The following is a 72,089-nucleotide window of genomic DNA, read 5'->3' on the forward strand; positions in this document are numbered from 1 at the left end:
TTTCTAGCTTTGCCTCTTACCAAATATCTTCATTTAATAAGCATCAGTGACCTTATCTGTAATATAGGAACATTAAATGCACCTACCTCATACTGTTACTATAAAGAATAAACAAGATTATATAGGTATGTGTATATGTATGTGTATATTTATATATATTGAATTTTTAACACTATGTGTGCCACATGATAAAAACTCACTAAATGGTAGTTGCTGTGAATCCTAATTTAAGAAGGATTGTGATGGTATATTTATTTCAATGCAAATTTCCATGCCTAATGTATTCATCTTTCTAATATGTGCTCTGAGCTATTGACAAATTGGATTCATTGTTAGTTGCTTAAAATATACCCAAAGAGGAAGAATGCACACTGGGCTAGTATTATAGTTAAAAATTTTTTAACTGTAATAAAAAATGGAATGGAAAAAAGCAGAATAGAAACAAGAGAGATTTGGCCGGGTGCGGTGGCTCATGCCTGTAATCCCAGCACTTTGGGCGGCCGAGGGGGGCAGATCATGAGGTCAGGAGATGGAGGCTATTCTAACACAGTGAAACCCCGTCTCTACTAAAAATACAAAAATTAGCTGGGCGAGGTGGCGGTCGCCTGCAGTCACAGCTACTCGGGAGGCTGAGGCAGGAGACTGGCGTGAACTCGGAGAGGCAGAGCTCGCAGTGAGCCGAGATCAGGCCGCTGTACTCCAGCCTGGGAGACACAGAAAGACTCAGTCTCAAAAACAAACAAACAAAAAGAAAGATTTACCATATTGCTAAAAATACGGATTTCTTAAAGCTTTGATGATGAATTATAAGTTAAATTTATGTTAATAATTATTTAAAAGAAGATAAAATTGTGGAAGATATATGCCCAAAATATTTCCTTATCTAACAAAGAATTAACATTTAAAAAGTATTTTTAAAACTTGCATATGAAGCTTCTAATTTTATCCTCTTATTATTTATAAGGAAACAAATAAATTTAGTGAATTTTCCCAAGCACAAATGTTTGCTCTTTAAAAGAAGTCTGATTTAAATATCTTTTTGTCATTTTCAAACTCGTTTTCAAATCTACCCTTCTGATTCCTATTCTTGTCTCTCAACATGCATTATGATATGCTAGAGCTAGATGTATTTAATTTTTTATGATCTAACACAAATAGAAAGTGAAATATGAAAAGGATATTTCCATTTATATAGCAACAAGTTAACATTAAATCTAGCTTTATGATGTTTAACTTTGAGGTATCCTGCCAAAACACAATTGACTGATAGGATGGAAATGAAAGCCACTAATGGGATGCCTTGTTCTATAAAGCAGGGTTGAGGATTATGGAGCTAAGGTCATTTTCTTTATCGCTCTTTGAGGGAAGGAAAAGTAAATAAACAAGCTTAAATGAGTCTATGGGCCTGGGTTCTCTGCAGGGATACTAAGAGAAGACTAAGACTAAGAGGTAACTGACCTTGAGGAGTTTATCAGCCTGTGGCAGATAGACTACAACCACTTAGGAAACAAACTAGGAGTAGGTGCTTGCAAGTGAATTGACTATAGGAGAAAGAAAAGAGCAACATTGGAAAGAGAAGATCACATGAAGGAAAAGTGAATTATAAGGTGAAACTCCCAGCAAATATCCTGTAATTCCTCTGCACTGCACAAGCCAGAACATGATCCTAATTCTTCCATGCTAGAATTGACAACACAATCTACTGAGAGAGGTTCTTTAGCATTTAAAATATATGAGAATAAAGATTTATTTGGCAAAAATTTTATTATTAAAAAAATTTTAGATAATTTTTTTTATAGCCAGCTGTGCAGAAAACACGTATCTCATAAAGGAAAGACATTTATATATACACACACCTTGTATTTTAAGCCTCAAATGATTCTCTTAAAAATACAAAGTATAATAGGTATTTGGCACGAAAAATTTAAAAGAAGAATGTACAGTGTCTCTCTTTTTAAAAAGAATATTTATTTCAACCTTGCAGGAAACTAATGCTTTATTTGTTATTAAATTCAGTTCCTTTTTCACCTCCACATTTTCTCCTAGACCATTGGAATTTCCTGTAATTCTTTGATTTCTCGCTTGTTTTTATGTGTTTTGCTCTGCTTATTTTCCTTTTTCTGGCTAGTTTCAGTGTCTAGTGAAACTACACAACTGTAGTCCAGTAGTTCCCTGAACTTCAGCTTTAATGAACAAGAAAGTAAAAATATATTAGGGAGCACCAACATGGGATTACCAATTTCCTTTTTGTTTTACTAATGAGAGACATCAAAAATAAATTTCAAAATACTGTATAAAGACTCAGAAGAATGGTAGGGTGAGAGGGGTTGAGAGATGAGTAGATGGTGAGAGAAGGGAACCATGTACACTATTCAGGTGATGGTTATACTAAAAGCCCACTACACAGTCTATCCATGTAACAAAACTGCACTTGTGCTCCTTAAATATATACACATTAAAATACAATATAGAATATATTTAGTTTTATAGAAAATTCCCTACATTGTTCTTATGCCTGTTATTTCCCCCTGGTTTGATGAGAAATGTGTTATTGACTGACCCCAGTCTGGAGCCCCACTTTGGATGTACTGTTCTACTCCAAGAGAATTAGTCTAAAGGATCTAAAGCTTCAGGTTAAGAACAAAGAGTTAGTTCTCTATCTCCTTTGTTTTATGATTACAAAAATGTACATGAAAACACTTTTTAAATTATGTTTTCTTTTTTGCTAAAGGAAATATAATCAATGACTTCATGATGTTGAAGATGAAATCTCATTTGGAAATGATTACCTTTTCTTTTCTTTTTCTTTTTCTTTTTTTTTTTTTTTTTAAGATGGGGTCTTGCTCTGTTGCTTAGGCTGGAGTGCAGTGGTGTGATCACAGCTCACTGCAGCCTTGATCTCCCAGGCTCAAGTGATCCTTCTGCCTCCGCCTCCTGAGTAGCTAGGACTACAGGTGTGTGCCACCACACTCAGCTAATTAAAAAAAAAAAAAATTGTAGAGAGAGAGGTGTCACTATGTTGCCCAGGTTAGTCTTGAACTCATTGACTCAAGCAATCCTCTTGTCTTGGCTTCCCAAAGTGCTGGGATTAACAAGAGTGAGCCACCATGCCCGGCTGGCTTACATTTTCATTATCTGGGCCCCATTTACTATTACAGCCTCTTGCTACCACTTACACACTTCCATATGTGGGTCTCCATACACGCCTGTCTGAGGTCCGGTCCTACTGAATTGCCAGTCTCCTTTGTGCTTTAACATGTGCTGTTTATTTTCTGAGGACTTTTCATTTAAAACCCAATTTAAAGACCAACTCCTTGAGGGAGCCTACCTGGGTACCTCCAGGTAGAGGCAGTGACTTCTTCCTCTGTGCTTTTCTAGAAGAGCTCCTTAAAGATAGAAACTATGTTCTTTCAGATTTTTGTTACGCAAATAATGTGCATTGCTCTAAAGTTAAAATGTATTAGGCAAAACTTACCCTAAATTTCGAAATTTTAATCTTTCTTTTAACATGATTAAAATCTTAGGCAAGACTCCTTTTGTACTGGTTTGTGTGGGCAAAAGAAAGCAGTATAGAGATTTGTTCTCCCACTGGCATGAATGCTGTGATTCTGACCATCTTCTTCATCACTGTCTACCACCCCTACACCAGCTCCTAGAAGACAGAGTAACTACAGGCAAGTGTTTTGTTTGTTTAAGATAGCACACTACACCCTCAATATATCTGTGTATATGCATGAATAATGAATAAAAATATCTGGATAGATGATATGTACACACAGTCTCTCCTCACACATACACACAGAAAAGTAAACTATGCTTACGGATATATATTTTCCTTTATTGTGAACATCTTTCCATGCCAATAAATGTACTTTTATTTCATTATTTTTCTACTAGCTGCCTGGATGACTATATTTTATTTAGATTTTTAATTCTTTGGAATAGTGTTCTAGAATATTTGTCAAATGAAGGAGAAAACATCTCCTCAGTGCTTTTATCTAAGCCTGATTTGAGACTCATTTAATGAGTCCAGAAGTGACCTTAACTGCAACCTCCAATAGGAAAACAGGAAGGAAAACGATCGGGAAGTGGTGGCAATGCAGTGACTCATTCTGTTTTTGTGTTTTCCCTCTCCTATCACAAAGTAAAAAACAGTAGGTGAAAAAAAGATGTGGTTTCACAAAACATCATCATCATTTCCTTACTAAAATGACAATGTAGCAACATATGATTATGAAAATTGATTTGGGTACCCAGATTATATGCCCTTGACGCAGGATGCAACGGTTACTTTACCCAAAACATTACCTTTACTGAGGTATTACGAATTCTGACATCATGTTATGAAATAAAGTAATTGACAAAACAATAAATTGATTTGAGATTTGAATTGATTTGAGAAAGTCTTTAAATAGATGGACTGTATTATATGACTGGCAAGAGACATGCAATTGGGAAGGACCTACCCTCAGAGTGCCTAAGATTGGTGCCTAATGTTATGATATTTGGCGAATATTTATTCTAGAACACTGTTCCAAAGAATTAAAAAATAAAATATAGTCATCCAGGCAGCTAGTAGAAAAATAATGAAATAAAGTACATTTATTGGTATGGAAAGATGTTCACAATAAAGGAAAATATATATGCATAAGCATTGTTTCCTTTTCTGTGTGTGTGTGTGAGGAAAGACTGTGTGTATATATCTATGCAGATATTTTTATCCATTATTCATGTATATTGGTGCCTAATGATATTATGTTACGAGGCTCACCTGCCCAACACTTCTCTTCAAGGAAGAGAAGAACTTACAAACTTCTCTAAAAATCTTGACCTTGAACTATGTTGTCTCTCTGCTCCTGTCCTGCTTATGCACCTGACCACTTAGTGATTTGAGTAAAATGTGAAGGTGCCATGGCCTAAACCCCAAACCATTGTCCATTGAATCAGGCCTGTTGTTGCCTAGAGGAACTCCCAACCACCATCTTCTGAGCCTTTGTAAAGGAGCCATCGTTCTAAATAGGGAGAGAAGTTCTTTACCTTCTCCCCCAACAGGCTTCAGCGAATAGCTATGGTTCCTTAATACTGTGAGTTGCCTAGTCAAGAGCCAGTCTCCCTTTTTCTTTGTTAGCAAAGCCCTGACTTCTCTTCCTGTGACTGGAAGGTAAAACACTGCTCAATTTTGGTAATACTCTTCTCTTGTCAGAGACTGGTGTAGGGGTGAGTATATGATCTAGGTCTAGCTGATGAGAACTCAGCTGGAGAACTTCTGGAAAAAATCTCTTCATTATTAAAAGGAGATTCAGGGATGAAACAGTCTTTTTTCTTACATAGGATGCTGTGGTACCTGGAGTGATGCCAGACTGCAGAGGCCAGCTAGTGACATGAGGAGAGATTCAACCTAACATGGTGAGGATGGCAGAGTAGAGCTAAAGTGGAAAAGCATTTCCCTGATGAATTTAAGAAGCCACTGAATAAATATGTCTGGAAGTACCTAACTCTGAACTAAGTGGCTTTATTTGGTTAAATTGAGATTCTACTTCTTGTTGCCAGAAGCAAACTTACTGCATAATTCTCAATATTAAGAAGTCCTAATGATTCCTTCTGTTGCGTCTACCAAATCTGGTTTTAGAACTCCTGGGACACACATATTCTTTACCATATAGGAATCTTTACTAACACTATTCCATCTGTGGAAAGTAACTTTTTATTGCACTGCTATTTAATGGAACTATATTGATCCTTTTAATCTAGTCTAAATCCTATGACCTGAGATAGCCTTCCAACATTCCACCAGTCAGAATGACTTCCTTTAGTCTATGTATTGCACTTGGTTTGGATTAGCCTTTCTGCAGTTATCCTTCTTTGCTTTAATCTATATGTATACATTATCGAATCTCTTCAAATACATATAAACCTTCTTTAAGTTAGAAATGAAATAATTGTTTTCCAAATGATTTAAGGAATCATGCATCTTTTTTTCCCATCAAGATCTCTCCTACAGCCCTGGTACGGTACCTCTTAGCAGGTGCTCCTCACAATTTACCCAGTTGGTCATGTGTGAAATGAAAAGGTTGAATTAAATGATACTGACAATCTCTTCTGACTCTAAGGTACAGTGATGATGTCTACACTGAAGTGAAACCATACTTCTCACAGATACATAGAAGTTTGAGAGTTAAACATAACAAAAGGAAAACTCTAAGCATGGGTGGTGGTGAAATACAAATATCTTGTATTTTTTTTTAAATCAGGGTTTTTAAGACTATACTTCTATTTTTGAACATCTTTACTCATGTTATTTACTTTTTGGTGATTATCCAGGATAGCGCTTTCAAAATGCAGCAAGTCCTGTTGTTTGGGAAGAATGTGCTAGAAATAGAGTCTCATAATATGTGGCCAATCATAAATCTTTTTCAGGCCTGCCAATATTTTGGGATTTATTGTAGAGTTCTCTGCCCTTGTTTTAAACTTTGCACACCCATGACATGTTGGGCTTGGAGGAGGATTTGCTTTGTTTGGGGGAAACACTCCAGTGGGCTATTTTTGAATTATGTTTGACATTTAGACTTGGAAATACTGTATTTCCAAGATGCTTATCCCTCAATAAGCTTGCAGTGCTTATGTAAAAGTATATCAAGAGAAAATTTTAATCACCTGTTGATGTGATTTTTTTCATAAGGGATTTCCCTAATATGGACTTCTCTTCGTGTAGATTAAGTGGTGGCTACAAAAATAAACACAAGATGGGGGAAAGTATTCAAGGTTCAAGAACTCAGACTTATCCCTTGATTATTTTGCTCTCATTCTCATTTGTAAGGTTTATGAACCTAGGAAAGACACACACACACAAAATCCCTAGAGACCCTGTGTTTTGGTTTAGCTTAATGATGGATCAAATCTCTCCTTGTTTTCCCACCACTACCTTGATTAGTTCTATTGGCTCACATAAGAACAGGCAGCTAGGTACACATTAGCTTCTCGCAAGGTTCCACTGAAAAGATGGAGTGGAGGTGGGGGTGTGGAGGAGACAATAGGAGGAAGAAAATGAAGGCTGATACAGGAGGACAAGGGAGGGGAGAGCAGGGAGCTTCATGCATTCCTTGGCTGGGCATAGAAAATGGTGACTTTACCTAGCTGCAGAGCTGAAGCTTCTTAGGTAGAAATCCTGCCCTATGCTTATCTAGAAGGAGATACAGCCTGGGGAATTTAGCAGAGTTACTGCAGCTAAGGCCAAAACAATTGCAAACTGTAGAAGTGGAAGGCACCTGTTGTGTTAAATCAAACTATGTTTTTTGACTAATGATCATTTCCTCAAAATGAAAAGTAGCCATGAAACCAACCTGTTTTCAGTTTCTATAAAACACAACAGTTCAATATCTCTGCACCTTTGCTCATGTTATTCCCTCTATCTGGAAACATCCCTGTTTCTCCACCTATCTCTTACCCTTTCCCCCAAACCTGAGAGCACCTCAACATTCCTTAAAGTCCCCTTTTCTCTGACGCCTTTTCTGACCTCACTTTTACCTCTAATCGGGTAGAATTTACCATTTTGGTTTTGAGCTTCCCACTATAAATGGTAAAATTTGCTGTAGCCCCTATAATACTTTAGTGAATTTATTTTATATGTCTGTCTTCTATTATTGTGTTTTTACCCTCTTTTGGGCAGGGACTGATTCCTAATTATCTTTATATCCTTAAAATTCAGCACTGAGACTGGCTCATTGTAGGGATTTAGTATATGTTAGTCCTATGCGTAAGTAAATGAAGAGTGGTGAGGGTGGAGGTTTAGCAACTAAATTGGTAAGGGCAAAAGGATTTCATACCCTTACGTGGTAGATCTATGCAGTGGTGGTTACCACCCTACAACTACTTCAGAAGCTGTCATTTCCATGGGGCGTGGAGCTCTGCAATGAGAAGCATCCCTTCCCTGCTCTGTTTAGGAATCCTATTAGTATACTTTCTGGGCTTATCATCTCTTTCCTCAACCAAATCCCTTGTGACCTCGTGGAAAAAATGAAAAATAACCAATTATCTGAAAAAGTTTGCTTATTTGCACCTAAATTTATTCAACAACCTCCACCAAGTATTTACTGAGTATTTATCATGCTCTCAGCACGATGATAACCTACATGAGAGCTAAAGGATATTGCAATTTGCAAAATCTACACAAGTCACTGTCACTCCTTTGAGGCTCCCAAGAAAATAATTCCAGAAAGCAATTCACCAGTGCCCTACTTTTTAATTTTGTCCTTATATTTATTGGGGATGAATGAAGAGCTCAGCAGGAAATTTCTCCTTTGCTCTGGAAGGTATTTGGCCTTATAGAAAAGAATATGGGCTTTGGAGGCAGCTGGCACAGTCTTAGACTCCCTTCTCTTCATTTGAAGCTGTATGGTAATTCACTCAACGCCTATAAACATCAGTTTCTTTATCAACAAAAATGATAATACCTATACTTTGTAATTATATTAAGAATTAATAACATAATGAACATGTGAACACATCTAGGAAACAACGGTGCTCACAAGATGTTAGGGACTCTCAGTATTATTATTTTTTCACATAGTGCAGAGTCCTAAGAGTAATACCCTTCAGCAAACTTCGTGCCCTCTTTTTGAATGTGTTATGATTTCCACATTTAGAGCAGACTATATCTATTCATTCTTTTCTGGAGGTACAGGGATTGCTTGTAACATACTGTAAAAATACCTTGATGGAGAAGATAATCTGATAAGAGAATATCAAGGATGTCATCATTGCTACAACACTGGGATTTCTTCCTTGGAGTCTTGGAACTACTCCAGGCCCAGAATTCTCCTGCTCAGCTCTGCCAGGACTAGATGAGTGGTGGTATGTTGAGGCTCAAAGGACAGCACCAACCATAGAATTTGCACTATGGAGTTAAAAATGCTCAAGTTTAAAAAAGAATAATGCTTCTCCCACTATGATGTCCTTATCCTAATCCCTGGAATGTGTGAGTATGTTGCCTTACGTGGCAAAAGCGACTTTACATTACAAATGTGATTAAGTTGAGGACCTTGACATGGAAAAATGTCCTGGATTATCCAAGTGGGTTCAGTGTCATCAAAGGGTCCTTATAAGAGGGATACAGGAGGAATCAGAATCTGATAGAGGACATGAGACACTGGAGCCCGAGTTTGAAATGGTGTACATAAAAGATGGAGGAAGGAGCCACAAGCCAAAGGATGAAGGTGGCTGCAGAAGCTGAAAAGGCAAGGCATTGAATGAATTCGCCCCTAAAGCCTCCAGAAGGAATGTAATTGTGCTGACAAATGCTGTTTTAAGTCACTATGTTTGTGATAATTTTTTGCAGCAACAATAGAAAACTACACACATTAAGTTTGGATAAAGAAAATGTGGTATACTGTGGAATAATGAAACACATTCAGCCTTAAAAAAAGAAGGAAATCCTGCCATGTGTAACAACATGGATGGGCTTGGAAGGCATTATGTTAAGTGAAGTAAGTCAGACACAAAGACAAATACTACATGATCTCACTTATATGGGGAATCTAAATGCTAGTCAAACTCCTAGAAGCACAGAGTATAGTGGTGGTACCAGGGATTGGGAAGGGAGGGAAATGGGAAGATACTGGTCAAAGGGTACAAAGTTTCAGGTACGTGAGATGAATAGGTTCTGGAGCTCTAAAGTACAGGATGGTGACTATAGTTAACAGTGCTCTATTGTGCACAGGAGATTTGCTAAGAGAGTAAGAGAGATCTGCCAACAAAATAATTACATAGCTATGGATATGTTAACTAGCTTGATTATGGTAATCATTTTACAATGAAAATGTTTATCAAAACATCAAATTGTGTGCATTAAATACATGCCATGTTTATTTGTCAATTATACTCCAATAAAGCTGGAAAAAAATCATTTTGGCACTTTGAATTGGAGCCTAGAGGAGAAGTCAGAGCTGGAGGCATTTTTCAGTATGAAGTTGGTATTCCAGCTACAGGACTGGCGAACTTTGCTCTGCCACAGAGTGTAGGTGGAAAGTTTGGACCCTGGAGCAGTAGGGGTCAGGCAGGGAAAGAGGAGCTGAGAAGGAGAGGCCAAGGAGGTGGATAAAACCTCAGAGGGCAAGTGTCCCAGAAGCAAAGTGAGGAATGTGCTTCATGAATGAGGATGGAATCGCCTCTGTCAAAAAAATGTCTCTCTCAGCCTTGTTTCATTATCTAGAGATAACATACAAACAAAAATAGAGCTCCTAGAAAACCCTCCAAATGATTGTTGTACTTAATGCACTATTATTGATAAATGAATTCAGATCTCTCTTGATTGTTCAGAAACAACATTTTAGAGCAGACCAACCTTGAAGCAGCCCAGTTAATTTTTTTCCTTCTTTTAGCATCTTCTCTGTTTCGTTCTTGGTGGTTCCCTTATAATCATGGGTTCTATAGACAGTAAAGACTGGTCAAAAGACAGAAAACAAGCACTAACTTGGCTCTTCTCTTGTGTAAGGAATAGCTCTTGAAAGACAATAGCAAATGATGATACTTTGATGCAGCTAGGGAAAATACTGTTTACTAAAGTACGCTGCCTGCTTTGCCTCATTTCCAATATAATTAAATGACAATAAAATCCCACATGAAAGTGCATCAACAATTGCAGTGGAAAGACTGGAAACTTCATTATGCATTTATTAACTAAAGATTTGAGTAAATGATTGCTAACCTTTCTATGTTAAGACAGCCTGTTTATTTGATTTTTTGGTCGTCAGTCACCCTCTGCTCTTATGAGTTGTAATGAATAGTTTAACTATTTTAATTAAATTAAATTGTGTTACAAAAATTCGGATGTTCCTTAAGGTCACTGGAGATAGTTGCAGTGTTATAAAACTACACATGGGAATAGCTCGACTAAAAGGAAAAACGAGTGCACAATGGAGCTAATAATTCATTTCAACTTGAGAGCATTTCTTAGGATTTGCTGTCATTTAAAATCACTTTGAAGTCTAGTTTTTTAGTCAAGAGTTTTGGAACACCATTCATTCCTTGTCCTGGTCTATGGTGGCTGTAAGTTGGCCTTACCATCCCTGGATATTATAATAGATAGAGCTTCTCCCTTTTGCTTACAGAGTCGATGGTAGGCTGCTGATTCTCTTTCTAGCTCCATCTGATGCTTTTTTCCCCCTGGGCGTCTGTATTCCAGCATTTTTTTTGGAAGTGCCCTCCTATCTCCTGCTTCAGGGCCTTGGCAAGAAATGTTTCCTCTGTGGGAGCCTACACAAACTAGTCCTCAGAGTAGGAACATCCATTTAAATAGCTGGGCTTTAGGATCTGACCCTAAGGCCCTTCAGGGAGGCCCAACAAACCTGCTAACATTCTGGCCAGTGCTAGGACATTGAATCTGCTTCTCTGGGGAAACCACTCCCCACCACTCCCATCTTTTGTGGTTCCAAACCACATTAGATGGCAGGATATCTTCATAGTGATGAGGAACCTGTTGTTCAAGTCCATAAGAATTGCCACAATATCATATGAAGCCACTTCTTCATCTAGCAAGCAGAGACTACTGATTCCCTCAGAGCCCTTTCTTACCATGGAATCTGGCACATTTTAGACACTCGGCAAATATTTGAAGAGTAAATGTATCCCTCCTGCCTTGCTTTCACTGTTCCATACTTTCCTCACATTCCTGTTTCCCTCCTTCCTCAGCTTAGTTCCTGCAATCCTTCATTATAATCAGTCTTTGTCTACCCTTCACTCCTTTCCCGATATCTCCCTCTATTCATTTTCTATGCTGCAGTAATAAATAATTACAGACTTAATAGATTAAAACAACAGCTATTTGTGATTGCATCATTTCCAAGGGTCAGAAGCCCAGGTACACGTTTACCAAGTCTTCTGCTCTGATCTTACAGTGCGGCACTAGTCAAGATGCGGAGTCTTCCCCCAAACTCACACAATCGTTGGCAGAATTCTTTGCTTACATCTGTAGAACTCACACTGGGTTGCTTCTTTAAGGCCAGCAGGAGAGCGTCTCTGAGCTCAGAGAAGGCCTAAGCTTTCTGTGAAGGCTTGCTTGATTAGGTCAGGCCCACCCAAAATAAGTTCCTTTTGATTAGAGACCTATAAAATCTCTTTATCACATAACAACATAATCATGGGAGTGATGTGCCATCATATTCACAGACCCTGCCTACACTAAGGGGAAGATGTGTTTACCAAGGAATGTGGAGTTCTGGGGGCCATCTTATTCTCTCTACTGCACTGCCTATTGCATGCATCCCCTGAAACCCCAGACTCCTCAATTATATGTAACATTTCACCCAAATATATGTATTTACATGGTTGACAAAAATACACAAACATACCGATTGCTCTCACTTTAAATTCTTGAGCACAAACTGAATCCTTCAACTGGGCCTTCGAGGTTTCCAGCAACCCAGTATGTTAGCTCTGTTCCTCCTCTAGGTGAACACTCCCATGTCATGCTCTCCTACCCCCACTTACAGCTTTCTAGAGTGAAAATTTAGATGCGAATGGCAGATGACTCCACATGCCCTCACTACCACATCTGCCATTTTCCCTGCATCTGCATCTGTGCCCACACACTCTGCTCTCCTTCCTGTTGCCCTGAATGAGGGGTCTACATGCCTGTCTCAGGCCAACCTCCCGTCTGTTGCACTGAATCCCATCCCATCACCTGCTGAGGGACATTGCTCCTGTAATTGTCTTGTTCTCATATTCCATCACCCAATTTTCCTGCTGTAAATGCATCATTCTTAATTTCATACCAACATCTTATAATATGCCTGATATTAAAAAATACTCCTCTCTTGACTCCACTTGCAATCCCATTATTCTATTCTCCTTTATAACAAAGTTCTTTGGAAATTATTTGTGGTGAATGATGCCTTCTTTTCCTCCATTCTGTCCTGAATCCATTTCAATCAGGCTATTGCTTCCCCCACCCGACATTCTCTAGCAATCATTCTTGTCAAAGTCGTAAGTGACTTCCTTTTTGCCAAATGCAGTAGTCCATTCTCAATTCTCATCTTACAATAGCATTTCACATAGCACATACTTCTCTCTTTGAAACATTTTCTTCACATGGTTTCCCAGGATATCCGGGAGGATACCACCCTCTATTGCTTTTGTTATTTCATGATATAGTATGGTATCCAATAGTTAAGCACACAAAAGTAAGGTATAAGAAAATGTGTATATAACCGTATACTATTGGTATAAAAATATGTATTTGCTTTTATAGGCAAAAAATGTATTTGCGAGGAAACACAAGAGCATTGTTTCTAAGACAGGGAATCTGGGTAGCTGGGACAGCATTTCTGTCCTTCTGTATCTTTTGAATTTTTGGGCATGTGAATTATTCAAGAGTAAATTAAAAACATATACATCTATATCATCTGAATTGGCTGGTTATGTGAGAAATGGTAGCAAACTTGCAGCTGCCGTGAGCGTCTGGTGCCAGCAGCCTTCTTGCTGGAGTCACCAAGTAGTTAAGGACACAGAGCTCTGTGTGTCCTCAGTGCTCTCTGCTCCCTGAACAATGGCACACAGATTTCTGGGGTGAAAGAGAATTTTGTCAACAAGACCAACTAAGCAATTTAATCCACTTGTAAAACAATGTCAATGGGAAGCAGGGCTGTATCTTTTCTGCCTTGGAAAAAGAAACACAAGGCAGCGTTACATGAAGCAAAAAGTGGTCAAATTCTTGTATTAATAATACCAGAGCAATGAAAAGAGAAGCAAAAAAAAGAAAAAAGAAAATTCACCAAAGAAGGAAAAATAACCTAGAAGAGTTTGATTAAAGATATAATTAAAAGGAATCCTGAGTGTATATTAATTTCAATTAAAATACTTTTTCTAGCAGACATTATTATTGACAAAGTTTATTTCAGGCACAATATTGTTATTATTTGTTGCTCATAAAGTATGTAAATCTCGTGTTCCTTATTTCCCAGCTGAAACAGTCCTCTCCACTCACAGAAGCTGATAAATTTAAGTTCTTCAGTATTGTGTTCTATTATGGTAGTGATAGTTTAAGGCGGTGGTTTTAAGGTAAATGTGTGTGTATGAAGACTGCGTATGCATCTGTGTAGGGGTACTGGTGATTCCTTTTAAACAATAACTAAATATCTAAATGAGTCATGGAAACTTCTGTCTTATCTAGTCTTATGAGAATCCTGGCTTTCCTATTTCCAACCTGAATCTGACTCTACAAATTACCCTTCTATCTATTTCATTTTTTGAGGATGTGAGAATAAAATGGTAATTTCCTTATTTATTAAAGCTGTCTTTGCTAATTCTAAATTCTCAAGCTCTTTAAACTTATGTCATTTATTTGGTATATGGGTAGTGAGGAGTGTGAGGAAATGCCAGATTTGCCAGGTCCATATCAATAGAATTGTTAAAGTAAATTAAACTATAGGGTTTTTTTTTTAAACCTTCAAGAGGACGATAAGAACAATAATTGCCCTCTCGATGCAGACTTGGCAATACGCTGAGTATACTGTACTCTTATGAGGCTATTTTTTGAGAAGGTTAGAAGAATGGTGAAGAGGTGAGAGCGGACACTTGCCTTAAAGATTTTAAGGATGAAAATGAGGACAAGAGCTTAGACTTGAGATAAATGCCAAGTGGTGAAATTTGGACCAATTGTTGTAGGAAGGTGGAGGAATTTAGATCAAGAGTTGGACAAAGTTGCAGGAGAAAGGATTTCCTCCAGAGATAGAATGAGAGGCTTCCGGACAGAGCACACACTGGAGGTGCTCCAGCATAGGCTGTGGAGGTTTAATTTTCAGCTGGATTATTAGAGATGGTATTTCACCTCTCTTCTGTTTCTATTTGTACTCTAGAACAGTAGTTCTTGATGTTTCCTGAGTCTTGGATTCTTTTGAAAATCTAATAAATGCTATCACCTTCCTTCCTAGGAACAAATGCACATATGTTGCCATTTCTTCCGTAAAAGATGTAAACACACACACACAAAGAAAACAGCTCTGGGGAAGAACCCCTAGGTCACCAAAGATCCAGTTTTGAAAACTACTGCTCTGGATTATTGCTTGCTTGCAGAGGGTTTGAATAAGGCTTCATAAGAAACTAAAAATGCTTTTTAATCTGCTTCAAGAAATAGCATTTTCCTACAAATTCATTAAACTTAGCATATAGATCTTTGAAATTAATTTGTTTTAATGGGCTTTGGAACAAATAGATCAGAAATAATAAGATTAAATATTTATTAATGTGGAAGGCTTCTGGAAAGCATTCTAAATTTAGCTGAATTTAAATGCTAGCTATTTATAGATTAATTTATAATGCATTACTTCACGTATCTTGTTAATTGGTCCTGCTGAGAGCTCTATGCTGTAGGCAGAGTACAGCTGATGCTTGAACAACATGGGTTCGAACTGAGTAAATACACTTCTATGCAGATTTTCTTCCACCTCTGCCACCCCTGAGACAGCAAGACCAACACCTTCTCCTCTTTCTCCTCCTCAGCCTACTCAACATGAAGATGAATGAAGACCTTTATAAGGATCTACTTCCACTTAATGAACAGTAAATATATATTTTTTTGATTTTCTTAATGACATTTTCCTTTCTCTAGCTTACTTTATTGTAGTAATGTAGTATATAATACATGTAACATACTAAATATGTGTTAATCAACTATTTATGTTATTGGTAAGGCTTCTGGTCAACAGTAGGCTATTAAGTTTTTGGGAAGTCGAAAGTTATATGCAGATTTTTGACTGTGCAGGAGGTCAGCGTCTCTAACCCCTGGGTTATTCAAGGATCATCTACATTTATTTTATTTTAAAATCTATTTTATTTTAGATTCAGGGGACACGTGTGCATGATTGTTACATAGGTATATTGTGCACTGGTGGGAACTGGGATTCTCGTGCACTCATTACCCAAATAGTGAACATTGTACCTGATAGGTTATTTGTCAGTCCTTCCCCTCTTCCAGTGTTCCCCATATTGGAGTCCCAGTGTCTATTATTTCCATCTTTGTGTCCATGTGTACCCACAGTTTAGCTTCTACTTATAAGTGAGAAGAGTGGCATTTGGTTTTCTGTTTCTGAGTTAGTTCACTTTGGATAATGGGCTCTAGCTCCATCCATGTTGCTGCAAAGGACATAATTTCATTATTATTATTATTATTTTGAGACAAAGTCTAGCTCGTTTGCCCAGACTGGAGTGCAGTGGCTTGATCTTGGCTCACTGCAACCTCCACCTCCCGGGTTCAAGTGATTCTTCTGCTTGAGCCTCCTGAGTAGCTGGGACTACAGGTGTGCACCACCATGCCTGGATAATTTTTGTATTTTTAGTAGAAATGGGGTTTCACCATGTTGACCAGGCTGGTCTCGAACTCTTGACCTTGTGATCTGCCTGCCTTAGCCTCCCAAAGTGCTGGGATTACAGGCGTGGGCCACCACACCCGGCTGATTTCATTATTTTCTATGGCTGCATCATATTCTGTGGTATATATAGCATATTTAAAATAAAGAAAACTTGCCCACCCCCCCCGCCGCGTTTTTATTTTTTAAAAAATCTAGCATATCTTCTTTATCCAGTCAACTGTTGACAGGTTGGTTCCATGACTTTGCTATTGTGAATAGGTGATGAACATATGGATGCAGGTGTACTTTTTATTTAATGATTTATTTGCCTTTGGGTAGACACCCAGTAGTGGGACTGCCAGGTGGAATAGTAATTCTATTTTTAGTTCATTGAAAAACCTCCATACTGTTTTCATAGAGGTTGAACTAATTTACATTTCCACCCACAGTGTATAAGTATTTCTTTCTCTGCATCTCTAGCATCTGTTGTTTTTTGACTTTTTAATAGTAACCATTCGGACTGGAGTGGGACAGTATCTCATTGTGGTTTCAATTTCCATTTCTCTGATGATTAGTGATGTTGAACATTTTTTCATGTGTTTATTGACAGCTTGTATTTCTTCTTTTGAGAAATGTCTGTTCATATTGTTTGTCTCATTTTTAATGGGCTTGTTTTTTTCTTGCTAAATTGTTTGAGTTCCTTGTGAATTCTGGATATTAGTCCTTTGTCAGATGCATATTTTGTGAATATTTTCTCCTGTTCTGTAGATTGTTTGTTTACTCTGCTGATTATTTCTTTTGCTGTGCAGAAGTTTTTAGTTTAATTGTCCCATTTGTCTATTTTTGTTTTTGTTGCATTTGTTTTGGGTTTCCTCATCATAAATTCTTTGCCTAGGCCAATGTCCTTAGGTTTTCTTATATTCTAATAATTCTTATTTTCTAATAATTCTCCTTAGGTTTTCTTCTGGGATTTTAATAGTTTCAAGTCTTATGTTTAAGTCTTTACTCCATTTTCAGTTAATTTTTATATATGGTGCTAGGGGTTCAGTTTCATTCTCCTGCATATGCCTAACCCATTTTCCCAGCGCTATTTATTTATTGAATAGGGTGTCCTTTTCCTGTTTATTTTTGTTGACTTTGTTGAAGATAAGTTGCTTGTAGGTATGTGGCTTTATTTCTGGGTCCTCTATTATGCTCCATTGACCTTTGTGACTGTTTTTGTACCAGTACCATGTTGTTTTAGTTACTAGAGCCTTGTAGTATAATTTGAAGTCAGGTAATGTGATGCCTCTAGATTTGTTCTTTTTGCTTAGGATTGCTTTGACTAGCCAGGCTCTTCTTTGGTTCCATATGAACTTTAGGATTTCTTTTCTAATTCTACGAAAAATGACTGGTAATTTGATAGAGATTGCACTGAATCTGTAGATGGCTTTGGGCAGTATGGTCATTTTAATGATATTGATTCTTCTAATCCAAGAGCATAGGATGTTTTTTCATTTCTTCATGTCATCTACAATTTCCTTCATCAGTGTTTTGTAGTTCTCCTGGTAGAAATCTTTTACCTCCTTGGTTAAATGTATTCCTAGGTATTTTAGATTTTTGTGGCTATTATAAATGCAAGTGACTTCTTGATTTGGTTCTCTTGAATGTTTTTGGTGTATAGGAATGCTGCTGACTTTTTTTTACACTGATTTTGTTCAAGTGTCTTTCTAATAATTCCCACTTCACAAATGACCAAACTGAGCTGCAGAGAACTTAATTGGGTAGGCTGATATCAAAAGTAGAGGAAGGGTGTAGCTGATGAAGAGTCAGGCATAACTGGAGTCAATTCCTGGTTCTCATGTGTGACCTTAGAGAACATAACATCCCTATACCTCAGTTTCCTCTTTTGTAAGTGGGGGTAATAGTAGTAGTGTTAACTCTCTAGAGGTGGTGTCAACCTTTCAATTAAATTTTTGTCTTTCTTGCATATGGGCAAGGAGTTACTAAGGCATGTTTTCTAAGATAATATGTGTAAAGAGCTGAGCACAAAGGCTAGCTTAGAGCAAGCAATTTAAAAATATATATATAATTAATGAGAGAATTAAAACAGAACCTGAGTATTTAGGCCCTGGATAACACAATGCCTTCTAAGACATACACAGTTTTAGTAAAAGTAACAAATTAGTTTTGATAAAAAATTTCGTTTTGTGTAGTATTCAGAAAAATGTTATATGCAGGAATGAGAACAGAAACCTAAATTTGTCAATATTGTTATTTACTAGTGTTACTAGTTTACTGTTATTTACTATTCTTAGCAAGTTGTTTAACCATCTATTGTGGTTATCTAATGCTATGCAACAATATCCTGAAAAGTCAGTGGCATTAAAACAACCCTTACATTGTGCTTCCGGTTTCTGGGTTAGGATTTTAGGGCACAAAGGAAAAGGCTCATCTCTACTCCAACCAGCTTCAGCTGGTAATATTTCTTTCTTTCTTTTTTTTTTTTGAGATGGAGTCTCTCTTTGCCGCCCAGGCTGGAGTGCAGTGGCCAGATCTCAACTCACTGCAAGCTCCGCCTCTCGGGTTTACACCATTCTCCTGCCTCAGCCTCCCGAGTAGCTGGGACTACAGGCGCCCATCACCTCGCCCGGCTAGATTTTTGTGTTTTTTTAGTAGAGACGGGGTTTCACCGTGTTAGCCAGGATGGTCTCGATCTCCTGACCTCGTGATCCACCCGTCTCGGCCTCCCAAAGTGCTGGGATTATAGGCTTGAGCCACCGTGTCCGGCCTGGCTGGTAATGTTTCAAAGGCTGGGGACTGGAATCATTATTTCATTCATGTCTAGTAGGTGACACAGGGAAGACTCAAACAGCTGAGGCCTGGGCTGTGGGGATCCTTGAGCCTGTCTCTATCTCTGCATGGCAAATGGTCTTTCTAGATGGTACTATAGCTTCAGGGTAGTTGTACCTCCTAAATATCAGCAAAGAGTTTCTAAGGCATGTGTCTTGAGAGAAAGACAGAGAGTGCCAGGCCAAAGCTATGTGCCGTTTTCTAACTTATCCTCAGAAGGCACATAGTATTGCTTCAGCTGCCTTATTTTATTAGAAGCAAGCCACTAAGGCCACTTGTGTTCAAGGAGAGAATTTGACTCTACCTTTTTATGGAAGGTTTTAAAACCCTTGCGTTCTTCAAGCCTCACAATAACCTCTTTATTAATTAATATCATGGGCAAGTTATTGTAAGCACTTTGGGGTGGGGAGAGCAGCTGTACAAAAAGGAAAAAGACTTTATCTCTGTTCTCAAGAAGATTACATTCTAGCTGGGGAAGACAGTAGTTTCCTAAGAAAAAATAACTACTACTACCTTTGAAGTAAAAAGTTCCAGATGATAGAATGTGCTTCTAATGTGGAAGATCTGTGCTTTTTTAGTTCCAGTCCTATATCTACCATGTTGTGTGACAATGACCATGCCATTCAGTGTCTCTAGATTTCCATTTCTTTATCAGAGCACATGGAGGTGGGATAGAGTCTGTGTGGAGACTGAGGAACCTTCTGCTACTACTTTGGTGCTCCTTGAAGCAGTAAATCTGGCATGGTATGGACTATGAAAGAGGATGAACTTGAATTTTCTGATTTCTTGAAGTTGATCAAGTATGTCATATGTGCAAGGTGCTCTATTAAGTGCTGTAGGGAATGAAGAGTTAAATTAATTAATATATACTTAATGAACTGGTGCATCTATATATTATTATATATATATTATATAGGTAGTATACAGTTGTCCCTTGGTAACTCTTGGATACCATAATCCATAGATGCTCAAATCCCCCATATTAAATAGTATAGCATTTGCATATAACCTATGAACATCCTCCTGTATACTTTAAAGCATCTCTAGATGACTTATAATACCTAATACAATGTAAGTGCTATGTAAAACTGTATTGTTTAGGGAATAATGTGAAGAAAAAATCTGCATGTGTACAGATGCAATTTCTTTTTTGAATATTTTCCATTTGCAATTGGTTGAATCCATGTATGTGAACCCAAGAATACAGAGAGCTAACTGTATATATATTCTTACACATATCCAGGTAGAAAAGTGTTTATTTCTTTGCTATACATATTATATAAAACAAATATAAAAGGAAAGGTGAAGAATTCTATGTACATATAAAATATAAAACATTCACAAATCTAAGATATATGTGTATATATATAAAATTTATGTGTGTGTATATATATATAATTTATGTGTAAATTCCACAATTATATGTCAAATAATAATCTGCAATGACTTACATTCTTTGGAGTAATATATAGTTGCTACTATCATGACTTAGTTTGGACAAATTGCTTATCTTCGCTAAACCTAAATAGCCACATGTGTAGAATAACAGTCTCGAACTACTTACTTTACAAAATTCCTTCAAACTCTTACAAAAGCATTGATTTACTGACTTTGCTTTTTTGTTTATAACTATTTGCGACTCAAGCACATGTATTAAAATGTTCTGATTTCTTTCTGATTTATTGAGTGTCTGGTGTAAATGCTTGAATACTTTATGATCTTTAGATAAAATTTTCTATTGAATACTCTATGAAGCAAAAGAGAAAACCCTTCTATAAGAACAACTTTGTACTGCACTCAGATTTTTTAATATTCTGAAGTGCATCATACATATATCTACAAAATAATAGTGGTTTGCCTTACGTGTTCCTGGGCATTATCAAAGTGTTTCATTGGTAGAATTCTGATTTTGTCTATATCCTGGGCTTCTCTGTTCCTGCCCTTTTAAGGTCCTTCTCTGGCCAGTCACAGCACTTCTGGGCCCCAACCCAAAACCTCCTTGATGGGTAAACAGTATATTCCCATATAAGAGGGATGAGATTAGATCTTAGCAGGCAGCACTCCCAGAAAAACTATCTATTAGGGTCAGGCAATCTGTACTTTAGGAAAATTACTGAATTACACTCAATTATAGAATGCTGCATTCCTTACGTTGTGGCCAAGGAGTCTGCCTAGATTTTTGAGGAGGAGGGTAAAGTCCAATGTATATGCTTTACTTTCCTTAATCCTCAAACAATTTTGTACGATGAGTACCATGGGGTGCAAAAGGGCTAGGTAATTTGCCTGAGGTAAAAAATTTAGTAAGGGTGCAGTGGCAGGAAAAAAGGTTGAGTTGGGCATGGGCCCCACAGTGTCTCTGCAAAGGTGCCTGGCCCGGACTAGTAGCACCAGCAGCGCCAAGGTGTGTTTGGCAGGCAGTTCGGTGGTGGGGGTGTGTGTCCTGGTGTTGAAGTTGCAATACCCTTGGGAATCTGCAGCTCCTGGCAGGAGAAACCCAGGAGCTGTCAGGCCCAAGGATAGCATGCACCCTGCGTTTTAGTTCAGGAACCTATGAGGGTCAGCACTGCCCCTTCATTATCCCTGTGCTTGAGGAATCATGACATTAAACAGTGAGTAAGAAACCACCATCACAGGTTGAGAGAGATCATGTGAATGAAAGGAAAAAATTGTACATTTCAGTACTTTTAAGGGTATGTTTTTCTTGCTTTTTAAACAAGGGGGTTTACATTTTCATTTTGCACTGGCCTCTGCAAGTTATGTAGCTGGTCCTGGTTATTAGGCTTTAAACGTCTTCTCCACTTACAAATTCCAATCTCATATTCAACTCACCATGCTCTCCTCCCTCTTCTGTAAGCTCCTCCAGTGTCAGGGGTGGAGAAAGGCAACATCGCTTTAGTGGACATGGTGGTGAGGTAGGAGGTGGGACTTTACTCCTGACCAGATTGAAGACTGGCTGAAACAGGGACTTATCTCCATAACACACAAGCCCCAGTACCAGGTCAGTTTACCACTGGCATGAAAACACCCTAAAGTTTCCACCCCTTTCCATGGCAATGACCTGGAAGTTACCTTTTTTCTAAAAGTTTCTAAACAACCCACTTACCCCTTAATTTGCATGGAATCAAAAGTGCGTATAAAAATGACTGTATGACATCACAGACCTGCTACTCTGCCCTAGAGGGTAGCCCTGCTCTGCTGGAGCAGTCACAAAGCTGTAACGCTGTTGCCTCAATACAACTGGTTTCTTCTACCACTGGCTAGCTCTTGAATTCTTTCCTGTGTGAAGCCAGGAACTTTCCTGGGCTAAGACCCAATTCTGAGTTCGACTGTCCCACATCAGTGGGATAGCCCCATGTCTGTGACGGTGAGGATGTGTTTGGTTTCTGTTGTTCATCATGATTGCTCTGGCTCCTTGTCTACAGGCCTCTAGTTGGTAGTTTCAGACAGGATTCATCTGAAGCAGGCAGGAACAATTTGCTTGACCAGAGCTCCATTCCATCGTCTGTGGCCCCAACTCTGGAGCCTGATGACACAGACAAGTACTATCTTGTGTACCTCCACGGGAGAATTCAGTTCTCTTCTGCCATGCTAATTTTCTCCTATACACTGGTAGCACTGGGGCAGACTGGCCATTCTGGTGGCTCAGAGGATATCCAACTGGACAACAAAGTACCATTATCACTGTCTCTCAGTTACCCAAGAACTTCAGAAGCAAGTTTTCTTGAATTAAGCTCACATTTTTCAAGACAAACCATTCATAAAAAACTGTTAATAAAAGAAGACAGCCTCTCCTTACAAACACTGCCTTACTCCTCCTCCCCAACATCCTTGTTTGGGGGGCATAGAGTTCTCTCTTATATCTCTTATGGCTAAAGGATGTCAAAGCAGGTCATCGTCTCTTGTACCTGAGGGCAGAGCAAGGCTCTACCTGCAAAAATTGAGCCCTCTTTGAACTTGAGTTGTATATCTCTGCTTTCAACAAAACACCAACCCCTCGTCAATCCCTGCAATCATTTGGTAATCTCCTAGGCTAGGAAAAGATCTTAATAAGCAGTTCCTCACAAAATCCTGTATCATTTAACAAGTTGAATGCAGCAAATATACATGTCAACATGATTAATAAATATTTACTGAGTATGTGTCATGTGCATAATATTTAGGCAGATTCTGGGTAAGGCATAGTCCTTATCCTTGAGTACATTTAAAGGAGTTAAAGAGAAGGGACACGCACATGAAGATGACAGGAACAATGTATGATAATGTATGTGAGGTGCTAAAAGAATAACATAGGCAAGCAAGAGTTGTATAAAGGTGGAGAGAGATTTCTGTGGCGGGGAGTCTTTCTGATGACATAGAGGATGGAGAACATGAGCACAGTAGTGTCTGGAAGGGTGAGTACCATTAGAGAAGCTGTAAGAAGGAAGAAGTGCTTTTTAGGGAGGGGAAATTACTAAACAAGAATGGAGTTCAGATTGTCTATTGTGTTTGAGAAATACTCCACAATTCACAGAATCTTTGCCCACCTTCACCTTTAAGAGCTCTTAGTGCCTTCACACAGGGCTAATCTTGCCCCCAGAGCTATCCTGCTGTAGATGATCAGCAGGACGCAGGGATCAGAGTTATTCTAGATGGCTACCATGGTAGTGGGGCTCCGCCGGGCCCTCTGGGCTGGCCTTTGGCATTCCAAGGCCAGGACAGAAGGACAATTTGTCATCACCATCAGCAGTGAACTAATGAGCCACCCACAGACACACATATGTTCAAAGATAGACATTAGTTCTCAGAAACAGGACAATACAGATTCTTGCTCAGGAGATGAAATCATTTCCTCGAGCCCAACTTATCTATCTTAGCTTGGGCTCCCTAGAAGCAGGGCCCGTGCCAGGGGCTGGGGTACCTGTGATGACTTAGGTTGGGCTCCCTAGAAGCAGAGCCGTGCCAGGTGCTGGGGTACCTGTGATGACTGAGGATAAACTGTTCAGGAGAAACCTCTCAGAGACTGAGAGAGGTAGGGCAGGGGAGGCATGGAGCCAGGCAAGGGTGTGAGCTCAGATGAAATCTGTCTCAGGCCTGATCCAGGAGATGGGGTGGGGTGAGCGGGCTGGGCTCCAAAGCATAAAATCACACTCCAGAGGGTGCCTCCTTGAGGTATGGTGGCTTCATTTTTGTAGCCAGTGACAGTCATGGGCAGTGGGCTCTGGTAGAAGGACAGCAGAGACTTAAGGTCCCGCACTCGACCCTACTGGGCAGAGGCTTGGAGTAGGGGAGTAGGTGTGAGCTGCTGGCAGCTAATACTCCTAGCAGCTGGGCAATAGGTTTCTAAGCTCAGTAAAGAAGATCTGAGTAGAGCTAGGCTGGCACTCCATGTAACTACTTCATTATCAGTACAGGGGCTTACATTATTAAGCAGCTTGTTAAACCAAGTTTAGCCTGAAGCTGCCTCCTTACATATTTAAGTTCAACCTGAAGATTTTTCCATGCATCATGAACTATAAGAAGTGGAAGTGTAAACTGACCATAGCCCACACGTGTGCCAATCACTGAGTTTTGGCCAATGAATGTAGCCAACTGTTCAGACCGTGTTCAAATAAGGCAAATGAGCTATAACCAATTCAGTTGTCTCTGTACCTCACTTCCATTTTCTGTACGTCACTTTCCTTTTGCTGTCCATAAATTTTCTTCCAGCACGTGGCTGCACCATAGTCTCTCTGAATCTACTGTGATTCTGGGGGCTGCCCGATTCACAAATTGTTCATTGCTCAATTAAACTCTTTCAAATGTAATTTGGCTGATGTTTTTCTTTTAACAAGCTCAAGGTCACTCTCCATCCTACTCCACTTCCCTGGACCACCTTCCCAAAAAACAAGGGCTCATCACAAAGCCTTCTATTGGTAGCTACTCAAAGAGGCCAAAGCTGGCTCCTACGTGTAATTTCAGCACTTTGGGAGACCGAGGAGAGTGGGTCATGTGAGCTCGGGAGTTCAAGAACAGCCTGGGCAACATGGAGAAACCCCGTCTCTACAAAAAATACAAAAATTAGCAGGGCATGGTGACTTGTGCCTATAGTCTCAGCAACTTAGGAGGCTGAGGTAGGAGGATCCCCAGAGGTGGAGGCTGCAGTTACCTGAGCTCACACTCCAGCCTGGGTGACAGAGAGAGACACAGTCTCAAAAAAAAAAAAGTGAAAACTTTAACATTTCTTTTCCTTGCTCTAGGCCAATGGCTCTTCTAGGCAGGGAAGCGTGTCCCCACATCATTTTGTGTAAATCAAAACAAGGCAATTAACAGTTCTTCAGTACAAACAGCCCCAAGGGCCAGGAATTGGGACAATGTGTGTGTAGGTTTCCTCTTTTCCAGTTATACAAGGAAGTAACATGGGCCTTGAAGTTACAATATCTATGATTTATAGTATTTTGAAAATTGATTCATTTTACAGCATCAGACCAGCACACTTCCTCATTAACTGGAAAAGAAAAAAACAGAGACAAATCTATTTTAGACTCCAGATTTTCTTACTGTAATTGAACTATGAAGCTTTTAACATGAATTGTAAAAAGAAAGAGAATGATGCAGTTTTAAATTCATATGAATTCTTATGAGTTCAAAGGAAATGGTGTCTTTGGGGAAGTAGGTGGCAGTGAAGTGGGGTAGGGAGAATGACAGGAATGAATTGTTCCAGATCAAAGAAAAAACTAGTACCTTTTTTAAAAAATGGAAATACTTGGCTCAAAATTGACTTGATATTTCCAAAGTAATCAATCTGTAGAATTGTATACACACCGACATACAAAATGGGATCACAAGGTGCGAATAGTTCTGTAACCTTTTTGAAAATACTAATGAATGTTTCCATCTATTATAAACATTTTCTTCTTAAAAAGTCTTTAAATGGATAGTCTTCCATTTTATGAATGTGTCATAATGTATTTAATTCATCTATTGAGCATTTCATTTATTTGCAGGGTAGTGACATTTTCGTTTTAATTATGCGCAGTACTAAACAAAGTACCCTGAATAGATAGACTGGATTCATATTGTTTGGTTACAGGATTGTCATTGCCATTGAATAAAATTTGCAAAAGTATGCTTACATTTCAGAACAGAATTTAGTAAGTGGTTGTGTTCTTGATGAAATGCCTCCTGTGACGGAGACCAGTGCTATTTAAAAGTACAATTTTATTTTAGAATTATCCAACAGACATGTGTTTCCACAAGCAGAATTTTCCATTCCACGGCTTTTGAGGCTAAGGAAATTGGTATAATCCTTATTTCCACAGTAAAATTAAAATAATGCCACAATAAAGTCATTATACTAAGCACTGAGTGACTCCAAGAAAATGATTTTTAATTAGCGAAAACACACAAATGACGTTTAATCACTAGCTTTATTCGTAAATCATTCGTTACTAAGAAAACTGGGGAAATATCACTTGATCTGAAAGTCAGTACAAGCCACACCATTGTTCAGGCCCTTAGATGTTCTAGAAACTGAGATGTGACCCCAGCTCTGATGTTCCAGTTGGTATGTCTTGCAAGTTCTTGCCTGTAAATAGAGTAGGGCGCCACTGTATGATCTCTATGGTTCCTTCTGTCCCAAGAACAGAAATCCTAATTACAGAAGGATGCAGAAATTCACATGGAGACAGGTCCAGGGCCAGGGGTACTGGATATCTATAATGTTGAGCTCTTCAGAAAACACACACTCACAGTTAATTTGAAACAAAATATCAAAAGACTGATTCCAAACACAGCTAAATTACTAACTAGCTGCCTTAGATTTCACCTTTGTGTGTCAGTTTCTGCATTTATAAAATGAGGAATTAAACTAGAAAAGACGGCGACTCATAGATGTTTAGTACTGGAAGATACTTTTGTTGAACCAATCCAATCCCTTCCTTTTCCAAATAGGAAACTTCATGCTATAGAGATTAAGTGACTTGGCTGGAGTTGAACAGAGGAAAAGGCAAAGCTTAAATTCATGCCCAGATCATTTAATATCAAGTCCAGCGTTCTTTCTCCTGACCACCAAACTCTACAGCTATTTTGCTCTGAAATTTATGAATTTAAGATGATTCAAATGAGGGTTTATTTATACTAGGAACATTAACGACTAGACACCTATAAATTTGTCACGTTGTTTAGGTTGCTCAACACTGGCAATTAGCTAGCCAGATCTGAGTGCTCTTTAAATAGGAGAACATTGTTTTGGTCTTCATCCTTTGAGAACAAATTTAAGCCATGATTTATCTTTCTTGAGTCCATATCTGACTGCTTTCAGACTCAATCCTGTGGCTAAAAGCATAGCCAAAAATAGTAACAGAAAAATAGATACAAACAAGGGGTAACACAGCAAATGCAACACAGCAAATGATGGTGGAGCAGCCTGTGCTGTTCATTGGATTCCAATCTTAAAATAGGAGCAGGGATAATCTGTGAACACAGTCTTATTTTGAAATAAAATACATTATTTCAAGCATCAGCTGTCCTTGGGACTAAGGTTAATTCAACTTTGCAAGAAGTTACTTTGTAGATGACGTAGTGGATCAACAGATTTGCCTATAACTGAGAGCCATGTTAGGATAATTTTGGCTCCTTCTCTGGGAGTGGAAGGCCTCAAGCAAGTCTTAACTCGCAGACAGTGGCAGAGGCTTCTTCAGAGGCAGCAAAGTGGGTGGCAGGGGGAGGATTCTCTGATTTCAATCATCTTCTCTGATGTAGATGTTGTTGGTAGACTAGGTGTTATTAGCAGCTAGAATCAACAGTGCAAGGGGGTGGGGACCTGAGAAATATGCAGCAAGCTGAGAACTGCAAGTTGCTGGGTCATGCAGAATTCACAAGGAGGAGTTCGGCCCAGCGCCAGTGGGTGGAGCTTTCTTTTCTGCCTGTTTATCGTGAATATGGGAATTTTTTTTCTTTCTTATTTTTCTTTTTTGGAATGTATATTTAAATTTAAAAAAATTTATTTTTAGTTGAAAAATAGTAATTGTCTGTATTTATGGGGTACAACTGAATGTTTTGATCTATGTATGCATCATAGAAAGATTTGATCCAGCTAATTAACGTATACATCACCTCACCAACATCATTTTGTGTGTGTGTGGTGAGAACGTTAAAAATCAATTCTTTCAACAATTTTGAAATATACAATATTATTAACTGTAGTTGTCTCTAATAGAGTTCTGTATTTGAGAAATGAGAAAGTGAAATTATCCCATTCCCCATTCACTGATTAAACTTGAGTGTGAATTTTCCTCCCACTCAAGGGCACAAAAGGTTAATTAAACAGACCATTACTCAATCTGCTAGAAAATTCCTAGAGAAATTGACTCCTCCTCAGTTTCCTATAAATTATGATGCTATGTCAACATGCCATAGAGGAGAATTCAGTCAACTTTTCTATAAAGGCCCAGATCGTATTTTCAACTTCTCTGGCCATATAATGTTGAAACTACATAACTCTGCCATTGCAGGGTGAAAGTAACCACAGACATTATGTAAACAAATGAGTGTGGCTGCATTTCAATACCATTTTATTTACAAAAAGAGGGGGCATTTTATTTGCAACCCCTGCCAGAAAACATAAACCTATTCCATGTCTGTTTTAAATGTAGGTGGTGCCATTTTCTTGCAGTTACACAGACAGAAATCTTGGGATAAACTTCTATCCTCTTTTCTCCTTTATTTTCCACATTTAATCAACAATCAATACTGTGGATTCCACCTTCTCAATGTCTTTTCTATCATCTGCTCAGTGGGGCCTTTGTGGACCAAACTATCTGAAATAGATTCGGCTCAGTTACTGTTCATCTCATCATGCTGTGTGTCTCCTTAAAAGCTCAGGTTACGACCTAAAGTTACCTCATTTATTTGTTCACTTGTTTATTATTTGTCTCCCATAACGAAATAACTCCTTGAGGGCAAGGACTCTGCCTTTCTTCTTCACTGCTGTAAAATGCTGCTTGGCACAAGACACAAGGCAGGGACTCGGTTAATACTTGCTGAAAGAGAAAGGACCCCAAACCTGTCCTCCTTCTTGTAAATTCCCATATTCTCCAGTACACCCTTCACATGAATTCTACAGTTATTACTTCAAGCAAGGCCCAGTAGGGAAAAGATGGAATATTAAAAATAGGATATATCAAAGAGGGTTTCGTAAAGGGGCCATTTATGCAGTGTGTGCAGGTGAGCCAAAGGAAAAGGAATATAGTGAGGCTGTTACCCATCCTTAGGCATGAAGTAGAAAGTGAGTTGTCAAAAGAACCTGAAAAGAGATGGTCTTGTGGAGAGATTCTCTGTTATAGGAACTGTATCCCTTGAATGTGGGATGCAGCCAGCCAGAGGGAGCTTCCAGGTGGGAGCAGGGAGTAATTGACCTCACTTCATTCTCATCCCTCCCTCAGACCTCCTGCTGGGCCTCTAGAGGAACTCAACTGCACACTAGGAGGCAAAGGAGCCAACTGACGTATTCCACACTGAATAGCATCCTGGGATCCAGAGGGGTACACAAGACATCTGGTACCATCACTCCTGGCCCCTCAGCATCTACTTTTGTTTGCAGGAAAAGTTTGTCTCTCCATCACAGGGGACACAGGAAGTTCCATCAGCTACCAAATCATAATAGGGTAACATCAGTTGAGTCACAGCTGTGCCTGAAGTGAAAACATTAACGATCACTGAGTTCTCCATGTAAGGTAGCAGAGGGAAAAAGGGAAAACAAATAGCACAAACAGTAGCTGATACTATCCCCACATCTGTAGCTGGACACAGAACATAATTTGGTAAGCAGAATTCCTTTTTCTACCATACATCCTATCTCTTATGTTCTCCTTTCCCTTTGCCAGCACTATGGTTGGACAGGGATTCTCTCCTGGTAGGATAATCTGAACTTTCATTTCTCTCAGATCCTGAAGTAAATAAGCAAATCGATTCCAGATTCTTCTTTTGAGTGTCTGTTTCCTGAGGTTATTTTTGGTACTATTAATAAATGTAGCAGGAAACGTATGGCAACTCACATGAAGATAATTCAGGGAGCGGTTAATAAAAGGACTATGCACAAAGGTATTGTACAGGGTATAGGAAAGTCCTAAGCTATAGTTTTGGAGTTCCCCAGGCTACTAACAGGGAAACTCCTTGGCCTGAAAGAAAAAGACTCATTACTATAATCTGAAATGAGAGGGTCCCATGAAGAACACACCTTCAGAACTGTTTTCTTGGGTAGGCAGAAAGAACTATCTTGAAGTGACCCTGCAAGGCAGGATGTGGGGGAAGTGCCCTTATTTCACTCTCCCTTCTCCGACACTGCTGGGGCTCCCTGGTTGTCAAAACCACACAGAATCCAGAGAACAAAAAAGCCTGTTGATGGGGTGCATACAGAGCAGGTTCTTGGGGCAGGAAACCACTTAGAGAAAGGTGAGAGAGGATCTTGAAGGGAAAACAAAGATCTCTGCCACCGTTATACAGCATTCCTAAAAACAGCAACAACAACAAAAAACAGTCAAATGATTCCTAAGACAAAACAGAATTCCACGTTTGATGGCTTTCCATGGATGCAGGGCAGGCGAGCCCCCAAATTAGGACTTAATCTGCGAGGGTTCTTGGCTTCATTCAGGAAAGTATTCAAGGGCGAACTGGTGATGTTGGACAGCAACTTTTATTGAAGTGGCGTGTATAGCAGCAGCAGAGGTACTGCTCTGTGCACAACAGGGCTGCCGCATAAGTAGTGTGCAGCTCAGAAGCAGTTCTGCAGTCATATTTATACCTACTTTTAATTACACACTTAGTGGTAGATTATACAGACATTTTTAGAAAAAGGGTGGAAACATCCAGGTCATTAACATAGAAAGGGGTGGTAATTTCAGGTGTTGCCATGGCAATGGTAAACTGACATGGCAGTGGTGGGCGTGTCTTGTGGAGAGGTACTTTCACCTCTTTCCTGTTTCAGTCTTCAATGTGGTCCAGAGTTCGAGCCCTACCTCCTACCTCACCATCATCTACAGAATAAAATCCCATCTGCTTAATATGCTATCTAATCCTCCAACAATCTCTCATCACAACTTTCCCAATCCATGCCATTATTTGGGCTTAATACTTTGTATTTTTATTCTCCTTTATGACTCATACCAGAAAGCAATTTTTCCTCATCTGTTCTTAAACAGTGTAAAATTATGTTCTTAAGTCAAAGGTACATTCAAATATAGTTACTTCTCTTTTTCCATTGGACTTATTCCAGATGTAGTATACTTGTCATCAATGTAGTCCTTATTGAATTCAGGAATTGCATTAAGTGCTTTGATTATACTATTTAATTGTCATAGGAATCCAGCAATATGGTTATTTTTATACATTATTGCAAATAAAGAATCTGAGTCTCAGAGAGAGCTGGCTGTAACCACCTTACCCCACTGATGAATCTGAGCATAGCTAATGCTAGAATGGCCTGACGTGGTGAGCCTCTTCATGTGATGTAATGTGAGGCACAGAGCACCTCCTATGAAGGATTCTTGCCAAAATAGTTACCCTGGATCTAGTCAAGTCTTTAGATCCAACAACAAGTTTGCAGAAAATATAGAGAATAGAAAATCATGTTAAAATACAACCTGAAGAAGAAACAATCAGACCAAAATATGAAATGGGAACTCCTATCAGAAAATTGCTCTAATTTCTGCCAAAAGTCAATTTTATGAGGAAAAAAGAGATGGAGAACCATTCTAGATTAAGAGACATAGCAGTTATAACCACTGACTACAGGGTTTAGAGGTTTTTGGGATCCTTGTTTGCCCAAAGTCATAAAGCATGTATCAGCAGAGCTGTAATTCAAACTTATCGAGGTCTGCCCGAGGTTGTGGAGATGCTGTCCATGCCCTGCTCATATCCTCTTGGCATTCACTGTTCTCATGCTAGCCTTTCTCTTTCAAAAGGTTCTGACTTCGAGCACCTGAGGCTCTCTGCCTGGGCCTTTCTTTTGGCCCGTGCCTGGGGCAGTCCAGGAAGGATTGGAGCTATGGCCTTGAAAGTAGACCTCAGCCAATAGAGGAAGGCGTTGGAGTGTAAGTGTCTCAGCTTCCTCTTTTGTGTGGACAGTTCTGATGACTGGTCTCCACAATTTCCCAGAAGTCCCAGTAGGATTTATTCCCAGTTACAGAATTAACATTTGCATTAGCACACCTTGTATGGGTATCCTTTCTGTCTTACTTCTTGAGCTCATCTGGCATGAGCTCATCTGGGATCACTTTCCAAATAATCCATGAACATATCCTTTCCTCAGGGTCGGCTTCTAGGGGAAACCCATCCTAAAATAAAGGATAAAACTTCTGCTCTTTCCGCTGAACAATTCTGCCTCCTTCATCCATTCTGTCTTGTGATGCAATTGATAAGAGGCTGCATGACACAGTTCACATCAGGAACTCTGTAGGCACACAAACCCAGGGCTTCACCCTAGCTTCTGCACTTGCTAATCACCTGACCTTAGGCAACTGAAACTCTGAGTCTCAACATTCTCATTGGTAAAATAGGTCAACAATAGAGAAGTTCCTCTATTACACTTTCAACTTCTTCCACTTCGTGCTGTTTCTAACACTAGATTTGTTTATGAGCACCTATGAAAGTTCATAAATCTAAGTAATAATACAGAAGTAACTTGCGGCAAGATGTTAGTGATAGCTTGAATAAAGTCATTTTGTACTTTTGCATAAATGGACTTAGAACAACCTCTAGGAACATGTCGTACTGGTGAGTCAGGGAGTTTCTGTGCCTACTGGGCAGAGATAGTGTGAGTATGGCACATATTTGTGTGAAGAACACAGCCTCATGTCTGACAGAAGAGGAGCTGAGTGAAAGAGAGTCTTTGCCTGTCTCACTCTAGATTTTATATTCTTAGGTGGCAGAAACAGTGTTTACTAGTCTGTTTCCTTATAGCAACCATGCAAAAATGAATAAGATAAATTTTACACTCCGCAATTCTTTTTATAACAACTTTGCAGTATTCCTAACGTATCAAACAAACCAAGTAACCAGCAGCTCGCTGTACTGGAAGCTCACTTACCAAATACAATCTCATTCATTTCCACAGCTTCCTTACAGCAGATTTCCTTCTTTCATTTCTCTGTCCCATTATCACATCATTGGGCTTGCTTTAATTCATCTACTTTTTTTAAAATATCACCTCTTCTGAGAACTTTCCTTCCCTGATTCTCAGCCTTTGGATCTCATCTTCTATCAACTTAGTCTTCCTTGTTTCCTTAATGCACTAGGATGGTTTCTGGAGTTGGAAAATTGTTTTTTTCACTTATATTACTGACTTCATCTAACTTCCAACTTCAATATATACAACAACTAATAACACATTCACAGCCACAAATAATTTTCTCTCAGTAACAATTCAATAATATTACGTAGTTACGGTCTCTTACTCATTTAGTATTTCTTGAATTCTTCTTCTCCAATAAATACAGATAGTTAAATCCCTTTTCTTATTCTTAAATCGTCTACTTTCATTATTTCTCTCCTTTCATCAGGTTAATTACCTACTTAAACCCAATGTTGTGTTACTCCGTGGGTTTATATCTAGACTAGTGTTGCCCAGTGGAAATTTCTAAGATGATGGAAATGTTCTATATCGGGCTGCGTAATAAGGTACTCACCAGTCACAAATAGCTACTGAGCACTTGAAATGTGGCTAGTGTGACCACGTATTAATGATTGGTAAGACTTCATTCTCTATCCACTGGAAACTTACATTGAGGAGCAATGTAGCTCTGTGGCTGGGAGGACAGGCTTTGGAGTGAGGTGGCTCTGGGTTGTTATCCTGGATTTACTGGCAGAGTGACCTTGGTTTGAGCAAGCCAGTCCACCTCTGTAGGTACCCATTTCCTCCGTTAGAATATAGGCATAATAATAGTCCCTATCCCATAGGGTTGGTGTGAATATTAAATAAAATACCAATGAAAAGTGCTTAACCTAGTGCTGGGTATGTGGTAATTATCAAATAAATGTTTTTGCTGATGTTATTATTTAAAAAATTATTTTCTAGAGCAAAGTTATTTATATGCTCCCAAATGAATCTCCAAGGATAAAACTGCAGCAACTGTAGTTTGGAGATAGATAGTTGTTGAATGAATGAATAAACAATGAATGAGTGAATTGCTATGATGAACAAATGTTCTGTTCTTTACATGCTTAGGGTCACTTGCTGAGTCAGAAGTAGAGGCAGCAGTAAGAACTCCGGCTTTGGCCGGACACAGTGGCTCGCTCCTGTAATCCTCGCACTTTGAGAGGCTGGGGTGGGTGGATCACCTGAGGTCGGGAGTTCGAGACCAGCCTGACCCCATCAGGCTGAACATGGAGAAACCCTGTCTCTACTAAAAATACAGAATTAGCCAGGCGTGGTGGCACATGCCTGTAATCCCAGCTACTTGGGAGGCTGAGGCAGGAGAATTGCTTGAACCTGGGAGGTGGAGGTTGCCGTGAGCTGAGGTCTCACCATTGCACTCCAGCCTGGGCAACAAGAGCAAAACTCTGTCTCAAAAAAAAAAAAAAAAAAAAAAAAAAAGAACTCCAGCTTTGACTAAATTTGTCTCTGTGCTCTCAGAAAGTTTGCTATATAAAATGAACATAAAACTCCTACCAATGGCAAGTGTAATTGGGCAGGATGGGACTTTAAATTTCTACTTTATGTCCTGCCTTATTTGAATTTCTTACAAGCATGGATTATTTTTATAGTAAGAACAAGCAATCACTGTATATATAATTATACTAATAAAATAGTCACAAAGTAGCATCAAGTACCTTGAATTAGTATTACAGTACCTTATGTGGGTAATGCCTGACTGAACAAGATTAGTAATATTTGGCAATTTTAATTAAAATGTTCGATAGGTTTTTGGGATTAGTATTTTCTTTATGGTCAGCAATGTAAAAAAAAGTAAGATTCACATGACATTGACATAATAGGCCCTCAGTACACTCATACACACACATTCTTTTATAAAAATTTGATACAGGAAATTTTAGTCCAAACAGGTTAACATAGTTACCAAACTTCATAGTGATCAAAGCTTTGAGGTCATTATGTACTCTTACGTTTTTCTCAGAAAGAGACAAAGAGAGAAGAGAATAATAATAATAAAAAGACCATCTTTCCTCAAAGCCAGTGGCTATTGCATAATATTTTTTTTCAATCCATGTGGAGTATAGTGTGAAAGAATTTTATAATTTGCTTTGAGAATTGCGTTTGTACTTAGAAATGCTTTGCAATTAGTGGAATATGATATTTTCATAATTGAATCAATTAAATAAACATGCTATTGTTCATATTTTCCACTTGTAGCTCCCAGATTTAATATAACGACAAAATAAGGAAGTTTATTATTTTATATTATGTGCTTAAATTAAGAGAATCATTCATGATTGATTTGGATATGTTTGTAGAACCTACGTGATGTACCCCTGGTGATGTCCTGTGAAACACAACCGCTGAACATTGCTAAACTGTACAAAACTTTTAAATAAAACATTCCTATCTCTAATATGTTTGCCAGAATAATGAATCACAGTAGGCTGCTGTCGGTAAGCTAGCAGCCAGTGACGTGTGTTCCTTTTGCTTTCCTTTAACGTTTGAGCAAGTGGCTGCAGTTGTTATCACCAAAACCAAACTATTAGGAGCGTTCTGATCTGTATGAGAGTTTATGCCTCACATGACTGATCTTCTCAAAAAGGTTGCGATGGCCATGCGTCGCTGACTCAGTTACAATTTGTCAAAATCATGAACAAAACATATACACGCTCCCACTTCTGTTTCTTCAGACTTTTTTATAACCACACTTCATTTCCTTGGCATGTCAGTGTGGGGCTGGGCTGGTGGCAGGATTCAGTGAAAAGTTGGCAAATGTAATAAAGAGTATTCAAACTTTGGAGTAAGTCACTATTTCTACTTCTCAAATGGTTTTGCATTTGTACAATGAGGATATTAACACTTTCAGAATAACAGCACTTCCTGAAATATGTTAAGGCATTTTAAAATCATTTTTTAATTTGTAAAATAGTACATATTCACCATAAAATTTTTTAAGATACCAAAAAGCATAAAGAACAAAATAAAAGCAATGTATTATTCCACTACCTAGAGATTACCACTAACAGTTTTTTCTTTTAAAACCAAAATATAAATATACAATTTTGTATCCTGCTTTTTTCACTTCATCTTATAGAAAGTTATTCATCCAAAGTCACTAAATAATAAAGCTTTATTTTTAAACTGTAAAATGCTACATAAATACAAGGTCCATGTACCATTGCTGTTCAGTCTTCAGTTCTGAGTCTGAAAAAGACTAATGCATTATCAAGGGAACTTGAAGTATCTATTGCTTGGCAATTTTCATGACAGTGTGATTCCTCAGTGCCCAAATTGACCATTTAGTTCGTTGGATTGAGATGGACTTTTTATTTTCAAGTTAATATCAACTTGAAAAGTGCAAGAAGTTCTCACTGTCAAGTAATGATAGACCTGAACCAACACGGCAAAAACACATTCACAATTTAAGTAGAGAAGCATCTTCGAATTCTACTTTCAATTTCTGAAGCATTGCACCAAGTAGTATGGGAAGCATGGGTTTTTGTCAACAGCTCCTCCATGAGTGAAACTTTGCAAACAAGTGAAATTACTTTTGTGAGCCATTAGTAAGTCTAGGAAATTAGCAAATTAGTAAACAGGCCAAATTTAAGTTACAAGGTTTTTCTATTGAAATAAGACATTTGAGTAATTTGTAAATCAATAAGGACAGAGGAATAAAGTAGTTTCATGCAAATTTATGTATAGAATGCCAAGAAACTTCTTTACTTTCCAATATTATAAAAGAAGCAGAAGTGGTCTTAAGAGAAACCCTTTTCATTATGACTTGGTGATATAAACACTAACGAGACACGTGGCCCAGTGAAATCCCAATGTACCACAGCTGTCTGGCATCCCGCTGCACACTGGCAATAGAACATTCCCTGTAGCCTATATTTAAACTTGGCACCTGCTGGGGAATTCCCTGATGTGGTCCTAAAGTCAGTGGTGCAGTTGTTAATTTCTACAGTTTGCTTCAGTTACTAGGGGGCTGTTGCCAGATTAGGAAGATAGAGGGCCATGTGAATAGAAGATGTACGAGAGCCCTTGGAGTTGCTAGAACATTTCAGAGATCTAGTATGATAGGCCAGATGGACCAGGTTGTGTCACAATTTAATTCTTGAATTTGGGGCAATAAGCATGGACATAGGGAAACAGCATGAAATGAAGCATTCATTGTTTATTCAAAGTCTATCAACTGAGTTCACACTATATGACAGAGACTTTCCATTTTCCGGAGATGTAGTAATGAACATTATAAATGATATGTTTGTTATCTTAAAGTATATAATAAAAAAATCAGCTCTCTTAATGTTTGTTTTTGTATTAAATCTAGAAGATGCAAGTGAAAAATACGAACCTTAGCATGTTTAGTAGAAGAAAAAGACTAAATATACTAGTGAAGAAACAAAACTTGGAAAATGATAAGTTAAATGCAACAAAATTAAAACAAGACTATAAGTACTAGAGAGTGACTGGGTGGCTATTTTACACTGGGTGATCAGGAAAGACCTTTCTAAGGAGATGGCATTTCAGGTGAGATCCAAATAACTCGAAGGATAGAGCCATGCAAAGATGAAGGAGTGAGAATAAGGGAAGATGCTATCGGCAGGAGCACAGTTAGTGCTGAGGTTGAGGAACTGAACAGAAGTGTGGCTGCAGGGTCAGGGGAAGCCAGGGGTGGTGTAAAACGAGCCCTAGGGGCCTGATTCCGAGAGCTTTATTAGCCAAAGTAAGCAGTTTGGGTTTATTCTAAATGGTATTGGATGCATTTAAATGGAGCCATAATATGACAGGCCTCATTTGAATTCCAGCTCTACAGTTCATTTACTATGTGACTTGGGATAAATTTAATTAATTTTCCCAATACTCAAGACAATGTTAGCCAGACCTGGTACTACAGTCCAGGGATTCCACAGATGCATTAGATACAGTCTTTAAAAGAGTTCACAGCCTGGTGGGAGACTTCATCTTTTCAAACCTCTTTTCTACTCTGGACAATTAACATAATAACCTCCAAATTCTTTACAGTATTAGACATGATGCAGAACAAAAAAACTTCTTAATAAATGGTAGCTATGAGGCCTGTTATTATTGTGTGCTTCCGATAGGTTATATAAAAGCTTTTAAAAAGTAAAATATAAAAATTATTAAATATAAAATATAAAAAAAGTATTAGTATTTCACATGAGTTTCTTACCACAGAAAGTAATAAAGTGCTATCAGTTCTTTGGGAAATGTCTGAAAGAAGACATGAAACTGGTCATATGAGGAAAGGTAGGGAATCTGCATGAGGTTTGTAGAATTTTAGGAAATATGTAACACATTTATACACCACACACACACACACACACACACACACACACATTCCCTAGGACTGCTGTGACAAAGTAAAACAAACTGGGTGGCTTAAAACAACAGAAATGTATTTGCTTGTAGTTCTGGAAGCTGGAAGTCCAAAATCAAGGTGTTGGCAGGGTCATGCTCTCTTTGAAAGTTGTGGTGGAGAATTTGTCCCATGCCCTTCTCTTAGCTTCTATTATCACTGGCAATCTGTGACATTCCTTGACTTGTAGCTGCATGACTCCAATCTCTGTCTCCATTGCCAACTGGCATTCTCCTTGTATATCTGTCTCTTCTCTTCTTCTTATAAGGACACTAGTCATATTGGTTAAGGGCCCACTCTACTCCAATGTTTCTTCCATAGTGAAAATGTCTTTCCAAATCTTTTGCCCATTTAAAAAAATTGGGTTGTTTGCTATTTTGTTTTAAGACTTCTTTATATATGTATTCTAGATTCAAGTCTTTATCAGACACTGTATATGTTTTGCAAATATTTTCTCCCAATATGTGGCTTGTGTTTTCATTCTCTTAGTAGTGTCTTTCAAAGAGTAGAACTTTTGAAGTCTAATCTTTGGTTTTGAAGTCTAATCTTCATTAATTTACTTTTATGGATTTAACTTTTGGTGTCATATCTAAGAACTGTCTAACCCAAATATTTTCTCTGACATTTTCTTCTGGAATTTTAGTTATTGGTTTTGCATTTAGGTCTATGATTCATTATGAGTTAATTTTTGTATAAAGCAGAAGGTATGGCTTAAAGTTTATTTTTATATTTTTGCACATGACTATCTCATTTGTTACAAGACTATTTTTCGAAAGACTATCTTTATTCCATTGACTTGCATTTGCACCTTTTTGAAAATTTATTGACCACCTATGTGTGGATCTATTTCTGTTCCAAGAATCCACATCCACATCTTTTTGCCAGTGCCATAGTTTCTTGATTATTGTAGCTTTATAGTAAGTCTGTAAATCGAGTAGTGTGGTACCTCCAGCTTTCTCTTCTTTTTAAAAAGAATTTTTTGGCTATTCTAAATATTTTGCCTTTCCAACTTGTTGCTTTCTATTTTCTTTTTTTAAGCCTTGTTAGGATTTTGACAGAGATTGCATTAGATGTATAGATTAGTTTGAAAAGATCTGATTTTTAATCTTAGAAGTATAGCGTTTTCCAATTTATGAACACAATATATATCTTCATTTATTTAGGTCTTTGTTGACTCTAAGACAAAGGAGGGGAAAGAAGCACATTTGCCTTGAGCTGTGTCTGTGTCTAAGTTGGGTACTATTGTGATAGAGGATACGACAAAGCAGAAACTTTGAGCCACTTTTTCGGTTAGCATATTATGTGATAGTCATTGCTCCTGAACATAGGTTTGGCTTTATTTTTTTGGCATTCTTTTAAAGATTTTTGGATGAAGAATGTAGAATTGTAAAATTTAATGAAATAAGTTAACATGAAATCATTCTATACCATGTTTGACTATTTTTTAAAAATGATCACATCCACCCATTATCCCAGGTAATCTAGAGTTGACTACATTACTGACAGTAGTCCTGGGCTTGTGAATGGTTTACTTAGAAAATGAAATATGCTTTGGGAGGCCGAGGTGGGTGGATCATGAGGTCAGGAAATCGAGACCATCCTGGTCAGCTTGGTGAAACCCCGTCTCTACTAAAAATACAAAAATTAGCTGGGCGTGGTAGCACACACCTGTAATCCCAGCTACTCAGGAGGCTGAGGCAGAAGAATTGCTTGAACCCGGGAGATAGAGGTTGCAGTGAGCCGAGATCACATCACTGCACTCCAGCCTGGTGACAGAGCTGGACTCTGTGTAAAAAAAAAGAAAGAAAGAAAATGAAATATGCTTATAATAATCCAGAATGAGTTACCATTTCTGGTGTATCATTAATGCTTTACTTTCCCTCAAACAGTTTCTTCCTGTAAATACCTTTGCATCTTTTGTATCTTTTTTTTTTTTTTTTTTGAGACATAGCCTAGCTCTGTTACCAGGCTGGAGTGTGGTGGTGCAGTATCGGGTCACTGCAACCTCTGCCTCCTGAGTTCAAGCGATTCTCCTACCTCAGCCTCTTGAGTAGCTGGAATTACAGGTGCATGCCACCATGCCTGGCTAATTTTTGTATTTTTAGTAAAGACAGGGTTTCACCATGTTGACCAGACTGGTTTTGAACTCCTGACCTCAGACGATCCGCCTGCCTTGGTCTCCCAAAGTGCTGGGATTATAGGTGTGAGCCACCACACCCAGCAAATCTGTTGTATCTTTTAAAGCATGAGGAAAGAATTGTCAACTAAGTCTCTAAAACTTATATTGTAAATTCAGCTGTCATAGGAACCAGGCAGTACAGAAATGGGACAAGCCAGCTGGAACAAAAGACAATAAAAAGAGATGGAGATCCTGGTAAACCAGGGAACACGTGTCTAAAGGCAGAGCAGCAAGTCAGCTTTTGTGATTGTTGCCAAGTGGAACTACAGTACCAGTGTTGACAGATACAGTTTTTTTTAATGGAAAGAAGTTTTGATTATTGGTTATAATTTCTCAAATTTTATTGAAATTAAAAATTTTCAATAAAAAATATTTAAATTACTGTTTGCCAAACAAATGTATCTAGGATTGACTCCAGTCCGTGATTGTCTGTTTTCAACTTCTGCTTTAAAACCTCAGTGAGAGCAGCAGCAAAGGATCTTATTAGGTTATGCCCAATATTTAATGAATGCTTTTGTTGCAGAATAATGAGATGTCTATTACTAGAAACCTGCTTGAAATAAGTGGTTGCTTATAATAGCATGCCCTAGGTGGTGTAAGAAAATCAGAGGTGTCCTGCTGATGAACTAGTTTGGATCCTGCCACAGAAATTGAAATGATATTTAGGGATAGTCTCTGAGTTTAATATCAAAGGGTTTGCCCAGGGATTTGATAAGACGTTTGAGGTTTGTCTTTCTCTAACTATCCTTGTGCTCATAAGCAACCCACGTTAGCAGTCTGAGTCAGTTTTTACATCTTTTAGATGAGAAGATAGGGCTATATTTTTTTCGAAGGTGCCACCGACTTAATTTCAAACATCAGTGGGACCTTAAAAATGGTGTAGTATCAATCCTGTAATCCCAGCACTTTGGGAGGCCGAGACGGGTGGATCACGAGGACAGGAGATCAAGACCATCCTGGCTAACACGGTGAAACCCGGTCTCTACTAAAAAAATACAAAAAAAAAAAAAAAAAAAAAAAAAAACTAGCCTGGCTGGGTGGCGGGTGCCTGTAGGTCCCAGCTACTTGGGAGGCTGAGGCAGGAGAATGGCGTAAACCCGGGAGGCGGAGCTTGCAGTGAGCTGAGATCCGGCCACTGCACTCCAGCCTGGGCGACAGAGCGAGACTCCGTCTCAAAAAAAAAAAAAAAAAAAAAAAAATGGGCCTTAAAACGAATGTTACTGTCTCTAAAAGTAAACACAGCTGTCTAAAGAAGATGTAGAGATGTTAGATCTAAACATATCTATTCCCAGCACTTTGGGAGGCCCAGGCGGGCGGATCACGAGGTCTGGAGTTCGAGATCATCCTGGCTAACATGGTGAAACCCTGTCTCTACTAAAAATACAAAAAATTAGCCGGGCGTGGCAGTGTGTGCCTGTAGTCCCAGCTACTCAGGAGGCTGAGGCAGGAGAATGGCGTGAACCCGGGAGGCGGAGCTTGCAGTGAGCCGAGATTATGCCACTGCACTCCAGCCTGGGCGATAGAGCGAGACTCCATCTCACAACCACCACCACCACCACCACCACCACCACCATATTGTGCAGACTTATCTATCTATCCTTGAAACTTAAAGAAAGTCCAATGCATAGTCACCAAGCTACAAAATATACTTAATGATCATTGTGTTGCTATCAAGTGTACTGATGAGGAGAAATCGTTTGGGGAGCATAGAAATATAAGCTTCTCACATGCTTTTGAGATAATGGAGACTTGGCAAATCATTTTAGAATGGTATCTAGAAATCAATACATACTCGTAATAGTTTTTGATGGACTGTTAATTGAATTAAGTGACAATTGGGAAATTTAAGATATACACTGCAATGCAACAGACATACGAAAACTGCCTAGATACTATTTTAAATAATTGTATCTTTAATTTGTCAACCACTAAACATTATTTTAATACTTCACTGATGGCTCTCTGGTGAGTGTTACATTCACATGTGTGTACTTTCAAGCACTGCATGCATAAAAATCTCTGGGGCAAGATGATCACATTTACAAAATATTTATTTTGGGTAAGGTGATCTATGGAGAATATTTCAGGGACCACAAGTAGACTTTTCTTTTTACTTTTGACTCTCATCACCTGGATGACTTAATTAAAAGTATTTTTTCTACGCAAACATTTTAGGCCAACTATATCTTTAGGAAAACATAATTCTCTTCATTGAGAAAACAGAAGAGAGTCAGAGCAATATCAATATTTATCATTTTACATAAACTATTGCTGTTATTAGGATGCTCTTCTGATGGTTGGATCTATTCAGATCTAGAGGAAAGAGTTATATTTCAGGATAGTTACTTAAATGGTGAAAAGGTTTATTTACTCTCAATACTATTAAGAAACAAAGAAAAATAGGTAATCTCAACTTAAAAGATGAGCTAGATTGTTTTGTATAGCAGTGAGGACCCAATGAAAACAGCCTGTTTAGAGATTAGAAATGGATTGGCTGTTGAATGGCACTGCCCTCAAATTTTTATATCCATCATATCACACTTCCATGGACTGAGGATTTGTCCCTCATAAAACTGTCCTAAAAACTGATTATCCTTATACATTACTCATTGCTAAAAATTGCATCTCATCTAACAGGTATTATATTGCAGTCAATTACACCAAAATTCCCAAAGTAAGTGCTATTCCACCATTATTGGAGAGTCTAAGCATTTTCTCAACTTTCAAGAGGACTCAGAGACTGCACCTGTCTTGGCTCCTTTCTGCTATCTGGACAAGAGCATCTGCTAACCTAGAGATAATAATGAGTGCTAGAGGTTTATAACTGTTTACTGGAAGAAGCAGCTGATGAGAGTTTTGAGGAAGCAGACACATTTTAAACTGGAAAGTCAAAACAAATATACACCTCAAATCATCAATAACAGGAGAAAACAATTATTTTAAAGTTTTGTTCTTAATTGTCACATAACAATTGTATCTATTTATGGGGTACAGTGTGATGTTTTCATACATGTATACATTGTGTAATGATCAAATCATGGCAAATAGCATATCCATCACCTCCAACACTTGTTATTTCTTTGTGGTGGGTGCATTCAAAATCCTGTCTTCTAGCTATTTGGAAGTATATAATACATTATTGTTAACTATTGTCACTCTATGGTGTATTAGAAGGCCAGAACTTATTCCTCTTGTCTAACCATAACTTTGTACCTATTAACCAACCTCTTCCCATTTCCCCTTCACTCTTCTAAGCCTCTGGTAACCACTAGTCTACCCTCTATTATTTTTATAAGATCAACTTTTTAAGATTCCACATAGGAGTGAGATCACATGGTATCGTGCTTCTGTACTTGGCTTATTTCATTTAACAAAATGTTCTCAAGGTTCAATCATGTTGTTGCAAAAGCAGAATTTCATTCTTTTTCATGGTTCAATATTATTCCATTGTGTGTGTGTGTATGTGTGTGTGTGTGTGTGTGTATATATATATCTATATATATAAAACATTTAAAAATGTCCATTCATTTGTTGATGGACACTTAAGTTTATTCTACATCTTGGCTGTTGTGATTAGCACAGGAATAAACATCACTCATCATCAGGGAAATGGAAATCAGTACCACATAAAACATTACCTCACCTAGTTAAAATGGCTATTATTAAAAAGACAAAAAATAAGAAATGCTGGTGAGGACATGGAGAAAGAGGAACTCACACATTGTTGGTGGGAATGTAAATTCCTATAACAGTATGATGAAAGTATGGAAGTTCCTCAAAAAATTAAAAATAGAACTACCATATGACCCAGCAATCCAACTTCTGGATATATAGTCAATGAAAATGAAATCAGTGTGTAGAAGAGGTACATCTGCATTCCCATGTTTGTTAAAGAAGAGAACATTTCTTAAAGACTAAGGTGCACCTTGTATGAATTTCCATACATTTTGACATATAATTACTGCCTAAATCTTTAGTGATTAGTGGTGATATTGTGCAGAGATTTTTCTGATCTAGAATTTTTGTGGTAGTCCGGATTCTAGTGATAGACTATCTGTGGCGTTTTAGTGTTTCCCACAATACTCTTTTCTTCCTCTTCCCTCTTTCCTTTTCTTATCCCCTTTTCTTCTATTTTTACTTCATTTTTTTTCCCCCTTTTTTTTCTTTTTCTGTAATTATAAAGTCTTAAATCTCTCCATTGGCCTAAGGTTAAAATTATTTTAAGCCCTATATTTTTTTCCCTTATGGCCAAGTATAGGCCAAAACCTTCTGGTATTCACCATAAGAACTCCCTTTCATATTGTGGGTTTGTAAAACCCAGAGCTTGACTGTTACTAGTGATAGGTGAAGCCAGCTGGGCTTCTGGGTCGGGTGGGGACTTGGAGAACTTTTCCCTGTAGCTAAAAGATTGTAAACACACCAGTCAGTGCTCTGTGTCTACCTAAAGGTTTGTAAACGCACCAATCAGCATTCTGTAAAAACGCACCAATCAGTGCTCTGTGTTTAGCTAAAGGTTTGTAAACGGACCAATCAGCACTCTGTAAAAATGTACCAGTCAGTGCTCTGTGTCTAACTGAAGGTTTGTAAATACATCAATCAGCACTCTGTAAAAATGGACCAATCAGCACTCTGTAAAATGGACCAATCAGCAAGACGTGAGTAGGGCCAAATAAGGTAATAAAAGCTGGCTGCCCAAGACAGCAGCAGCAACCCGTCTAGGTCCCTTTCCAAGCTGTGGAAGTTTTGTTCTTTCGCTCTTCACAATAAATCTTGCTGCTGCTCACTCCTTGGGTGTGCACTGCTTTTGTGAGCTGTGGCACTCACTGCGAGGGTCTGCGGCTTTGCTGCTGAAGTCAACGAGACCACAAACCCACCGGGAGGAACAAACAACTCAGGACGCACTACCTTTAAGAGCTGTAACACAAAACAACTCAGAACACACTACCTTTAAGAGCTGTAACACTCACTGCAAAGGTCTGCGGCTTCACTCCTGAAGTCAAGTGAGACCGTGAACCCACTGGAAGGAAGAAACTCTGGAGACATCTGAACATCTGAAGGAACAAACTCCAGACATACCATCTTTAAGAACTGCAACACACACACACACACACACACACACACACACACAAAAGAACTGTAACACTCACCACGAGGGTCCATGGTTTCCTTCTTGAAGTCGGGGAGACCAAGAATCCCCCGGAAGGAACCAATTCTGGACACACTAGTAGTTAATGGCTATGAGTTATGAGGCACATGAATCGGTGCAATTGGAAAAAGAGTATTTGGTTTCAGAATTATTTCTATCCACCCTGTGGTTACTTCTGTTTTCTTTTTTTCTTATTAAGGCATATTAATGACTTTTTAACTTTGTAAAAATTTAATTTCTTATTTTCTTGTTTATTTTTCTTTCATCTGATGTCTCCAGTTTTCCAAATTCCAAGTCACCTAAGCTTGGCAAGGCAGAACTATCCATGATATCATTATTAAAAAAATACTATGCAATATAAATTATATAAAGAAGTAAAAGATGGGTTCTGCCCTCAATGAGTTGATAATCTAGTTGTGATATACAGTATTTGTTTCCACTTTTAGGAGGGCCCATCCCCTTCTTTCCTATCTAAAGTCATTACTTTAGTTATCAGTTCCTCCAGAATGCCACTGGGGAGAAATGATCTCTTTCTTGGCCAACACCTTTTCATTAAAATGGTCCCTCAGTTTGGTAATTAATTACATATCAGTTTCACTATTAGGGTGTGAACTCCCCCAGAGCACGTCTTTCGTTGTGTTCATCCAATTCCTGGCATATAGTAGGTGCTCCAAAATGTTAGGTTTTGGAGTGAAGAAATAAACCCTGAATGACGGTGAACTGTCAGACACATAAAAAAATTCTCAAAAATATTAAAATGAATCAGAATTTCTTGACTTGTTATTCCCCCAAAATCAGAAATCATAAGCATTTTTTATGCTTATGCTTTTTTAAGCATTCTCTTAGCTCTCAATTTTATAGTTCTTATTAGAGGTTCCTTTATCAATATTTTTGTTAGCTCCAACAAACGCTACATTTATATAGGTCTTTATGTGATTGTTGACATAGCCCTTTTTGAAACTATTCATCTTCTTATTAAAAGTAATGCATATTTTTTAGTTTGCTGGATATTGAGCAGGAGGCTGCAATGAGGTTTTGCTAAATTAAATTTTGTACAATATATCGACCTGTTTTTTTTTTTTTTCTGTTCAAGCTTATAGAGCAGTTGACTTTGTGTTCTTTTAAAATTGATAACATTTTTATACCCTATTATTAGATTGGATGTGTTTGCAAATGCTTCAGAAAATACTGCAAGGGGCCAAACAGTTTTATTTGGGGCATGTTTTATGTTTTATAATAGATTCTTCTGGACCTAGCATATGTATGTCAGGTTTAAATTTATTAGATATAATGCTTCCAACATTTTAACCCTTAGAAACGAGAACAAAAGGAAAGCCCAATTAATTGCTAGTACAGTGATCCTTTGGCCATGCTTGCTGAATGATTTACACTGGTGCTTTGTTAGACATAGCTGAACAAAGCCTCATTTGCTGTGGGTGTTCAATAAAAACAGTTATGGGATTAGGAACTTACATTCTCAAAGAAAATATGGTACAGTCTGAACAAATGAAATTTCTAGTTTAATGCCTTCAAGATTTTTCTGCCCAAATCATCTTTCTTTTAATCCCTTTGATCACATTTATTCTTTCAAAAGCATGGACTATCTATGCTTTAATGCCAAACTCAAATTATCTCTTTAGTATTCAGCATTCTTTGCTTGTTTAGCCATGTCTACATAATTCTTCTGCTTCTCATTTTCCAGTGTTTTCATTTCAAATAAACTTCCTTCCATGTCCTTCAGAGATAATCATCTTAGTGAGGTGATTCATGAGAAGATGCTCTATTCTAATTTGCTGTCCTGGGACTGGTCCATAGCACTGTTTTTAAAACAGATCACATTTCTTGGGAGGAATTACATTTAGTCTTTTTTGTTCTTACCTTCTTTGGCCAGTCTAGACACGGCCATTTAAATAGATCTTTAAATAACAAGTGCCAGCACACTTGAGAGGAGCAGAACATTCGGGGGTGTTGTTTTACATATTAATCACTCATGAATGTTTATTTGAGTATTGAGAAGTCAGTTAACTAACCAGTTGGACACGCTTTTATTTTTTTACATGCAGTCACGTGCCATATACTATTAGGTGTTGGAGGGAGAAAGCAGAATGAAACAGAGTTCTTGATCTCAAGGCCTAACGAACGGTCTAATGGGAAAGGCAGAAAAATGAACCAGTGACCACTTTATGGTATAATATATCCTAAGATGGCATCCCAATCCAGCCTGGAAGACATATCCCTGCAAGATTTTACAAAGAGATGATGCCCAAAGTGGACCTTGAAAGATGAGTAGCATTAGGAGAATAAAGAGGTGGATGTGAAATGAGCATTCTAGACAGGGAATAGCATGAGTAAGAGTAGTGTGACATATCCAGGAATTACATGTATCTCAATATCCCTGAGTGATGAGAGTAAAAAAGAGTGATAAAAATTGAAGCTGAAGAGAGAGATGGAGGCCAAGTCAGGGACACCTTGGGAATCATGCTGAGGGTGCTTGGCGTGATGGCAATGCTGGGCTTTAGAATTATGGTAAATAGTGCTATTTGTTATTGAACCATCAATATTTTGTGGGGAGGTAATATTTTGGTTCTGGTATTTCAAAAATACGAATTCTGAATAATTTATATCCAGAGTGTTATATACTGCAATAAAAGCTAAATGAAATTGAAGTGTACTGTTCTAGAAGGAGAGATGTTCTGACAACATCTCTCCTGGTTTATTTTTTTTACGAGACAGAGTTTTGCTCTTGTCACCCAGGCTGGAGTGGGGATGGCCCAATCTTGGCTCATGGCAACCTCCGCCTCCCGGGTTCAAGTGATTCTCCTGCCTCATCCTCCCGAGTAGCTGGGATTACAGGCACCCACCACCATGCCTGGCTAATTGTTTGTAGAGATGAGGTATCACCATGTTGGCCAGGCTGGTCTTGAACTCCTGACCTCAGGTTATCCATCCGTCTCAGCCTCCCAAAGTCCTGGGATTACAGGCATGAGCCACTGTGCCCTACCATCTCTCCTGTTTTAAACCTCTTCGGCGTCCCTTGATGTTTTAATTACAATTTTACTAGTTCTCAAATTAATGATGGCAGCAACTACTCCAGACGACCTGCTGCTGGCTGGCTGCAGCAGGGGGACACTACTGGGACTGCATGCTCCATGGAGCCCATGGGAGCTGGGAACAAGCGGGAGACCCACCTTTTCTGACTTGGGGAGGGAGCTCCCTGGCTGCCACTGCAGTTTCCCAAACCATGGCTGCAGACCTGGGTCTTGTGCTCCACACAGCAGGCAGAAGACCCTGCCCTCCTGGGCGGGGCTGTGGCCACCCAAGTTGGGGCTGCATGTCCAAGCCTCCCTGTGCTCTTGGGACTGGGAACAGGCAGGATTCCTGCCCTCCCGGGTGTAGCTGCAGCCACCCAAACTAAAGCTGTAGACCTGGGCTTCCCACTCCAGGGAGCAGGAAGCAGCGTGACCCCCTGGACGCAGCTGCAGCTGCCCACATGGCTGCAGGCACAGGTATCTCTGCTCTCTTGGGAGCCCAGGAAGGCCCCAATGCCTTTGGATGCTCAGAAGTGCCTCCTCCCACTGCCTAACTTCTCCCTCCTGTGGGCACCTGCTGGGGTCTCAGAGCAAAGTCAGGGGGAGCCTGGATGTCATGAACAGCTATAGGAGGAGACAGATTCCTGGGCAGAGGGGGCGGTCCCAGTAAGGCGGTCCCAGTAAGTTGTTTTTCCAACAACTGTGTAAGAAGGGTATTACTATGCTCATTTTACACATGAAGAAATTAAGGCACTAAGAGTTTCAGTAGCTTATGTAAGGTCATGCAGATGGTAATAAGAACAGCAAGGATTTCAATCCAAACAATTTGACTCCCGATCCCTCACACTTTTCTTTATAATGAGTAAGAATGAATTTATCTTTTTCAAATAATACCACATAGACAGTGTAGGTAGCCACTCCCATTAGATATTTAATCCTTTGGGTAATGAGGTTTTGCATTCTAAGAAATGTCTACCAAAATTTATATATCCAGGAAGGCACAACACTTGAACTCTGATCTCCTTTTAAAATTGTTTACTCCTTATCTCCAAGCTGCCAGCTAGATATTGCCACTTGAGTAATGAGAAGAAACCACAAACTCAGTGTGTCCAAACTAAGCCCTTCATCTTCCATTCCTTCTCCTTCTGGGTTCCTGCTGTTGACTGAATTTTGTCCCTCTAAAATTCATTTTTTGAAGCGCCAGCCCACCATTTGATGGTATTTGAAGACAAGGCCTTTGGCAGGTAATAAGATTTAAATGAGGTCATGTGGGTGGGGTCCTCGGGATGGGATTAGTGCTCTTATAGAAAGAGACCAGGGCTCGCTCTCTCTGTCTTTCTAGCTTCCATGTAAAGACATAGCAAGAAGATGGCTATCTGTGGGCCCAAAATTAGGCCCTTACCAGGAATTAAATTGGCAGGATCTTGATCTTGGATTTCCCAGCCTCCAAAACTGTAAAAAATAAATGTTTCTTGCTTAAGGCACCCAGTTTATGGTATTTCGTTATAACAGCCTGAGTAGACTAAGACGGTTCTGCATTTCTTTCAGTGGCACCATATTGCCAGTCAGGCAGGCTGGATGTTTGGAAATCATCCTCAACTTCCGTTTCTGCTCTCACAATCCATTACTAAATTCTGTTCTCTTTTTTGGTATTCTTGCTTTGTATTCAGTACCACAGCACCTTGCCATTTATTGTCTGGATTATTTATATAATATCCTCTTTGGTTCACTTTTTGTCTATGAGTTCCTGGAGACTTAAAGAAGAGGAATTTGAGACACAACGAAGTATCCTCCTTCAAAAATCTCCAGTGGCTTTCCATTGCTTGAAGAAGAACATTCAAACTCCTCAGCAAAGAATTTACAGCACCCCATGATAAGGCCTCAATCACCTCTTCAGCCTCAGCTCCTAATATACCCAGCCATATGCCTTTTACTGCAGCCATGTGGGTTCACCAAACATGTTTTCAGGTTCCTGGGTCTTCGCGTCTCTGCTTGGTAGAGTTCTTGACTTTTTATCCTGTTCTGAAATCCTACTCATTCTTCAAGACTCTTTTGAAGTGCTTCCTCCCTCTGGCCACCCCATGATTTGTCTCATTAAATGCTTATGTTTCAAACACTGCAAAGTATTTTGTTTCCACCTTTGTCGTGTCACTTAATTTTCAACATGATTGTCATCTTGTTTAGAATGACAGGTTTGTAAGGACTGGGATCTTTGTACATGGTGCTTTGTACATCGAAGTTGCTCAATAAATGTTTATTGAACTTAACACCTTTGGAAAAAGAGTTGACTGGAACCTATAAGCAAGACTGAAATTTAGGTAAATGGGAGGGCATTGAAATAGAAAGTGAGTGTATTCATGAGAAAACAGTTTTCTCTTTGTCTTTTGCCCAAGTAAATCCTCCTTAGGATAGAATCAATGCTTTTTTACCCTGGAGGTACACATTCAAGTCACAACATCTTTGTGTGATCTACACCAGACTTATGACTTTCATACTTCAGATGTATACTACAAATAACAAACACAGAATTCTTATTAGTCGTTTAAATATTTGTTGGTTTTATGTCATTCTGTCATTCTTGGTTTAATATATCTACTACATAATAGACGATTTGTCTGGTCTTTGCCCCAGGTTTCTGACATGAAGCTTCTAAAACCCTTGGAATTTCCGGAGAGATAGAAGTTGTTTTGTTATTCCTGAGCCTCCTGGATGGCTCCTGAGTTTATGCTAATGAGGTGACTCATGGTGGGCTATTCGATAGCTTTGGGACAGGGGCTGGTCACCAGAAAGACTAATCATGTGATAAGAGGGTTGAAACTTGAAACTTTGATCCAGTCTGACTTCTAGGGAGGACAAGGTGTGGAGGCTGAGTTCAGTCATGTTGCCAATGATTTAATCAAATATGCCTACCTAATGGAACCTCAATAAAAACTGAACACCAAAGCTTAGTGGTGCTTCCTGGTTGGTGAACACATCCATGTGCTGGGACGGTGCCATGACTTGATTTGATGGGAAGATGATAAGGAAGTTATGCACTAGGGACCCCCCCAGACCTTCCCCATGTGTCTTTTCATTTGGCTGATCCAGAATGTATCCTATATAATAAAACTCTAATCCTAAGTACTACACTTTCCTGAGTCTGAGTTGTTCCAGTGAATTATTGAACCTAAGAGGGTCATGGGAATCACCAAATTTATAGCTAGTTGTTCAGAAGTGTGGGTGACCTGGAGACCCCCAAAGTACAGCTGGAATCTGAAGTAAGGGAAGATTTGTGAAGGATTAAGCCCTTGACTTATGGATCCTGCACTAACTCTAGATGGTCAGTGCCAAAAATGACTTTTAGTACACCAATTTTGGTTGAAAGAGAAAAATGTCACAGAATGAAAACCATTTTAGTAAATAGCAGTAATTCAGTCATTTTTGGTGGAAATTCTTTGGTGTGATCTAAACCAAAATGAGATCAGCTTTGCTTCAAAAAGGTTTTGCCAAATAAGAGAACCAGCTGAATATTTAATGTTTAAAGTATCAATTTCTATGCATTTTTTCCTTTTTCATAGTGTTCAGGAATTAATTTTGTTAGCAGTCAAGATTGCTTAGTCCTCAGAGTTACATTTCCATTTTGCAAAGTAACAACTGGTTGGTTTTTACTCTTAGTTTCCCTTTCCCCACCCAGCATGTAAACAACCTGCCATATTGTTGCAGAAAAGCAAATAGGGTTAAAACTGGAGACAAGACTTCCATCATTTTTGCCAAGCAGAGAGGGAAGAACTCAGCAATCACATAATTCTGCTCAAACTAAGTGCATCTGAGAACTATTCAAATGTTCACAGGAGGACATACCACCTCTCTCTTCCCCGCTACTCTTTGGATGTTACACTTTGTTATTTGTCATCAAAATTGGCCTTTTCCTTTATCTCTTTGTGGTAAAACTTGATGGCATCTGAATTTACACTGTCTCCTTGACAGTTGTGCTGCTTCTTTCCGGCAGTTTCTACTTTTCCTTTCATTTTATTATCCTGCTTTTTATTTCCATTTTGTTTTTATAGTCCCTGTGTACTGTCCTGACCTTTAGATGGTCTTACCTTCAACACAGCAAGGATGTCACACTATCACGTACAAATAACAATGTGCTTTCTTAGCTCATTTCCCTAGCATAACTCTTTTTGACACGTCAAAAGCAAGTTTTTGAGAAACCAATTGTGTTTTTATTTTGCCCTAAGGGTTCTTAACCCAATGTCTCTTCTTTTATTCTTATTTTATTATCCAAGGGAAAAAATTTTACTTAGTTTATTTTTTTTAAGCCAGTACTTTGCTCATCAATTGTTTGTTGAATTTATTCCCACTGGATGAGTAGATGTATTCTTTTGAAATAATGTGTCAAATCTTTGTAGCCAAAGATTAAAAAACTAAAAGTGAAATACATCTTACCAGATGTGCTTGGAAGATCTTATTTCTTTGCAGAGAACAGCTTATTTTTTTCAGCGAATGTGTTTTTCTCTGGAAAATATAATTAGTTAACAGTAGGGGGTCAAGTTTCACTGAACAGAATTGCTCATTCAAGTAAGATGAATGAATTTTGGTTTGAGGGCATCATAGTATGCTTTATTTATAGTTGACTAGGTTGCTCCAGTTACTGAAGAGCATTCATATGCTACTTAGTGTAGCAAGACAGTGCATAAACCCTGTTCATCACAAATTTTTTTACATTATAATTCTGTTTTATTGTAAGCAATAGGTTTGCAAATAAATAATTTTACAGGTTCAAACTCAAAGCATTCATTGGTTTATTAAGATAAATTTGCAAAGCTAATATTGTTGGCTGCTTTCCTAGTCTATGGTTTTGTTCTAGTTCTCTTAACTGTATTCTTTTGTCCACCTTTTGTTTAGGAAATATACTATTTTTTCCCCTTCTGTGTATTCTTGGAAGAGGGGATAAATATCAACAGTGATGGAATCTACTCTAATTGCTTGCCAAGACTAAAAATCCATAAACAACTCTGTCAAGTCAAAGGAATGCTGCATAAAAATTTTCGTAGTAAGTTAATTTTTTTCCTGATTATGAAAGCAATACATGCCATCACAGGAAATATAGAAATGTAGCAAACTACATGAAAGTATATCATTCCATGAGAATATCTGTTTTTTTTTTTTTTTTGAGACCGAGTCTTGCTCTGTCGCCCAGGCTAGAGTGCAGTGGCCGGATCTTAGCTCACTGCAAGCTCCGCCTCCCGGGTTCAGGCCATTCTCCTGCCTCAGCCTCCCGAGTAGCTGGGACTACAGGCGCCCGCCACCTCGCCCGGCTAGTTTTTTTTTTTTTTTTTTTTTGTATTTTTTTGGTAGAGACGGGGTTTCACCGTGTTCGCCAGGATGGTCTCAATTTCCTGACGTCGTGATCCGCCCGTCTCCGCCTCCCAAAGTGCTGGGATTACAGGCTTGAGCCACCGCGCCCGGCCAATCACTTCCTATGCATTTCCTTCCAGTCGTCTCTTTGCGTGGATTTCTTTAATATGCACATAGATAAGCAGTTGCTTTTGCGACAGAGTTGAGATCATATTTATAATTACCTTTTAATTGATTTTTGCTTTATTACACTTTGTCCTTAGCAGACAGAAAGAAGATTAGGACAAATTTACAAAAGCAATCTTTATTCTTCTTTACATAAAACTGCATATATAACTGCATTAAGAGAGAAGGTAATATAGTTTATTGTTTATTTTGCTATTTCTCTGTTCTCTGTGTTTGCTTTCTACTTTGTACTTTCTCTTCAATGATCACATATTACCCAAAGTATTATCTAATCAGACTAAAATCTTCAAAAATAAAGTTTGTTTCAGTTTTGAGCATGACTCAGTCAAAACTGATCAAATTACTGGAAGAGCTAAATATCTCACAGAATAAAACCCACCTGGTACAATTATCTTCTGTAGCTGCATTAGCCTGAATAATCCATCTGTAATTTATGTGTGTGTCTGAAAACATTTGCTACAACATTGCTTTCCCTATGTCTAAATCATGTTTAAACATTGATTAAAATTGCTAGTCTATCAGCCACAACCAAGTACCAAATTCTTTGTGTGTATGCTGTTTAAGTTTAGATACCTTTCAAAGAAAACTAGAATTTGTGGTTTCTGACCTTAGGATCAGGAACAGGAAGAGAGAAGGAGGGAATTAACACCTGTTGCTTACTTCTATTTTGGACATTGTTAGGTAGTCGATACACTAAATCAACAGTCCCCAACCTTTTTGGCACCAGGGACTGGTTTCGTGGAAGACAGTTTTTCCATGGATGTGGTGGTGGCGGGGGATGGTTCTGGGATGAAACTGTTCCACCTCAGATCATTGGGCATTAGTTAGATTTGCATAAGGAGTGTGCAACCTAGATCCCTCGCATGCACAGTTCACAATAGGGTTCGTGCTCCTATGAGAATCTCATGCCGCCACTGATCTGACAGGAGGTGAAGCTCAGGCAGTAAAACTTGCTTGCCTGCCATGCACCTCCTGCTATGTGACTGGGTTCCTAACAAGCCATGGACCAGTACAGGTCAGTGGCCCAGAGGTTGGGGACCCCTATGCTAAATACTTACAAAAATTCTGCAAAGTAAGTCTCCATCCTATATCTACTAAATTCTGTCAGTTCTGTGTCTCAATAATTGCATTGCACTGCATGCATATTGATAATAAAAAGATTTATTTATTTTAACCTAACAGACAATATCCAGGAAAATAGTCCAGGACTGGCACAACTGTTCTAGGAAGTTACCAAGGCTCTGCAGAGGCATCTGAGGGGGTAAGTCTTATTGGGCATACTCATAACACTGTAAATAAGTGAGGGTAATATTAATGATGAAGGACAAAATGAATGCCTCTAGAATTTATCCATTACCATTATCACCCCTTATTCATTAGGATCAATATCCTCTTTTGCCTGAATTTCTGCAATTGTCTTATAATTCGCCACTCAGCCTCTTGTCTTATTTAACACCAGTCCACTCTTTTTTTTTGTTTTGTTTTGTTTTTGTTTTTGTTTTGTTTCGGTTTTGAGATGGAGTCTTGCTCTGTCACCCAGGCTGGAGTGCAGTGGCGCAATCTCGGCTCACTGCAACCTCCACCTCCTGGGTTCAAGGGATTCTCCTGCCTCATCCTCCCAAGTAGCTGGGATTACAGGCATGTGCCACCACACAAGGCTAATTTTTGTATTTTTAGTAGAGACGGGGTTTCACCATGTTGGCCAGGCTGGTCTTGAACTCTTGACCTTGTGATCTGTGATCTGCCCGCCTTGGCCTCCCAAAGTGCTGAGATTACAGGCATGAGCCACTGCGCTCAGCCCTCAGTCTACTCTTTATATTCTGGCAGATTGATCTGTCTTCTTTGACACTGACAGGAACACATCACTCATTTGCTTTAAGCCCTTCAGTGGCTTCTCATTGCTGTTAGGACGAAGTTCGGGCTTTTTAAAATGGTATTCAAAAGCCTTTAAAATTTGGAGTTTATTACATCTTCCATCTCCATGTCACACATTATGTTTTAGCCAGATCACATTTTCTTTCTTTCTTTACTCATTTTTATATTTTTGATTTTATTTTTCCATAAGTTAATAGGGTACAGGTGGTATTTGGTTACATGAGTAAGTTCTTTAGTGTGATTTGTGAGATCCTGATGCACCCATCACCCAGGCAGCATACACTGCACTGTATTTGTTGTCTTTTATCCCCTGCCCCCCTCCTACTCTTACCTGCAAGTCCCCAAAGTCCATTGTATCACTCTTTTTTTTTCTCTTCTGATTTTCAGAGATACATTTTATAAACTCTAAAATTGCAATAGGTCCTCGAGTCCCCTCCTAACACCATACAGTACCCATTGGCTTCCAAATAAGGATGAGGGAGGGAGAGTGAGTTTTTCCTAGAAAGTCTTTTATATATATACTTATATAACAAACCTGCAGAATGTGTAGGTTTGTTACACAGGTATACATGTATACCTGTATACACAGGTGGTTTGCTACAACTATCAACTTGTCATCTAGGTTTTAGGCCCTGCATGCATTACATGTTTGTCTTAATGCTCTCCCTCCCCTTGTCCCCCATCCCCTGACAGGTCCTGGTGTGTGATGTTCCCCTCCTGTGCCCATGTGTTCCCATTGTTCGACTCCCACTTATGAGTGAAAACATGTGGTGTTTGGTTTTCTGTTCCTGTGTTAGTTCCTGTGTGCTGAGAATGATGGCTCCCAGCTTCATCCATGTTCCTGCAAAGGACATGAACTCATTCTTTTTTATGGCTGCATAGTATTCCATGGTGTATATGTGCCACATTTTCTTTATCCAGTCTATCATGGATGGGCACTTGGGTTGGTTCCAAGTCTTTGCTATTGTAAATAGTGCTGCAATAAACATATGTGAGCCAGAGTACATTTTCAGTTCCTTAAATGTACCCTAGCTCTTTCATCTTTCAGCCTTTATTTAGACTGTTCCAAGAAAGACAACCTGAAATGCCTTCAAAATATTGAATAAAGCAGGTTAGAATTTTGCATGGGCATGTTCTTCTCTTCCAAACATCAATCCATATGTATATTTTGCTTGAAATTTGTAGCCCTATCAGTCTATCTTTCATTTTGCTGCTGTTGATAGACACATGGCTGTGGTATATAATCAGTTGGTGTCCTAATTCTTTTTGAAGTAAATAACGGAATATATACAGTTATAAAAAGCAATGTCTTTCAGTCTCAAGGTCCATAATGGAGGTATAGCAGGAAGAGCCACAAACAAAACCCCTCAGACACTGAGTTAAAGGAAGGAGTTTATTCGGCCGGAAGCATGGACAAGACTCCTGTCTCAAGAGCCGAGCTCCCTGAGTGAGCAATTCCTGTCCCTTTAAGAGCTCACAACTTTAAGGGGTCCGCGTGAGAGAGTCGTAATGAACTGGGCAAGCGATGGGTACGTGACTGGGGATTGCGTGCACCAGAACGCAGAGAACGGAACAGAAAAGGACAGGGATTTTTACAGTGCTTCTCCATACAATGTCTGGAATCTATAGATAACATAACCAGTTAGGTCAGGGGCAGATCTTTAACTACCAGGCCCAGGGTGTGATGCTGGGCTGTCTGCTTGTAGATTTCATTTCTGCCTTTTAGTTTTTACTTCTTCTTTCTTTGGAAGCAGAAATTGGGCATAAGACAATATGAGAGGTGGTCTCCTCCCTTACAGGCCGTATGTAACTGAAAGCTGGAGTGTTATTCACATGTAGCCATTTTTTTTTCCAAATCTTTCAAGTATTTAAAGGAAAGCTGGAATTACATGTTCTTAATGTAAATTTTGATTTTTAAACATGAGTCAACTCTGGCCAAATAAAACATCTCCGTTGGTGAAATCCAACTCCAACTCAATAGCTGCCAGTTTGCAATCTTTGTACTATTCCTTTGGTCTGAAATATTTTTTTTTTTCTTCTTACTTAATTCACTTTACACCAACCCTTGATTTTTGCTTTTTGTTTGTCTAACTTCTCCATTTCTTAGGTCATACTTTAAATATCGTTTCCTCCCAGGAGCCTTCCCAGATCTGGGTTAGTTCCTTCTCCCATGCGCTCCAGCAGTGGCCTGCTCTGTCTGCATCAGCATGTGACTGACACCTCATTATGCTTGGAAGTTTAGTGAGAACTGGGGTCATTTCTGTCTTCATGATTTATTTATTCCTTCAACAAATGTTTTAATGAGCACCTGCTATGTGCTAGTGCTATCCTAAACACTAGGGATTCAGCAACTAACAAGATAGAAAAACTCCCTACCTTCATGAGCTGGGGAGAAAGATAATAAACAGGAGAAAGAAATAAAATATACTGTATATAATACAGTGACTCTCTCTGAATCTCTTTTAGGCAAACTGAAATAACTTACTCAATGCTAGGTCCTTTATCTATATGCTACTCTATAAGCAAGGACAGGCTTAAATGCTTCTCAATCTTTCTTTTTTTTCATTATTGCATCCTTAAGGAGTGTTTCTAGGCTTCTTTTTTTTTTCTCTCTCTAAATCCATGCCAACTCCCCTTCCCCTCCATGACATTTTAATACCACAAATATACCTTATTACATTGGTTTATGTACTATGGTCTTTTGGAGAGCCATAGACCATTATATATTTTTTCACAACTCAGGAACAGATTTTTGTTCTTTTGGGGGGCAATATTGCCCCTGTTGAGAATGCATAGGTTATATTATGCTGCTATTGCAATTATTCCCAATGTTGGTGGTCAAGAGCAACAACAGTATGCTACATAACCATCAGAGGTCAGCTGTGTGCTCTGGGACCCAGGGGTGACAGTCACTATCTGTAACATTGCTAATCTCCAAACAGAGAGAAAGAGAGCATGGCGAGTCACAAAGAACTATTCACAGCCTCTAAAACTTCTGCTCAGCAGTGCCACAAGCTGCTTTTCACATTTCATGAGCAAACCAAATCACATGCCCATACTTTATTTTTTGCTGGGGAGAGGTGGGATGGAAAGTACAATTTAACCAAATGGCTGCAAGGAAAATAGTTACCAGAATACTTATAAAGAGCCCTAATGACTATCATAGTTACCCTCCCAATAATCCTGTGAGGTGCGGAGGGAGAATCAACCAACCCTTAGGGAATCAAAGTAATTTGTCCAAAAGCCCACAGAGGCCAAGCTAGGACCCAGGTAACTGTCTGGCTCTTCCCTGTTTATCTTTTTCCTTGCCTCTGGGGTTCAACCTTGCCCCATAGTGCTGCACTTGGTTCACAGACTTCCCAAGAGGTCTTCAGGTCCCTTCCTCTAGAGTCAAGCAAGCTACAGGTCCCTGTGATAGGCCTTGGGAAGAGGAGAGGAATTTCCTCTCCTAATTTCAAGGAAGGTATTTTTCCCTTGCCAGAGATTTGGACCATGGAATTTCTTGTTCTATTTTAACAAGACAACATAGCAGAGGAGAAAATTTTGGATTTTTCTTGTGTCAGAGTGTAGCTGGGTTCATTTCTGGCAGGTTTGGTGATGATTCTGCTGTCAATGATCTTCTCTTCAGCAAGTCTACATGTGGGACCTGCTCAATGTTCATTTGGAAGGAACGTGTGTTAGAATGATTTTTTGCTGGGAGCTGATGGAAGCTGGGCATAGCATAGTTTGGGGTATGTCGAGGTTTTCGGGAACCTGAACGGTAATCTGGTTTAACCCTACTTTTGGACCAATAAGAAAACAGTGACTTAGGTTCCCACAGTGGCCAGTGGCAGAGAAATCAGTCCCAGGACTCTTCTCTGTCAATATTATATGTTTCTCTTTTCCTCTCTGGGAGGAGGATTTTCTGTACATCCAAAGGGGAGATCCTCCTATGGATGCCCTTTGCTTCCTTGCCAAGTTCGCTCGTCCTTAGGCCCCGTTACTCATTTCTTCTTCTCAAAAGAGAAATGCATTGTGGTTTCTAGAGGAAAGTCCAGGTCTGAGCTTATCCAAACTTGGCAGAAGCTCCTGGCAAGTTTCCTCTTGGGCTGTCTGGTTTAGTTCCGTGGGCTGTTCTGGGACATCACAGCTGGAGAGCAACTGGTCTCTCTCAAGGGCTGGGAAAATGCCATGTGAATTCTCTGCAACTCATGGTCCACTGTGGATTTTCAGCAGCAAAACCGTCCTGGGCCCTGGAGAGTCCCAGTACCCAGAGTGCTTGCTTTTGAGCCCTCCGAATATGCTATGGGAATTCTGCAGCCACCTGATGTAACTTTTGTGCCTCTCCCCAACTCATCAAGCCTGGACCATACTGATTCTGTAGCTTTTATTTTCCTATGTCCAGCACAGTTTGTGTATCTCATAAGTACTTACCGATCCAAAATGCACTGGATTTAACAGAATTGAACTGCAGGTGAAAAAGAGAAATCTCTCAGAATTTCAAGTATATTGATCAAAGTTGCACAGCGAGTAAGGAGTTGAGTTCAGAATTTGAATTCAGACTGCCTGACTCCACTGCATTATGTTACCTCCATGATCCAGGTTGAATTAAACAATGAACTTACTATCAGGAATACCTGTAGTAGACTGGGTGACTGGGAAAGCTCCTGTCTTATCCACACATTGGAATTGTTTAGAACAGTGAAGAAGGCAATGAGACTAGCCTGACTGCCCCTAAAATAGCTTAAATTCCTTATAGTTATCTTGTCATAAAGTAGTGACAAGGGCTACATACAGAAGCAGGAGTCAGTCACCTCTGTGGTCTTTGCCTAGTAAACTTGCATTATGGTAATTGGCCCAATCTGCTTTGTGGTAAACCACTAGTGCCCTTTTCTCATGGTTTGTTTGTGCACAGAATGTGTCTAGTCTGAGGAACTAAACATATTAGGAAAGAGGGCTCAGTTCAGCTTGCTTCAGCCCAAAGCTTGACCGGTAGCTGAACTCCTAAGAGGTTCCCCAAGCTCCAGTTTAAATAAAAAAACGAAATAGCAAAAATCTTCCAACCCCCCCAAAAAACAAATAAATAATGTGCACTCATGCAATTCTTGTTTTCTTGGAGATCTGGATGAAGATAAGGTGGAAATCATGCCACTGCCTGTTTGTATATGATTTAGTGCCCAAATATAGTCACTGAATTTGGTGTATCTTCAAGAACTGCACTGGAAATTTATAGGCTACACTATAAACCCTGTATCTCATTTCTGAAAAACTGTTCCTGGACTTGAACTACCTCAAAAGATTCCTACAACTGTGGATGATTTTGTTGCAGCTAAGAAGCCTGATGTGCTTTATTCTAGGCACACTTTTTTTTTCTTCTCCCCAAAGAGACTCAAAACAACCCTAGTGGTTCAAAGGCATTCATCAAAGGTCATTTTTTAGAAATGGGATTAATATTGTCACACTCTTTCCATTTGCGTTATGGAAGGATTAACTCTGAATATTTATGTGAAATCGAATTGTGCATATTTCTTCCCTTCAAGTACAAGTTTCCTTAGAAAAAAAGACAGGTATATTAATATCCTGCCTGGCAGTGACTGGAAAAGCAGGAATTCACATAAGATAAAACACACGTAGGGCCCTTACTTCTACGTTAGGTTATTTTATCATGTCACAGATGGTATACAACAGACTTTAACTCTGGTTTAGTACCGTGAGCTGTTAGGGGACATCTCAGCTGGAGAACAACCAACCTATTTCAAGGGCTGGGAAAATGCCACGTGAATTCTCTGCAACTCATAGTCCACTATGGGTTTTCAGCAGCAAAATTGTCCTGGGCCTTGGAGAGTCTCAGTACCCAGAGTACTTGCCTTCGAGCCTTCCGAACACACTGTGGGAATTCTGCAGCCACTTGACATGGTATATGGACAACCAACACAGTGGTTGGTATTCACCAAGACTCTTCCCAGGGTGCTTTATTCTTTTTGTTGTGACCATTTATCATAATGAAATCACGCAGTGTGTCCTGGCTATATCTGCTTGAAGGCACACAATAAGAAAATAAAAACAAAAGAATCGAAGATAAAATTTTTTAAAAATAAAGAAATTGGGCAGTATGTAGCATGAAGTGACCAATCCTAGTTTCAAAGTAAGATTTAGGTAGAAAAAGATAGGAAATAGCAACTCACAAATTGACAGTCTCTGGGATTTGAAGAAAATGACAACATCTCAGGCAGTCTTGTACTGAAATGGATAGCTGTGATTATCTCTTCTTTGTCTCCTGCAACCAGAGGGAAAGTTCCTAAAGAGATTCAAATAGTCAAAGATCCATGGAGCAACAGACACATCTTTCAGTTAGGATGTCTGGTTGGAATCCAGTTGCTTAGTGTTGAAAAGAGAGTTATTACTGACCCTCCCACTAGCTATACTTGACAGTGGAATCTACTGAAACACATCCAGGAATGGTTCAATATGCACCATAATAAAGTATTCACAGAGATTCTTATTTTTTTTCTTCTCATCTACCTTTTTTTTTTTCCCCTAAAGGAGAGCTGATTTTAATTGGAACTCTAATACAATTCCATTACAGTCAAGGTCTGTAAAGGTGACACATGGAAATAGAGGACTTTGCATGTGAGGGCGATCTGGCTGCAACAGTCTTTCATGTCATTGATTGTCAGGTTGGCTGCTCTGGCTACCTAGGTGAGTCTCCCCTTCCTCCCTCATTGCTCCATGTGCATCCTTTCTGAAGCTGCATGCTTGGTCAAAAGGGAGGACCATTTCCAATAGAAGACTGGTCTTTGGTCAAGGGTATACAAGTAACTGCACTCCCCTGCTAGAACCTCCAAAGAAGCTCTCAAGGAAATATAGGACCCACAAAATAAGCCTCTCCCCATTTTTTGTCAATTGACAGCAGCAAATTTTCTATCTTAGCCTTCTCCTTAATCCTTTGTTTAGAAAACCGTTTCTCTGCTGCTGCTTTTCTGTCTTCTTTTTCTCTAAGATTAAGATCAAAGGCACAGTTCAGGTCACTTATCCTCACTCAACCGAGCTACTATTTTGATTAGAGTCTGAATATTCATTAGATTCTACCAATATGTGATGGCTCATTAATTGTATTACCCTGAGGACTCATGTCACCTTGTGTACTTCACATTAATCCAGACTTTTTAATTTTGTTCAACTCATCTCTTCAGATAGATAATCTTTCAACTATCTCTTCATCTCTGACATAAAGTGCTGCTAACATTCAGCATTAGATTGAAGGAGAAGAGCAGAGAGCCTGTCTCATACATGAAGAAATTCCCTGAAGTGTTTTGCACAATTTGTATGCATTGAATACTCTGTGAGTGTTCATTAAAGGAATGAATGAGAGAATGAGGAAAAGTCAGTATCCAGCTTTGCATCTACTCAGCCACTCACTAGCTGTGTGGCTTGGGAGAGCCATTTGATCTCTCCAACCTCCATTTCCTTACCTGGAAATAAGCGAGGGGTCAGATGATTCCTCATTTGCTTTCAATACTTAGGTTAGATATACTCATCCACTTACTTTTGACCTACACCCAATGCAGCAGGGACTTAATGTAGGGCTTGCAAATCTTTCCTAAACCAGCAGCAAAATCCCTACAGGGTGCTTAATGTGCATTTTTTTTCTAACTACTTCATACAATATCTTTAAACTAGGGCAAAGAAGATTTAATGAGAAAAAGTCAAAAGACTTTCAAGTTCCAGTAAGAGGAGAACTTGTCTTTTCTGAGAGGTGCTACCAAAGCTTAATATTTTGGAGAGAAACAAAAAGCTCTGGAAGACAATTGTATTTTCATTCCCTCCCTGCAGAAAATATCTTTACATATCATATTGTAGTACTTTCCTGTTTCATCTAATATCGATAAACTACTCAAGTGCATTGACCAGGGCATTTTCAATTACTTTTGTATCCCAAGTGCCAAGATTAGAGTGTCTCGTAATAGGTGCTCAATAATGTTGAGCTACACTGTTAAAATGGAGGTTCCGAAAGACTTGAAATAACTTGCCAGGATAACTTGGCTAGTGGTGGTGTAAGACTATTTTCTGATTCCAGACACACAGCTCTTTCTAATATGGTGTTTGATTACACTGAGCCATTACCAACCTTTAATATCTGAGCAAAGACTAATTATCCAATAGTGACACCAATTATGAGGACCACATACTGAGTCATTCTGATGGATTTGAGATGCATAAGATACAAGCTGCAGCCAGGGTGGCTCTGAGTAGCCAGGTGTGGGTATGGAGATTCTCTGTCTCAAAAATTTTGTTTAAACAAAGCAAGGAAGGAAGAGATGAGTAAAATCTCCAATGGCTTCTTAAAAACAAGTTTGCTGGAGTGGAGACTGAATGACCCAAAAGACAATTTGAATTTCAACCCTGGGTGGATGCTAGACTAGGTAAACTGATGTGGAGAGATTTTCTGTTACATTTGTTTTATACACCCTTGAAAACAACGATTTTTTTTTAAATCAAAGAAGTGAGGAATATTACCTAAGTCATTTTGGAAATGCTCTGAAGCAATTTCATTTGAAGCAATAATTACTTCCAGTATGTAACTTACCAAGAAAAGTTGAAAACAGGAAAATAAGCCAAACTACTGAGTATAAGAGCTAGGAATTGTGTGAATCAGGATCACTTACTTTATTTCATTTTTTGATGTGACTAATAAACCAAATCAAGCATTGCATCTTGAATTCTGAAAAAAAAAATGAAGCAAAACAAGTATAGATATATATAAATACAGTGCATTTTTTTAGCATTTGACTTGGTTAAGATTTAATGACAGATTTACACTGATTTTGGTGAATATTGTTTCAAATTATTATACATCTCTACATATTGACAAAAATTTTTATCTGACTTTTTGTATAATTTTAAAAGTAATTTGCTCTATGCTATTTTCTATTATTTATGTAAAAACTATAGAAAAAGTGTTTAGAAGGCTTTTTTCTCTCTCTTGTTACTTTTCTTTTAATTTGAAGATTTGATGAGTACAGAGAAACCATGAAATTCATTTTATAAAAATATTTATTAAAATTCTTCAGAAATCGAAAATATAAGTCATTGAAATAGTCTTAAAAGTTATTAATTTTTTTTCTTTTATATAAGGCAACAACTTGCTTTTTGGTTGCTATCTCAATTCGGATGATACAAAATTTTTTCTTCTTTGAAAAAGAAGCAATTTAAAATGCAGCCCTATTATAATTTAAGTTGATTTGTCATCTTAACTCTGCTGTTCTCTTCCATTTACTACCTTTTGCCCAAATAGACTCAGGAAGCACGTGAGCCTACAGCTGAACTTCACTGTAGAAAGTTGTAAGAAAGGCCAAGAGCTGAAGCAGAAGAGCAAGCAAGAAAGAAAATTCTCTGCAGGCTCTGTCTTGTACTGGAGTTGCTACCTTTAGCCCACTGGATCACTGTGCTTGAAATTCCCACATTATTCATTCTGCAAAGTTAAGACATAAAGTAAGATCCTGACAAAAGAGCCTTTCCTTTGACCAGGTAATTCCAGTTTCTGAAGTTCACATTTTAAAAATAATCTAAGAGAAATAAAAAGCTAGAAGCACAGTGGTGCTCACTGAGATATTACCTCTAATAACAGAGAGAGGAAAATAATAAAAAATAGCCAATATGAGGAGAATGGTGAAATGAATGATTTATGCTCTTTATTTGTAATACTCTAACAATAATGAACCATCACACCTCCATCCTTCACACAGGGTGTTCCTCTGGCTTGGCATGTCCGCACTGCTTCATATTTGTCCATCTGTCCCCTTATATGGGACCTTCTCTGATGGCCTTCAGTTAACCACCTTCTTCTGAGTTTTCATCTCTTTCAACTGAACACATCTCTAGCATTGAACTTGGTGCGCATGTGTATATAGGTCAATCAATTCTTCAAAATTTTCAAGTTCATTTCTATGCCCATTCTCAGCACCTATGCACAGCTCTCAATAAGAGCCTGGGCACTCAATAAACATCAAAAGAAATGAATACTAAGTAGATCTGTAAAGAACACTATGTGATCTTCAAAGTGAAAATACAAAAATAGGTGATAGATTATTATGTGACACATAAAATATAAAATAGTATACACATTTTGACTTAAAGTTTGTAAAAAATACATGAGGATGGTTATATGCAAAAAGTTACATAAGGGTAGTCTGAAAGAAGATGATAAATGACTGAAACAATTACCGCTTTCGAACTGCTTTAAAATTGTGCTCACTCTCTGTAGCAAATGCTGCTGCTTATTTTTCGTCCTTCACTTCAGGGCACAGTGGCCCAACTTGCAACTGTCAGCTCCTGTATTTCTTTGTCTGAGGCATTGTCTGGTCATCTGAGTCAACTTTGTGAAATGTGTGGTAGGCTGAAAGTGTCAGAGAATGAATGTTTCTTCAGGAGCAGCTTGTAGGTGGTAGTTGGTGTATAAATACCCCAGCTCCGGCTTTATTTTGAGGTGTGTCATCTACGGGTGCCCAGTGTTCCTCCGAGGGATTATGCACTATTTACACGCAGTGGGGAATTGTCTGATAATTCATGCTTTATTTGCTATCACTTCTCTACCACTCACTCTTCCACTGCTCTACAATTTCTGGTATTACCTCCTGTATTAGCTTGTTCTCCACTGCTGTGAAGACATACCTGAGACTAGGTAATTTATAAAGAAAAGCAGTTTAATTGGCTTATGGTTCTGTGGGCTGTATAGATTTCTGCTTCTGGGGAGACCTCGGGCAACTTACAATCATGGCAGAAGGTGAAGGAGAAGTAGGCACATCTTCACATGGCCAGCAGGAGAGACAGAGAGAAAGCAAAGAGGGAGATGCTACACACTTTCAAATAACCAGATCTCATGAGAACTCTTATCCTGAGACAGCACTAGAGGGATGTAGCTAAACCATTAGAAACCACCCCCATGATTCAGTCACCTCCCACGGGGCCCCACTTCCAACAACATGGATTGCAATTCAACATGAGATTTGGTGGGGAAACAGAGCCAAACCATATCATCTCCAAAGTTACAATGTGTACTTTAATCTTGTCTCAGGGTAAGTTTCTAAGGTAACACAAATTAAGACACTCTCTTTTTTTTTTTTCCTTGTCTTTTGGGATGAAGTCTCACTCTGTTGCCCAGGCTGGAGTGCAGTGGCATAATCAAAGCTCACTTCAGCCTCAAGCTCCCAGACTGAAGTGATCTTCCCACCTTAGCCTTCTGAGTAGCTAGGACTACACATATGCACCACCACACCTGGCTAGTTTTTTCTTTTTCTTTTTAAATTTTTTGTACATTGCTCAGGCTAGTCTAAAACGGCTCAAGTAATCCTCCTGCCTTTGCCTCCCAAAGTGCTTAGGATTACGAGAGTAAGCTACCACATCTGGTCAACACATTCTCTAATAACAAAAACGTTAATAATGATGTTGCAAAGTTGATTAAAATGTAAATATTATTGGGAAGGTGTAACACCTTAATTTCCAAAAGATGTTATGAAATTAATTACAATTAATGATTAAAGCTGGGCACAGTTTTTACACTTGATCTCAGCCGAGAGGCTGAGAAGTGATGGGCACAGTTTCTGTATGTTCTTCTAGTTTCTAATAGCTACCATCATCTGTATTGTCTTTCATCTCCACTGAGAATGTGAACCACCTAAGTGCAGGAATTTTGTCTATCTCCTTCCCTCCATCATGCCATATATATCATGGAGAAAGTGCTCAACAACTGCTTGTGGGAAAAAATTACATAATTTAATAAAAGAAAAGAACACCGATTCTGATCTTTTCAGACTTACTTATTGCAAACTCTTAAATGTGTGATTGATATAGTTATTTCAAAGGGTATCATGAATCATTTTAAGCTTAATATCCTTAAGTTAAAAGAAAATTATGCTCTCACAAAGTTTCTATTCAAAGAAGCATTAGGATACATTATAGCAACAAAGATCCCTTCTGTAGATTGTTCCAAGGTAGAATTGTTTGGAAAGAAGATCAACATAAATACAATTACCTTTTAGATAATAATTTCCCAATTGTTTAATAATATTTTAGTTTTATTCATAAGAGCAAATTTAGGCAAACAACTATTTAATTTTATTATCTGTACAGCTCAGTTCTACAATAGATTGTATGCAACAAAAAATTTTCTGGATATAATTTTTGATAGTAAGAGGGCTTAAAAACATGATTAAGGAAAGTGGGTGGGTGCAGTGGCTCACACTTGTAATCCCAGCACTTTGCGAGGGCAAGGCAGAAGGATCCCTTGAGCCCAGGAGTTTGAGACCAGCCTGGGCAACAAAGCAAGACTGTCACTACAAAGAAAAAATTCAAATAAATAAATAATAAAAGTGGACCTTTTTTGTAAGAATCCACACATTTCAGCTATTTGTGTAATATTAGACATATCTATCTAGAAATATATGAATACATTTATGTTGTTATATACAGATATTTGGTGGTCTATTGATAGAAACTGGATACAATACAAGCATTTCTTTTACAGCATGCTTATTCATTACAGGAACTGGATTCATCATAATAAAATAATTTATAGATGTTTCATTATCATGATCATAACTGCTTGTTATAAGATTATTAGCAACAACACCTCCCAAGGATGAAAAAAAAAGTTAAATGCTGGCATATGAAAAGCATGGAAATGAGATCTTTTTATTTAGTAGCCGGTACCTCGTTAGCTCTTTTGTTTTTCTGTTTACTGATGACAGTTGTGACTGTACTACAAGCGATAAGTCAAGGTCAGCGCCAACGGCCCAGCATGAGTATTTGAATCAAAGGACAAATGCGAAATTATTTTGATTTGTTTTTGTCAGCCTTGAGCATGCAATTTATTTTTTTAAAAATTGATAAAAACCAGGATTCTCAGGCTCCACCCTAAGGATTTGGATACAATAGGTCTGGGAAAGAGTTTAGGAATCTGACTTTTTACCAAGTTCCTCAAATAATCTTATGCAAGTGAACCTCAAACCACACATTGAGAAACACTGTTCCAGCCTCTAGCTGCCTTTTCCTCATTAAAAAAAATAAATATATATGATTTTTTCACAAGAGATTCTTAATGAATGCAGATATCATATATTATTGGAACACAGTGTAATGTGCTGCAGGCCTATCATACCAATGTTAATAAGATTTAATCTGGACCCTTCTCACCCCAAGCTGTGGAACTAACAACTGCTTTGAGAAGCGTGATCAAAACAAAAAAGCTGTAACAAAATCTTTAAAAACAAACAAAGACTTATTTTTCAGTTTCCTTTAATTGCCTATCTTTCATAATAATATATTAATTCATTGTCCACTGGATACCTGGTTTCTTAAAGGTCCGATGGAAAAATGTGAGGAGTCTTTGCTGTCTCGTCTTAGAAGCCCAGTGTTGGACTTTAACTATGTGTCTTGGAAACGAATGGTGCCATGCTTACTCCACGGAAGTGTTTCATGATATAGCGGGTGGCAAGTCTTCCAAAAAATGGGAGTGGACTTAGACAGAAAAAGGGATGATGCCAACCTAGAATGTTGCGTGTTTTTAAAGGCAGAGATAATTCTAGAATGTTGTTTGGTGTGGGAGGGTCCTACAGCCAAGCCAAAGCCCACCTGGCTTCATTGAAATCCTTTCTTTTGGCCCTGAAAGCAACATTGTTTTCACTCAGTCCCCACACTCTCTGCCCACAAAGTATTATGATGATTAATTTTTAGTGCAATCATAAATATTTTACATATATGTACAGAAATGCCAACATCCGGCGGGGTGCAGTGGCTCACGCCTGTAATCCCAGCACTTTGGGAGGCTGAGGCAGGCAGATCACCTGAGGTCGGGAGTTCAAGACCAGCCTGGCCAACATGGCGAAAACCCATCTCTACTAAAAATACAAAAATTAGCCAGGTGTCGTGGCAGGCGCCTGTAATCCTAGCTACTTGTGAGGCTGAGGCACGAGAATCACTTGAACCCAGGAGGTGGAGGTTGCAGTGATCTGAGATTGTACCACTGCCCTCCAGCCTGGGCGACAGAGCAAGACTCCTTTCAAATAAATAAATAAACAAATAAATAAATGAAATGCCAACACTTAGTTATCTAAAATTTAAACACAAATAATTGTATAAATTGCCACCAGATGTTCTTTGAAGAGTCGTAAGAAAAGCTACTTTGCTGAGTTCACTCCAGAATGTCAAAAACATTATAAGCTTGCAGAATTAGTAAAACCATGAAGTTAAATTTGTAAATTATTTTTTTAAATGAACCAATTCTATATTCTCTGCCTTTGAAAAAATAACTAACATTTTACCACATCCTGAGGCAAGTATCTATCCTCACAAATGGTTATAAATCAGTTTACTTTGGGAATATGTTACAAACAGACAAATCCCGAAACCATAAACATTTAAAGCTAAACTAAATTGTAATGATCCCTTAATTCAACCTCTTCATTTCACTAGGGCCTCCTCAGTATACTAAGGCCTAAGTTAATTGACTTGCTCAGGTCCACAAACCTCCAACTGCTAATTATTCTTCTATTCTAAAACATAAAAACAAAAGATAAAAAAAATTTTTTTCCCAAGAAACGACTATTTATTTTTGTGGCCACTTTAATCACATCAGCATCTGTAAGTGATCATTGTTATAGCCAATGCTATTAATTTGATGTCTTAATTTTGGTATTTCTAATTCAAAACATATTTGTATTCTACGTTTCTGTGGTTATATAAGATAGGAATAAAACTATGAAGAACTAGAAGGAACAAAAAACCTCAGATAGGGAGAAAAAAGGAAAACCTAAAATGTTACATTTTACATCTGTGTTTTAGTAGCATGCTTCATTTGTTTATTGATTCATTCACTAATTTATTCCTCAAAAATGCTAGGAGTACAGAGATAATTATGACAGGCTCTCTATTACAGAACTCACTATTTAGCCAGAGTCAGAAGGCAACAAATACTTGAAAAATGGCAGGTGCCGTGATGAGATGCAATAAAAGGAGCATGTTTAGGGCGAGGTGAGTTGAAGTTCTTCAGATTGAGAAAAGCAGAGGGCTAAATCTATCTGAGGGCTGTGGTCTATGTTAAAGCATGTGAGTGTGGATAAACTGGTCAAGTCAGGGAATGGCTGAAGCACAGTGTGTAGAGCTGGAGACAGGGTTGGAAACATGCTCTGAGGTCAGGTTACAGCCCAGTACCAAAGACAGTAACTACATATGGCTACTTTAAATTGAGAAGTGCTGTATGTATAAAATACACATTGAATTTTAAAGATTTAGTAGAAAGAAAAGAATGTCGACCATCTCACTAATAATGTTTTATACTGATTATATGTTAAAATGATCATATTTTAGATATGCTAAAGAAAATACATTACTAAATTATTTTCAGATTTTTTACTTTTTAAAAATGTGGTTGCTAGAAAATTTAAATCACATATATGGCTCACATTGTATTTCCATTTTAGTGGCATTATTTTATGGACGATGGTAATGTACTCAAATTGTAGACTTTTTTTTTTTTTTTTTTTTTTTTTTGAGACGGAGTCTCGCGCTGTGTCACCCAGGCTGGAGTGCAGTGGTGCGATCTCGGCTCACTGCAAGCTCCGCCTCCCAGGTTCAGGCCATTCTCCTGCCTCAGCCTCCGAGTAGCTGGGACTACAGGCGCCCGCCACCACGCCCGGC

Source organism: Theropithecus gelada, chromosome 1, assembly GCF_003255815.1.
Source record: "Theropithecus gelada isolate Dixy chromosome 1, Tgel_1.0, whole genome shotgun sequence".
Taxonomy (NCBI): Eukaryota; Metazoa; Chordata; class Mammalia; order Primates; family Cercopithecidae; genus Theropithecus; species Theropithecus gelada.